General features: G+C 47.1%; 1 protein-coding gene across 1 annotated transcript; it reads left to right on the plus strand.

Annotated features, from left to right (window-relative positions):
- Positions 1-15,417: 15,417 nt before the first annotated feature.
- Positions 15,418-49,135, plus strand: LOC133345196 (electrogenic aspartate/glutamate antiporter SLC25A12, mitochondrial-like). Its single transcript, XM_061555740.1, is given in 19 exon segments — positions 15,418-15,610; positions 19,439-19,492; positions 20,769-20,911; positions 22,723-22,838; positions 24,681-24,820; positions 27,289-27,435; positions 28,095-28,233; positions 28,441-28,534; positions 29,545-29,629; positions 32,638-32,719; positions 35,144-35,302; positions 37,450-37,502; positions 38,211-38,291; positions 41,974-42,114; positions 43,781-43,919; positions 44,485-44,643; positions 45,160-45,250; positions 45,894-46,055; positions 46,057-49,135. Coding segments are annotated over 19 exon segments (2,031 nt in total). The 5' UTR covers positions 15,418-15,607; the 3' UTR covers positions 46,100-49,135.
- Positions 49,136-72,089: the final 22,954 nt, after the last annotated feature.

Consider the following 72,089-nt stretch of genomic DNA (forward strand, 5'->3'; position numbering starts at 1 on the left):
CGAGAGGGAGCCCCAGAGAGAGAGAGAGAGACCCTTTACGAGACCTCTTCGACGAGGTGGGAGTGCCCACATTTTACCCCACCACACACGAGACATACCTACCGTGGTGTGTCCATGTATATCGCTGCGTGTACAGAGAGAGGGGAGGTGTGGCAAGGAGTAGCGGCGGTGCGGGGGGTCAGAATCTCGTCCATTGTTTGGCCAACTGCCGCGCCGAGGGATCGAAGGCGTTCTCTCGATTTCAAGCGGTTTCAGTTTCAGTTTAATTCATTAGGATTTACCCCGTGAGCCATTCGGCTCTTGATTTGGGCTCAACCGCAACAAACAATAACATTACAAGATACACATAAAATTCATTGTACACAAATCTGAACATCACATACGTAAACAATAAAATCCTACAGAAAAAGCACAACCCGTGCACGCGACGATTTAGCTTGCGCCCAGTGTCGCGGTGGCCTGGCACGCTCGTTAATTTATTTCATCAGCTGACTCGGCGTCCCTGTACAGAGTGTGGCGAGCAGGTGTGGCGATGTATGCTACACTTCTTTCGCACCGTACGCAGACAAACCGTGCTGATCGGAGACGCGGAGGACAACACACTATGGACACACAAAAAGCAATTCTAAAGAAATAAGTGTTCAACCCAGATTTTAAAAAGTGGCTTCGAAACATCGAAGGAACGTTCCCGACGGCCGCAGTAGCGCACCTTAAAGCGCGCAATGCAGCGAGGGTGAGCAAGGCGTGGCGAGCGTCACCTCCGCTGTGCAGGGTTTTCCATGTCGCGTTAGCACCTCGCAGCCACACATCGTGACACTGTGCATTCCTGCCGCCTGCATGTCTGCGGAAACTCAGCTTCTGATTCGTCGCTTAATGCAGAGCAATAACAGTGCCACAATTGTTATCCCTGGCCTTGCGCTGCACTGTCGCAGTGAAATCGTTGGCTCGTCAAGAGCCACAGCGATCTCCTGCCCAAATTAACATTGGGGCGGTGAACAGCCCTGAGCCAGTGTTGGAAATTCCACATTCCCACGACGGAGCGCAGCGGGACGCGGTGGGGGAGAGGGGGGCGAGTCTATTCATAGGATGATAACCACTGTTGACTTCCTCACAAAGTGGTACCTTTTTTTATCGTCCCCCCCCACCCTCCCCCATAAGGATGATAAATCAACCCTCCATCGGGATTTGAACTAAACACCTCGCCACTGCGAACCGCTCACTCTATGTTGATCAACGTGTAAGACTTACCGATATTCTCAGGGTTATATGGACGCACTTTTACCCCTGTATTTTAAGCCACGGTTTCCGGTTGCGGGTGCATCCTATAACCCCGCAAGAGTGTGTGAGACCCGATGTGTGCCACTTTCTTGTCACCGGCAACACGGTGGCGGTGCGTCTTACTTTCCGGAGCGTCGTACAAACCGGTCGTTACGGTAAAACAGCTCACAGCAAGCTCACAGCAAGGCTGTCGTCAGTCCAGAGGTCCGTCAGCCCAAAAGCGCAGCAGCAGTTAGCAGCAGCAGCCCTACCAGGGCATACAGCTGCACAGAGGGCCGGCACCACAATGTGTCAAGCCCTAGGGGGCACCACAATGTGTCAATCTCTAGGACCTGCACAATGTGTCAATCTGGATGGGGGGGGGGGGGGGGCGCCAGGGCGGCATTGAATGCCCAATCACTCAAACACTTGTCTCCTTAATCTGCCATCAACACCACAATCTCGCCGTGGTGCGTGTCTATACATAGCTGTGATATATATAATTTATTATGAAAACGAAATTCCATCCCATGAACAAAACACAACAAACGCGCGGTGGTGGTATTTTGGCATTAATTTGAGCTCTCTGTGAGTCCTCCAAATGTCAGCTTTGCTAGAAGTTGATTGCGATCTCCAACTGATGCTGCAAAATTTTAGTCGATGCCACTTAATCAAATTAAGAATATTGCATGCTTACCGCGATAATGAGCATATGCCAGTTACGCGTTCGATGAATATTACGAACGACACCATTTATACATTCTCATTGTCAATGTCTAATGGTGCCTATTCTCCGACAACGGCGTCCCTTGAGATTTAAGCAGAAAAACAAAAACACCCGCAAAGTGGTAGCTTGCGCGGGAAGACATCCACCGCTGCGATGGAGAGATGAGGTTGACTCGCGTGACCATGGATGAAGACCATGGGCACGCGAGAAGTTGGTGAGGTCTTCATCCTGCAGTCGATAGATCATGACCGATGATGATGGATAACACCTAAACAACGTACAGCATCACTCGACACAAGATATTCACATTCCACCGTGTAAAACAAAACAATAGGAAAATAACAACAATGGATCCCATCGGAAAGAGCCAGAGGTGGGACAAAGTCATTGTTATGCAAGTCCAAGTCGAGTCTGAAGTCATCAAATTCATGACTCGAGTCTGACTCGAGTCCAAGTCACATGACTCGAGTCCACACCTCAGAGGTGGGACAAAGTCATTGTTATGCAAGTCCAAGTCGAGTCTGAAGTCATCAAATTCATGACTCGAGTCTGACTCGAGTCCAAGTCACATGACTCGAGTCCACACCTCAGAGGTGGGACAAAGTCATTGTTATGCAAGTCCAAGTCGAGTCTGAAGTCATCAAATTCATGACTCGAGTCTGACTCGAGTCCAAGTCACATGACTCGAGTCCACATCTCAGAGGTGGGACAAAGTCATTGTTATGCAAGTCCAAGTCGAGTCTGAAGTCATCAAATTCATGACTCGAGTCTGACTCGAGTCCAAGTCACATGACTCGAGTCCACATCTCAGAGGTGGGACAAAGTCATTGTTATGCAAGTCCAAGTCGAGTCTGAAGTCATCAAATTCATGACTCGAGTCTGACTCGAGTCCAAGTCACATGACTCGAGTCCACACCTCAGAGGTGGGACAAAGTCATTGTTATGCAAGTCCAAGTCGAGTCTGAAGTCATCAAATTCATGACTCGAGTCTGACTCGAGTCCAAGTCACATGACTCGAGTCCACACCTCAGAGGTGGGACAAAGTCATTGTTATGCAAGTCCAAGTCGAGTCTGAAGTCATCAAATTCATGACTCGAGTCTGACTCGAGTCCAAGTCACATGACTCGAGTCCACACCTCTGGAAAGAGCAATACCGCCGACGCTTCCCAAGTCTCACTGGCTCTCTCGGGTGGCAGTGTGCCCGTTAAACAGAGCAACACTGTGTTCCCTGAACAATGACAAAAAACACAACCATAGCTCTGGACCAACAGCCGTCAAAGAAAAATGCGCACGGGTAGAAGAAGCCAGCGGCGCACGTGCGCTGCAGCGGACGCGCCGGCGCGCGAGTTCCCGACGACGCGCCTGGCTCGTCTCCACCATTATCTTGTACAAAGACAAAGGACTCCCCGTATAGCCTTGCCACACTTTTGAGGCAAGTGCAGTTAGCGAGCACCTCCTGAAGAAGGCTTGCACGGCACTTGGGTGGGTGGCCAGCACCACGCCCGGACGCTTGCTTTTGTTTATCCACAAGGGCGATGTTTACACACCGCACCAACAAGGTGCTTATATGTGGCTGAGTCGACCTAGGGGAGGCCCAGGACCATTTCAAATAATCGTCACCGGTATTGGTGGCCGTGCGCGTGAATCGTCGAGTTTGCAGTGTAACGCGTGCTAACCACTGCACCGCCGCTCCCCATGATGATGGTAATGATTGGTTTATGATTCTGATTTCATTGTGATTGATAATTGGTTGATGATGATGACAGTGATGACTGACCACGTCGCGCGTCCACTGCAGGAGTGCTCTGCAGGACGAACACATAACTGCTTCGTCACTCCTGCCCCGGCGGTGGCATCGCAGCTGAGTCTCCGCTTGTGGGATGTTGGTAGCAGTCGTGGTGCCTCAGGGAAGAGGGCGCGTGGTGTGTTCGCTCCTGTGGTTTGTGGCGGCGGCGGACTTAGAGAATGGACATTTTGTCCGTTTTATCATCGTTCCACGTGGGTCAGAAGTCGTCATCATTATTATCCATGGCCAATCCACTGCTAGATGGATGCCTCCCACTCTCCCCACCCCCCACCCCCCAGGCCGTAGCTATCGCAATCCCGCGATGTAATTATCCTACAGTTGATTTAATTCCTCCGTCGTCTGGGCGAACGCCCTGTCGGACGCGAAGTCGTCAATGTCCCAATCTCTGCTGCAATCAGCGTTGGTAGCAGCGTTCTTCGCCATTGACGGTCCCGAAGCAGCGATTGGAATTCCACATTGCCATGGCAGAGCGGGGGTGAAATTTCTCAAATAGGATGACCTCCGCTTTTACTTGCAACGAAATTGCACGTCCTTTATGGGCCCCCGCGGAGGGAAAGAAAGCTGAGTTAACCTTCGACCTGGAATTGAATTTGCAACTTTTCGATTGGGAGTCAAGTGCTCTACCAAACACGGGTGGCATATTTGGCCTAGGGGTGCCGAGGGTGGAGAAGGAGAGATGGGTAGTGGAATTGAGGAACAGTATACTCGAGAGGGAATGGAGTGTACGTTACCTGTACCCAGAACTTAATCTTAGCTGGGCACACCACAGTAGAGGCCGACCGAAACTAAATTTCTGGTTTCGGCCGACACCGAAACCAGAAATCGAAAGTTACAAATTTACTTTCGGCCGAAACCGAAAGTTTAACTTCACTTTCGACCGAGACCGAAACAGAAAGCTATACAACCGAAGTTACCGAAAACAATATTTATTAAATATATCATGATGTAATGCTACTTTAATTAAAAATAAATCTAGAACTAATCATTCAAATCTTTAGGTGTTACTTACTTAGTAATTATATACAAACAAATGAATGTTGTAGCTAAGAAACAACAGTTTTTCCGCATTCAGCCAGAAAGGCTGCCATCTGTTGACCGGTCGTATATACATTAGCAGACCATGGTTGCGGCTGTAACCTCGCTCCCAAGCTGCTGCTGCTGACGTGTGTGTGTTTGCAGCCTGTCGCATAGGATTGCCTAGCGCCGACTGACCGGCCGATAGGCAGGGTGATAGACATAGGACTAGCGTTATATTCTAAAAATAGATCTTCGGTTGACGAATTACGACCGAAAGTCAATATCAGTTTCAGCCGAAACCGAAACCAGACCGAAAGTTAAAAATTCCCTTTCTGCCGAAACTGAAAGTATGCCGAAAGAGGCCATTTGCCAATTTTCGGTGCCGAAACCGAATTTAGGTCGGCCTCTAATGTAGTGGACGTTACCTGTACCCAGAACTTAATCTTAGCTGAGCACACCACATCTAGTCATCATCACGATCCATGAGCAGATAGCCTGCAGGTATCAACCTGTTTCCACTTTCCTCTATCTTGTGCCACGATGCTCAAGTAGTGCCACATCTTTCTAGCACCAATCTCTTATGTCGTTGTCAAGCCACTATTTGTCAGGTCTTCCTTTCTTATCAGATCCTTTAAAAAAATTCCCAAACACACTTTTAATTTCCCCATTGTTGTCCATCATACATCCGTGTCCAAATAGTGCCAGTTTCATTCTCATCGCTAATAGCCACGACGAACCATATCGCATTGTGGTTGTGGCTATTAGTCAACGTGGCAATTTCTGTCTTCACAGCGACCATGAAAATATTGAGTGGGAAAGAAAACTCTGCTGCCTGTAGCTGTGCCCTCGCTCGGCCAAAGTTGGCTGGGTGGCTTAGAGGTCAGGGCGCCAAGCTGGCACCGCTAAGACCCCGTTTTTAAATCCAGGCAGCTGCTTGTGATTAAAACTACTTTTCAGGTGTGGTTAGCTGATGGTCTCAACCTGGTTATCAATGACAGCCCACAACCAAATCCACCGTATTAAATTCGGGTCTACAATTAATTCGGCTAAATTCCAAACAATGTCGGTATGACTGCTCGCAAAGAACGTTACTTTCTGTGGCAGGGTGGGTGGGAGATTGCTGTGTGTGTGGCCCAGAGGTCACTTGAAGGAATTTTAGAAGCAGTTCTGATAACCACATCTGTAGGTCATCGTGTAACACGGCGGGGGAGCGATGAAAAAGCAACAGTTTGGAAATGTGCTGCTCGCAGTCTCCCCTGCTACTTGCGAAGGCACAACGAATGCCATGAGTTCGGTGGCCGAATACCCCACAAAGCTATCCCGTCCTCATAAGCAACAGCAATTAAATTTACATTTAAAGAATGCCTTCACTCAAGGCGCTTGACATAACTCACAAAACGGTGACAGAACAGAATGACTTAATGGCAGAGGCGTGCTACAAGGATTGAGGAATGAGTCGACAGCGATAGAGGGGTACTTACGGATCACGAAATGATATGGGAGGGACGGGAAGGAGTGGAGGGGCGAGGGGAGGGAAGAGGAAGGGAAGTGGGCAAGAGATGAGAGGTGAGGCTTTAAGAGAGGAACGGAGGGAGAAGGAGGGGGGCGGGTTATGTTCTGCGAGTTGCCAATGGATCCATCGTCATTTCGATGACGCGACATGACACCAACATGCGCAACGGAGGGAACATTTTTGTGGGGAAAAGACCACAAATCTCGCATGGCGATTGGAGCTGCAACACACACTTGCACGCACCCCACCCCACGTTTACACAGTGGGGCCCACGCATTCTCAAGAGCCCTGACGAGAGACGGGAAGAATAGCGAGACGTGGCTCCTCACAGCGAGTTGTGAGACGCACGTCTCGTGTACGGCACGCTGAAAAGCATTCTATTTTACGCTATTGTATGCTCACAGAATAGGACTAGAAAACTTCATTGCATAATGTACTGGCTCGTAATAGCAAAGACTATTTCCCGACTTGTCAGTGTACGATTTGGCAGCATGGGCAAATATTTTAGTGATTCAACGTACATATACGGTTAACCAAAACAAAGATAAATATCAAATGAGAGAATTTAACCTACGCATATTCCAGAAACACAATACCTTTGTGGAAGTCAAGCGTTATGGGGACTCAATTTGCAGAGTTTACCTTTGTTACTTGGCCATGAAATCGAGGGTTGAAAATTAAACAAAATAAAGCGAATGGGCAAATATTTTAGTGATTCAACGTACATATACGGTTAACCAAAACAAAGATAAATATCAAATGAGAGAATTTAACCTACGCATATTCCAGAAACACAATACCTTTGTGGAAGTCAAAAGTTATGGGGACTCAATTTGCAGAGTTTACCTTTGTTACTTGGCCATGAAATCGAGGGTTGAAATTTAAACAAAATAAAGCGAATAAAAATTACTTTTCAAAACTCTGAAAAAAAATTCTGAGCATGACAGTTCCTACTGAAGCCCACTTTATTGGAGCTGAAGTATATAATTTACGAAATCTGGAGCCTGGTGCCAGGAAGCCTACCGTTGCCTTCCTCGGCAAATTCCAGGGCCCCCTTATTTTGTTGTAGCAAGCATTTCAAATGTCACCGGCTCGCCTCGCGCTGGCGTTCGGCTCCAGTTTGCCTTCCCCGGGCCGACGAAAAAACCAGTTGCCAGTTGAAATCAAGCCCAGCTGTGGCGCGCCACGGCTCCCATTACCGGCAACGAGTAGAAAACAGTCTTATGGCGTTAGGAGTCACTCACGGGGGCCTAACATGTGCGCGGCAGGCCAACGACTTGAGGTACGGCACCTCCAAATCGGCTCTGACAGTAATCAGGTGCAAAATGTTTCTTTCTTAGGGGGAAATAATGAGCAGAAAGCCGCGGCCAGGCAGGCCCGACTGTTTGGCAATTTGTCCCCGAAATAAAACACGGCGCGTATCATCAAAAGTTTTATTGATGAGTTTGGAGGAACGCGCCGTTCGGCCGCGCGGCGTTCAGAGTAAACAAGCATCTGCTTCTCGTTTTGGACGCTCGCGTTTGGAATTGGTTCACGGCGGAATGAGATCCTATATGAAGTTACAGAAAAAATGTCCACAGTGTATGGATAGTTGTGGCCGTTTTAATGGTGGGGCACGGAAGGGTGGGGGGGGGGTGCAACGTTTGTAAAGGTTGGCTAAAAAAAGTAGGTAAACGTTGCAGAAGTTACACGGTGTAAAACTGACAATGTTAGAAAAGCCAAATTGGTAAGGAGGCGTAGGTTTAGGGGGCTGTTTTGGAGCGAGCGGGTTTTATTTAATTTCGCGATGTGTGCGAGCAAAATCCGGGATTCCCCTGTGCTGCACGCCACAGGTCTCTGCAACAGCTGTGCGTAAAAATTGTTGGCTGGCCGGGGTCTTCCAAATCCTGGCATTCGATGGAGAAAAAAAAGGAAGAAAAAAAATTACTTTTTTAAATGTCAGACTTGGAAAGGAAAAAAAAACCCCAGTGCAAATCAAAAGAAATCACGTCAACAAAATATTGTAATAAAATTGGGATAACGTAAACCTTGCCCTGGCCCTGCAATGTCTCCACAGGGACATCTGCTTGGCTGCTTAAAATTGACATTTTCTGTAACCATTCCAGAAAAACCACTTCCTTACAACTGCTATCGGAAATAATTTGACCGGAACATTTGTTTAGCAAGTTGAGCTTATTATTGTTATTTTTATGTTGCAATATGTTGATCTGATTTTTTTTTTTGTTGAGGCACAGAGAAAAGCAGTGGGGAACTTTAGCAAACTACATTGGTAAAGAATTGAGCCTGCTATAAACACTGCATATTTTATACCGCATTTTCACAGACACAACAGTGAAGTGATCTGTTCAGGTATTGAACAATTAAGTATTGTTTCAATAATACTAATACGTAGTAATAATAATTACATCTCTTTGTCAATTCGAATTTTGGGCAAAAGTCTTCCCACAATGTATGTTGAACTTCTTTCGCACAGTACGTAGCCAACGATGCTCATCAGTGAGATTGTTTGGTTTTACTTCACCACACGAGCCAGTGTGGGTTGATCAAGCGGGCCTCATATATCACTCGCCACTAAAGTCAGCCATGGCACTGAATTAAACTTAGTCCACCAAGTTTATAGAATATTTCGTTAACCCCTGCCCTACCACTCGAACCCCAACAACAATATTTAAGCGACATTGTAATGAACACAAATCAATTTCGGTCACAGGAAGTCATACAACTCTTTAAAAGCGACTTTGGTAAAGGACGATAATAGGCACCCCTAAATTACAAGCCTGCACGATGGGCGCTGCGGTGGCGAGATGTTAACGACCTCGCCTGGTATACGGGAGAGCGTGGGTTCCATCCTGACCCCGACTTCTGTATATTGAGTTTGCATGTTCTCCCCGTGGTCGCGTGGATTTTTCTCTGGGTTGTACGGGTTTCCCTCCACATTAAGAAATAACATGCGTTTAGAGTATTTGGCTGCTATAAATGTACATATGTTAAGCCACTTCGTTGAGTTTAACACGTAGGCTTTAACACGTAGTCAATTGGTAACCTCGTTACCAATTGTGGCCATGTCGCTTCTGAAAAAGGTATAAAGCTCAGTCGGCCTTACCTGGTAAAAAAAAAAGTTGTTTAACATCACCCAAGCGGCATGTACGGGAGCGTGCAAAAACTGAAATGTTTAAGACACCACTTTGTCAGTCAGTCAGTGCAACTGAGAGGCAGCTCTGCGTCAAAGAACGGAGCCAAAAAAAAAACCCATCGAGGCCCTGTCGCCCGGCGTTACAGCCGAGAGAATTACCGTCTAGACTGCAGACGCCCGTCGCCGACCCTGTGGCAACGTGACCCCCAGAGAGGGCTCACTTCCTTCTGACACACCTCCCCGGCCACAGCGGAGCCGTCGGGCACAGACCGCTTTGTGCCCCACGTGCGTGCGCGCGTGGTGTGACGCAGTGTGGGTTACGGAGGTTTGGAGAGTCGTGAGCAAAATAAAAAAAAACTCAATGCATAGCGACAAACGCCGGTCATCACGGAAAGAAACCCGGTCTGTTTTGTGTTTGTAATGGGAAACATAATCAATTATTTAAACATTTTGACTCGGGATAAACGTTATAAAACGCCACCGTGAAATTGTTATTTATAATTTCGATAGCATGTACACCTATGGAAAATAAACACGTTTTTTTTTATAACAAATAAAAGGCGGGGGGGGGGCCTTTGACAAGATAAATAAATGGTTAGATTGTTGAAGGGAAATAATAAAATACAATTTTTCGATTTAAAGCTTTCGTGACTGCAGGGATTCATCTTCTTGGTTCTTTCGGTAAAGTCACGTAGAAGGGAAGTAATAAAACAATAAAAATAAAAATAAATAATAATAAAACATAATAAAATAAAATAATTTTATTATATTATTATATTATACAATTTTATTTTATTATGTTTTATTTTTATTGTTTTATTACTTCCCTTCTACGTGACTTTACCGAAAGAACCAAGAAGAAGAAAAATAAAATACAATTTACATTTTATTATTTTATTATTTCCCTTCTACGTGACTTTACCGAAAGAACAAAGAAGATGAATCCCTGCAGTCACGAAAGCTTTAAATCGAAATTTAGACTGTAGAAGTTGTGTTGTTTTTTTGCCAGTGCCTCTTGCGTACGTGCCCGTTCGTGCAAACAGCCCAGCAGCGGCACCCAAGGAGCTACCCAGACCTGCAACCCCCCCCCCCCCCCACGATTAGCGTGGCACCAACCCACAGCACCGCTCTCCGTCCCTCCCTCCCTCCCCTGCTGATCGCGACGGCAGGTGTGGCGGCGGCGGCGGCGCAGTGGGATTACGCGCCCAGGTCTCAGCCCTCCTGATCTTCAAAGAGGCCCAGGAGCCCAGACATGCCCCTCCACACACCCCACACCCCCTCGCAGTAGAGATGAGTCAACCCCTTGCCGGTTATACCCAACTATGTCCCCTTTGTATTGTCATCACATCTCCCCGCCAATGTTTCACGAGCAGTTAAGTTCGCGAAGAAGGCGCACATCACGGACTATTTTATGAAATAGTCGTCATCGGTCATAATCAATCTACGACTGGGTGAGGCTTCCCACGTGCTGCGTGGATCACGGGGCTTATTTGGCCATATTTCACCATAACGGTTAGTGACGGGGTGTGTGGGAGGGGGGTGCAGGACAACTTGAGACGACCACTCACCACTGATGTTAGCACGTGCCGAATGAGTCCAATTGTCCATTGAAAAATGACCAGGAAGAAAACGTTTAAATTTTCGATTTAAAGCTTTCGTGACTGCAGGGATTCATCTTCAAAGTCATAAGAGACCCCCCCCCCACCTCCTACGCATTTCACAAGTAGTGACTAATCCCATATCTGCATTTGCCATAAATATGCTAAATCCATCTGTTAGTATGCAAATTCCTTCGTCAAGGCGCCCTTCTTCCTCTAACCCAGCTTAAATATACGCTGCCAAGCTTGGTGGTGTTCATTCAGACGCTGTCTTTCCGACAGACTTGTTCTTCACCTGAGGACGGCTGCTTGCGTTGTGGCCGAAACGTCGTGAAAATTGTATTGTATTATGTTTTATTTGTATTATTTTATTATTTCCCTTCTACGTGACTTTACCGAAAGAACCAAGAAGAACGTTTTAAATTGCAGAGATGCAATATTGTCCCATGTGTCTGCTGATGTATCACGGTAGAATAAATAATTGTCAAATTTAGCAGTGAGCTCTAACAGAATGCAGCAAAATGCACCAATGCTCAAGATCCACCATTGAAAACAGTCCGCAACGAATATGTACAGCTGTACCTATTACTGAAATCATCTTAGCCACACTAATTGGGTAACGGAGGAGACATTGCACGGCTGTTTCTAATTTTAGAACGCTCAGTTAGGAGTCATCCATTTAGTAACAAAACCAAAAAATCTGTCAAATACCTGACCCCTCCCCCCCTCCCTGTACGTATGCGAACTTGTACACCCCCCCTCCCCAAATCCTATAGAACGAACAATATTTAATCCACGCAGAAACGATCAAGGATTAATAATATGAACGTGTTTAAGCGAAAAGATAGTCCACCGCCGGACTATCTAACTCATTTGAAGGTCAATGTAGACAAATTATTATCGAGGCTTCACCCCCCCCCCCCCCCGTTTCTTATGCGTACGTACATTGCCATTAGACACCCCATACGAAAGCGTACGCATTTGGGTTACCCCCCCCCGCCATGCGTACGTACGAACTGGATGGCCCTTATTCGTAAAGGTGAGCCATTGTTATTTGTCATGTTATGATTGGATGACATTGAGGTGCGCGCATGTGTGTATAAATGTAGGGCCCCCCAAAGGTATTTGAAAGTCTCATTCGGTCCATAGTAAAGAAAACGTTCCCCTCTCCGAGCCTCGTAACACCGACAGACATGAGTATAACACATTCCTGCGGAGGGAGCTGCTGGTAGAAACGTTGGGTTGCTCGGTCAATGGCCAGGGTCAACGGCGGCGTGGTGTATTCCGCAAATATGCCCGACTGAGGGCGGGCACAAGCCGGCGTGAGTAGGTTAAACGTTGAGTTTTATAAGGGCACCACGGGGTGACCAGCCCCTCCCCACCCCCCACCCAGCCCCTCCCCACCCAGCCCCTCCCTCCCCACTCAGCCCCTCCCTGCACGACGGACAGACGGACACAATAATCCCCTGTGGGCTGGTGTAACCAGGAGGTTCCTACCAGTATCACTCTGTAGGTAATGTGATGAGTCACAGTGTGAGACACAGCAGTGTAGTGGTCACTTGAATTTCAATTGTCGTTTAAGTTAAAACAAGCAAATTCTAATGGCCCCTTTAACTTTCTTCTCAACGGGTGATTGAATATTGTGAAAGTGATGGCCTATTCCATACCTTGGATTGGAGAGTATTAATTATGAAGTAGGTGTATTGAGATTTGTTGGGAGACATGCAGATGTTTTTGAAGTCAAATGGTATTCTATGATTTCTACGTACCACTTTAGTCGGGTATCTATACTGTACATGGATCACTCTTGTACAGTATTTGTTTTAATGGGTGGCAGAGGTCAACCTCTGCAGATACAGTACTGGCAGTATGCCCAAAGCCTACCCCTCGTGGCCAATTTTGCTAACCGCCTTGAGTGGGGAATTTCCATGGGTTTTCTACTTTAAGCAAACACGTTACAACTTACAAGGGAGGGTAAAACAATCACTTGAAGTGGTTTATGCAACTGGACACTGGTTCTTAACCACTGCATCTGCTGCCAGTAAGCGTTCCCCCTGAGCACCTACAATTGATTGAATCGCTTATTGGTTATACAAAAATATATACACTGTACTGGATAGACTCCTTTGTTGGATATCATCAATGCAATCAGCAAACAATAATTGATTCTAGATTATAAATGTAACAAAAATAACTACTTATTGGCAAAGTTTATTATTGCATCCATTCTTAGAAATCAGAAATGCGAGATTGATTCACACATTTGCAGTGGTTGGTCATTTTGTAAAATGCACAGGCAGCTTTATCAAGCACGGGCTATACTGCTATAGGAGTAACCCGTTTGATGGTCGCTTAGGACTTTCAAAATCCTCTGCGAGGTTGGGGGGGCAAACCACACATTGGCACACAGCTCAGTCAGTCACTTGTCATTGTAAAATGCCCCCGGATTAATAGAGCGAGTTGACGTGAGATACACGTTTTTGAGTTCGAAAACCTGCCACTCTCGTACCAGAGAAATGTGACGTCACATCAAAATGCGCAACTTTAAATATAGACAAGTTCTACTTAATTAGACTGTTTAATGTTGTCTCCTACAACATCAGAGTGCAGCGCCACATTAAATACGTACTACAATGCAATGACAACAGTTTAAAGCTATTTTAAGCATGTTTTATTTGGGGGGGGGGGGGGCAGAGCTTTGTGACGTCATATTTGAGGGGGGGGGGGTCTGACTTTGTGACGCCGTGTGACGAAGCGGGGGGGGGGGGTCAAAAATCGTCCAAAATCGCGTGGCGTCATTTATGGACGGCCCCTGTACACAATGCCAAAAATATAAAAAAAATAGACTTTCGTAGGTTTTTTGGTGCAATAATGCATACATTTTGCGGTGACGTCACATATCTGTCATGTCACCCGCATGCGGCAGCGTCACGCAGTGTGCCTGCTGACGTCACGAATCCCCCCCCTCCCCACCCTCCGCGTAGGCCGTGTGTTAATCCAAGACAATAATCCAACTCTTATCTTGTTTGGTGGTGATTAACAATTATGGCATAAACCCACTTTCACGTGGCCCTAACAAAACAGAACGTTTTACACTCGGGTTTACATTCGTCAATAACAGGCACATGAAGAAGGGTCATTACTTTAAACGTCACCTATTGACTATTTTTGGTTTCCTTCGACGAATGTTATTTGTGCACCACTGTCAATTGTCACCAAAAAAAGCCACACTGACATGAAATTAAAAAAATTATAGCCGACGTTTCGGGCAACGGTCCTTTTTCATGAGGCAATAAACTGTCACCAAATAACTCGTTTTAACTTCGCATCGAGGATTATACGAACTTCGCGTTCGAGACTCAATCATCGGAGACACTGAACCACCGAATTGTAAACGTTATACTGGTAGGAACCTCCTGGTTACACCAGCCCACAGGGGATTAGTGTGTCCGTCCGTCGTGCATCCAAAAATGGGAGGGCTGGGGCTGGGTGGAGATGGGAGGGGCTGGGTGGAGAGGGTGGGGAGGAGCTGGGTGGGGAGGGGCTGGGTGGGGAGGGAGGGTGGGGAGGGGCTGAGTGGGGAGGGTGGGGCTGGGTGGGGGGTGGGGCTGGGTGGGGAGGGGCTGGTCACCCCGTGGTGCCCTTATAAAACTCAACGTTTAACCTACTCACGCCGGCTTGTACCCGCCCTCACAGTCTGGCATATTTGCGGAATACACCACGCCGCCGTTGACCCTGCAGGCCATTGACCGAGCAACCCAACGTTCCTACAGCAGCTCCCTCCGCAGGAGGAACGTGTTAGTGGGTTTACCTGCAACACACGGCGAGTGTCGAAGGGGTGACCGCGTCTAACGCGTCGGCTTTCAATACTATGCACAACACAAGTTGTATTTTGTGTTGTGCTAGACATACACAGATTTACGCGTTCTAACCCCCCCCCCCGCCCCCTTATTACGGAAGCGGCAACTCGTCTGGCCACGTTCTGTGTCCGTGACGGCCCCCCCACTTCGTTGGCCGTGACGGGGTTGTGGTGGGGGGCTTTCACGACACATTTAAATTTACGCCATCGAACTACACCCCCCCGAAAAAACCCCAATTCACCCCACCCACCCAACCTTTACTATGGCTAACATTTGCTTCGCTAACGCCGAACTTCGCTAACAAACGACGGCGTCTTTGGGACGCAGTTTGGGCGACGCGGACGCAGCTCAACGCGGACACGTGGACGAGGAACCGGATCCGCCCCGGCGCGTAAACCGGGAACCGGATCCGCCCCGGCGCGAGCCCGGTTCCCGCCCACGTGACCCGAAGGTGACTCACAGCTGAGCGGCGTACAGTGCAAGTACAGTGCTGCTACTGCTGCTGGGGAGAGAGAGAGAGGGGGCATTTGGCGGCAAGGGAGGCGGACGAGACGCCGCAGGGGAGACGCGTACACAGAGGAGGAGGTGGTTAGGTGGGGGGGCGGACCCTAAGGGGGGCACGTCGCTTGTCCGTGTCCTGCCCTGACTGCCGCAGGAATTCGCGACCCGACCAGGAGCCGGACGCCGCCCTCGCCATGGTAACCGCCTCCTCCATTCTGCCCTTCTCCTCGTGCCTTCATCATCATCCTCCTCATCATCATCAACCAGGGCCTTCAACCTGCTCTTGGGTTCTCTCCGTGCTCTCCTCCTCCAAGACAGTCAGCATATCCATGGGTCTCGCTACGCATTCATTCTCCTTCACCAGGGCATCCCACAAGGCTTTATGTCTCCTCGTGCCTTCCTCCTCGTCATCATCAACCAGGGCATTCAACCTGCTCTTGGGTTCTCTCCGTGCTCTCCTCCTCCAAGACAGTCAGCATATCCATGGGTCTCGCTACGCATTCATTCTCCTTCACCAGGGCATCCCACAAGCCGTTATGTCTCCTCGTGCCTTCCTCCTCCTCCTCCTCATCATCAACCAGGGCATTCAACCTGCTCTTGGGTTCTCTCCGTGCTCTCCTCCTCCAAGGCAGTCAGCATATCCATGGGTCTCGCTACGCCTTCACTCTCCTTCACCAGGGCATCCCACAAGGCTTTATGTCTCCTCGTGCCTTCCTCCTCATCATCATCAACCAGGGCCTTCAACCTGCTCTTGGGTTCTCTCCGTGCTCTCCTCCTCCAAGGCAGTCAGCATATCCATGGGTCTCGCTACGCCTTCACTCTCCTTCACCAGGGCATCCCACAAGCCGTTATGTCTCCTCGTGCCTTCCTCCTCCTCATCATCATCAACCAGGGCATTCAACCTGCTCTTGGGTTCTCTCCGTGCTCTCCTCCTCCAAGGCAGTCAGCATATCCATGGGTCTCGCTACGCATTCATTCTCCTTCACCAGGGCATCCCACAAGCCGTTATGTCTCCCCGTGCCTTCATCCACCTCCACCAGGGGCTTCAACACATCCATGGGTCTCCTCGAGCCTTCGTCCTTCTCTTCCTCGATCCTCCACGGGATTCGTGTTGCCCTTGGATCTCGCCTGGCCTACATCTTCCACTCGAGTGCCACAGGGTTTATCATCCTCATCATCATCCTCACCCTCAGGCACTTACTTCATCGTTGTCGCCTCTGATCCTTAGTCATCCCTCCCGAATATTCTTGGTTCTTTCGGTGAAGTCACGTAGATAGAAAACAAAAAAGAAAAATTAATGAAAATTCTAAATGAAAGTAATAAATTAATATTTAAATTTCGAATTTTCTATATAAATAAATGAAAATTCAAAAAAAATATATGACATTACCGAAAGAACCAAGAATATGAATTCCTGCAGTCACGAAAGTTGTAAGGCAAAATCCTCCCGAATGGTTCATACGTTTCCCTCGACCTGTTGTACCAAATATTATGCAACCTCTTGAGTTCTGAAAGCCCCCGGGGTCTTTTCCCACTTGGGTGCCATGCGTCCTTCGCGCTCTCTAGAATATACTCGAGCCGTCGTCCTTGGCAGGGTCTTTTTTACTCTTTGGTTTTTTCGGTAAAGTCACGTAGGTAAAAAATAAAATGAAAACAACTAAATTTAATCACGACGTTTCGGGCGCAACACAAGCATCCTTCAGGTGGGGACAACGTAGCAAAAGCACAACCGCTTAAGTGTGTTACTACCTACGTGACTTCACCGAAAAAAACAAAGAGTATATGAATCCTTGCAGTCACGAAAGCTACAAATCTAGAATTAGGGTCTTTATTTTTCGCTAGATTTTGAAAATAAAATTTTACACATTTTAGTAGTTTTTTTTTCTTAAACATACATTAGCATGGACCTGTTGGTAACATGTTTTAATAACACGATGGCTTTCACACGTTCAAATTTGAATGACCACGTAAAAAATATGAGAAACTCAAGCGTGTGCATTTTTGCTTTCACTTGGCGCTACTGAAACGACAACATTAATGACAATTCCTTCCTTGAATGTAAATGCATACAGTGCATGCGGATCACCACCTTGAAATAAAGTGGTATTTCCCAACCTTCCTTGTACAATTAAACGAGCCTTGTCCATCCTTTGGTAAGTGTGACATGGTGATTAGTTTATTAAGGGCAACTCGAGTGGGGGAATTCTTTTTGAGATGGGTGCTAAATACACATCTCAGCCGTGGACTGGATGTCACTGCAAGTTACCATTGCAACCGTGGTGACTGTGAGCTGTGCTGACTGACAGCGCAAATAGTATTGAACTTTCTTTTGTGATGAGAAAATGTTTTAGGGGAAAACTTGAGAATCGTGTAAAATATGCATCAAAGTGTAGGGTAAAAACATCAGAGAAGATGCACTTAAATATTTTGGTCAACATGTAAAAAGGAAATAATTCCATGGAGAAGAAACAACTATGAAATTGTATGCAATAATAAGCAACATCACATCTGCAGTCATATTTTTCAGGATTGAAATCTGTAAAATACGCCAATGAAGAGACACTTATTCATAAGGACACAAGCATTCGTAAATGTTATTTGTTATGATCTACTCAGTATAACACACATGAAATTAAATCTTTGCACAGACCTGATTTCTCATTTAAAAAAAGGATCTGAAGGAAACGCAGCGGCACTGGGAAGCAGAGGTAATGATGCCCCTGGTCGGTGGCTCAGTCCTCTGGCTTGTGATGATGCAATATCGGTATACCGGTGGTGAGTGAACATGTAAGCCACACTGAGAAAATAATAAATCACATCACCACATCACAATGTGAAATATGAGACGCCAATTGAGTCCGGTGCTGATTTATTTGTTATATATTTTTTTATTAATATCGTAATCAAATTGTACAATAACAATAATGCCATTTGAAATTACGTGAGAATATTAAATATATATATATATTTTCTCTGGATGCTATGGTAAGAGCTCATTGAAATGATTTCCTGAAAATCCTAAATCACTGTATATGATAATTCTTGAATAAAATCACCTTATTCCCTCTTGGCTGACTTTACCTCACGACATAAAGTGGTCTGTTTGATTGATGGGTGATATCCATGGTATACGTTTGTTCTGTCCAAGAGTACTACAGGATTTCCATATATTCAAGTGCCTAGGTGACCAACTAGATGATACCCCTGGCTAATTTGAAACCTTAAACAATGGAAAATGTCTTAAATAACTTTGAGAGGTATATTCTTGGTTCTTTCTGTAAAGTCACGTAGAAGGGAATTAAAAAATATATAAAACAATACAATTCTCACGACGTTTCGACTGCAACACAAGCAATCATCATCAGGTGTGAAATCCACAGCAAAAAATTTGGGTAAAACAATTTGGGTGGATTTCACACCTGATGATGATTGCTTGTGTTGCAGTCGAAACGTCGTGAGAATTTGATTGTTTTATATTTTTATTATTTAATTATTTAATTATTTCCCTTCTACGTGACTTTACCGAAAGAACCAAGCATACGAATCCCTGCAGTCACGAAAGCTTTAAATCAAAACTTTGAAAGGGTTAACTGTCTGACTCGAGTGACCATAATTATTTTTGTCAAAAAATATATATATTTTGCTTTTATTTATTTAAAGTGTAAAAAAATGAATGCAACAGCATGAAAGAAAAGATTTCAACTATTTGCCATACATGGAACCAATTTGGCCAATAAAACAGCAAGTCAGAAACTAGAATGACCAAACAACATATAATAAACGACCCACACAGTCAAACAGCATGCAAGAAACTGACCTGCACAAGCAGCATGCAATTAAGTGATTTGACCAAAGGAACAGCATGTGAAAATACTGACCAGCTCAATGGTATTAAAGAGAATGCCGTTGCCATTACAGACAGCTTTGGGTAAAAATGAACACACTCATGAGTTCAATAAAACACTGTAAAAAACTTATTTTTTTACTCCATTAATTGTTATTAAAATATCCAATTTACGTTTTAGGTGCAGCTAACAAAGCGAGCCGACCCAGTGGAGCTCAAAGCCGTCTTCACAAAGGTAATGTTTCACCTTTCAAAAAATAATCGGCATTTTTTTTTTAATTGCTTCTGTCTCCCCCCCCATCCTCCCCAACAATTTTATGCCAAACGTGCCATCGGTGTTGTCACGAGACGAAGTATCCATTCGGACCTCTTCGTTAGAGCATTGCAACCCGTTGCGTTCTAGAATCGCCCACAAAAGCAGAAATCACAAAGCTACCTCTATAATGTGCGATGTTGCGTATGCAAGATGGTTATTATAGTAACGTTAATTCTCAATCAGAGGGGTGTTCACAAGTGGAATTTTACTACTTGCTAAACTGCATAGTTTACACGATGTTGTTTTCGGGCAACGTTTGCTATTCAATATACGCGCCGCACATGCTCATCTGTTTCTAATACATTCTTTTGCTTGGTGATGTCATGAAAAGGCTAGTCGTGCCATACATAGTTCTCATCATCAGTCCGCGCACATTGTGTTGGGGTGTCAATGTGATTTTCAATCACATTTAAAGGGAAATACGCTAAATCAAAACCAGCAACGGGCAAAAATATAGTTGTTTTATGTCAAAGGGTAATTCATCACGAAATTCCCATGCACTGTATTACAACGAATATTTCAAATTTGACGATGTTCTCAAATCATGGTTTTGAAAATGCCAACCGTCATCGATTACATTATTTAGTAAAAACATGTCGAAAGGTTACATCTGTTTAGCTTATGTATGTAATACTTTTTCTTTTTTTAAGTCCTTCAACAGCATACACAGGTATGTGTAAGAATAATAATTCCCTTTATCGAGGAAGGGCTTAATGAGTCTCAGGACTTTATCAGAAGAGTTCTGAATTTAGATATTTTGCCAATTCTATTAATGAGTATTTGGCATGTGAGAAGACTTCACATTCAAAGGGCTTAAGCTCTAAATTCCACACAGGTAGACTCGATAATCCATTGCTATACAGCGGTGGCCACTAGGTCAAACCTGTGACATGATATTCCCTGATATTCCCCTGCCCAAGTTCCAACCATGTTCAACCATGCTTTGCTTCTGAGATCTGACGAGACCGGGTACATTCAGGGTGATTTATTTAGTCGCTGACATACATCACCAAACACCAGGCATCTTCAACAAATGCCTGAGCATCTTTTATTATTTTTTCTCTCTACATGACTTTACCGAAAGAACCAGAGAGTATCTTTGGGCACTCAACATGCCCACGCCGCTTATCTCAGCAGCAGTCATTTCAGGTGTGCAGATGCGAGTCCGGTGATTTCAGCTTTTGTTGACTCGCAGTACTCGACGGCGCACAAGGATGGGGAACGTTACATGACCCCCGAGGATTTTGTACAGCGATATCTGGGCCTCCACAACGAGCACAACTACAACCCACTTACCGTGCGCACACTGGCCAGCATCGCCGACACCACCAAGGATGGGTGAGTCATCTCGTTTATATCCTCTCAACGGCAAAGTCCTGGCAGCTGCGTGATGGGCGTCCACAGCACTGAGCCAAACTCATGTGGAGTTTACGTGTGCGTTCTGCAGCTGCCTGGTAATTTTCTTGCGTTTTTTTTGTTATCTGTATCATGTGCAGCGAGCTGGAATGGCTTGTGGCATCATGTTTGAAGAGCAGGTCATTCTATGCTGGATTACAGCAGCTCAGAATTTTGCAGTTAATTAACTGTCACTTTAGTATAGTATAGCAAATAAGTGGAATGCATTGGAGACAACGACGACCCAGGAGATGGAGTGATGAAATCGGTTAATGTGATATTTCTGGGTGAATTGTTGCATTTCAGGATCGTGATAGTTTTCTGCTGCTTGGGGAGTCATTTACCCAGCAGTTGGTTTGCCTTATCTCATGATAATGATGAAGAACTATAAATATAATAAAAACAAATACTCTGAAACTGAGGATGGAGCTATGGAATAGTGGTTACTGCACACTGCATTATGAACCCCATGATCGGAGTTCGATTCCCGGCCACAGCTAATATCAGTGACGAGTGGGATCTAAAGTTGTCTTGGGCCTCCCCCCTCGACAACCCATATGGCCAACAAGGCATCATGAGGGCTTCCGCACACGATTAACAAAGGGTCGTAAATTGCTATTTTATTGTTTGGCTACCGTAATGATTAAACGTGCTGCCTACATTCATGAACGTTGGGTAAGTATGTGCTTACGCATGTTTGTCTTTTGATGAGACAACAATACTGCCAGTTGCCTTCATCAAATCTGCTTAAGTGTTTGCTGCTCTCCATCCAGCAGTAGATTGATAATGGGCTGTACATTTTAATAATTAAGCGAATATAAAATCATACCCTATCTGCACGTAAAAAACTTTACTAATTCCCGCTTAGGGAACCAAGTAGTGAGATCTTATCTCCCTCACCGAGTATGCAGGAGGTAATGGGTTCGATCCCAACCCTGACGCCTTTTATATTTGGAGTTTGCATGTTCTCCCCGTGGTCGCATGTATTTTTCTCTTGGTCCTCCCGTTTTTCTTCCACATTTAAAAACATGCGTTTAGACACTATTTGTGGCTGCTGTAATTTCAACGTGATAAGCAACTTCTTTGGGCTATCATTTGCGGCTAGGTTGCTTCTGAGAAAGAGCTTCATAGCTCAGTGGGCCTTACCTGGTAAAATAAAAAATAGTTTTGTTTAGTTTAGATCTCAATCAGCTCATGTGGTGACAAAAGGACATCCAAATGAAGGAAGGACAAAATCAATGGGCTCGCATAATGTACGTTAATCCCCCCCCCCACTTTGCTCAAGAAGAGCGCACAAATGTGGTCACCACATCTACGCCTCTATATAAGGAACGAAACAGGTGGAGACTTCCCCACAAATCTGGCTTTCGCCTGATGAAGCTGGTTGTAATTACTGGCAAAACGTCGTACTCAGATTGCAAATGTTGTGGCTTGGCTCTCCAACACACCGGTGTGCTATACTAGTGACGAATTGGCACGTTCTGTTTACGTGGCAACCCTCACTAGTTGGCTGTGTCGGGTGGTGGCGGGTTTAACGACACATTTATATATTTGCGCGATCTAACCAAAAAAACCTCTTATGGATGATATTGGTCGCGAAAGCCTACGTGTTAAAATGAATGTCTTGTTTAACTTTATGTCTACCCGACACAGGCTGGCTGGGTAGATTGGATCTTGCAAGTGTGTGTGTGTGTGTGTTCACGGTTGTGCTGTTTGTTTCCCGTCCCTGCTCTGCCTGTGACGTGTTGCTCCAGGCTGATCTCGTTTCAGGAGTTTTCGGCCTTCGAGTCAGTGCTGTGTGCCCCCGATGCTCTGTTCATTGTGGCCTTCCAGCTCTTTGACAAGGAGGGCAAGGGAGAGGTCACCTTCGGTAAGCTGTGGTTTAAAGCCAAGTCGCGATGGCTGACAGATATTGGTAAGACTATATCGCTGAAAAGCAGATGAAATTCCTCAGCATTTCGAAATGCAGGGCTTCGATCTGATACGCGTGTATGTCTCCCGGTATCTTTATTTTTTTTCCTCCCCTTTTTATAACGGAAAATACTTTTCTTGTTCTGCATGCGTAAGAAGCGCACAATAGCGTGGAAAAGGCAACGCCTGGAAAGACAAACTGTGTTAACCTCTGTAATAGCAAAACGCAAAGGTTAGGTACAACTGAACACGAAACTCCATCTGGCAGCAAGGGCTACACGGTAGGAATCCACCGCTGACCGCACGGCCCCTTCCAGACTTTTCAGACACGCTGACCGTTTGAAGTTCTATCCTTTTTTCCTGCTACCGAGAAGAGATTGGGAATATTAATCGGATTGACATGTTTGACACGTCAATTTCCCCGTTTCCGCCGAGAGTAATTTCTCCATTAGAATTGGTGCTGCTGAGGATGGAAGGAGGTGGGGGTCGGGGAGAGGTGGGGGGGGGAGTGTGAGAAGTTTGTGGTGTGGTGGGAAGGGGTTTGCAGGCATGGAGAGGGCGGCGGTAAACATGATCTCTCCCCCTCACGTATCCGCGTTTGCCCTTGTCTCCCCGACACGTCAAATCCGATTACGCAGGACCCCTCTCTCGCTTTGCTTCCTGCGCGGCTTTGATTTTGGAGCGTGTAACAAAAAAAACAGGAGTACGGAGTCCATTATGATGGGGACAGGTCAGACAGCTTCTGATGGTCTCAAATCCATAATCACTGTGTTTACAGTCCGGTCTCCTAGACTTTACCATCCTGTGCATGGAGCTTTGGCACCATGTGTGTGTAGGGCCGTGTGTGTGTTACGGTGCATACCTGAGCTGACTTGGCTTCTCCCAGCTGATACTTAGACTCTCAGGTAAACTTAACCTTGCTTAAGGAGCTTTGCGGCTGGTTGATTTTACAAAACCTCCTGCTTTCTATGTTTTTTTATTATGACAAATAGAGCCTTTGAAATGCATATGCACCTCATTGAGGTTACATATATGTCACACTTCTCAAGCTGAAATGTACAATGTGGAGAAATCCAATGTAGTAAAAACAGTGTCCTACTGGTCTCATGCTCATACAAGCATGGGGCCATGCTCATCTCCCGTTTGCAACCCTTTGAGCCAGTGGTGGAAATTCTACATTGCTATGGCAGGGATAAAGATTGATATGCTATCCACTGGCATGTTAAAAAAGTGCTCATTCATTTATCTTGATGACTGTGTTGGTTACCACGCTCTCCTCGTAACCCCCGCAACGTTGAATCAAAGTACCTCACCTTGGGTCATCGCGAGATCTCCGAGTCAGAAGTAGTCAGCGGATCGAGCACAAGTTGTACGACCAACGATTCACCGTAAATCTGCGAGGAAATCGGTCACTCTGGATGCAGTCAATGCGCTCAGCTTTGGCATTGCAAAAATCGTGGCTGGCTTGAATTGCATAATAATAATACTTTCGTTTTATATAGCATCATTCATGCAAATAGCATCCCATAACTCTGTACATTAATAATATATAAGAACCAAATCCCAATATAGAGCCACTACCAAGCAAAAGAAAACCCTCCTGCCAAGAAAAATCTAAAATGAACAAACAAATTAAGAAATGGCACCAAAACCAAAAGCACAATCAACAAAAAGTGCTCGACAACAAACGGCAACAACAACTACAACGACAGGAAAAACATCCCGGCGCCTACCACCCTTTCGTGGCGGTGGCTGAGCAAGAGTGAGATCGAGGAGCCGTTTTGTATTTGTCCCTTGGCAGAGGGCGTGAAGGCGATTTTCAGCCAGACCACGATCCACCAGCACATCCCTTTCAACTGGGACTGCGACTTCATCCGCCTGCACTTTGGGCACACACGCGACAAGCGGCTCACCTACGCCGAGTTCACACAGTTCCTACAGGTGAAACGCGTCTTCTGCATACGCAATCACAACGTTTTGGCGTTTGTGCGTTCATACGCAATTTACGATGCAAATTCTGGATTTGTATGTCGAAATGTACAACCGCATCTCAATACGCTGTGTAAATGAACAGCACGCATTTATTTTGTACAATAGAGGCAGTCAGTCAGAGGTCAAGGTGAAATGGAAGGTTTTGTGAGCCTAAACTTAAACTGCATTGGACGGCCAAGAAAAGTGAGTTTCAGAAAGTGAGTTTCAGACCATGGGCCCAGCAGATTGAGCAGTCGTACAATAGTGTGCGCTGAGATTCGATATTTGGTTCAAATGTTCTATTCGGTGCAGTATCAACATAAAATGATTATCGTCACAATCTCAGTGCAGGCATTTAGCCGATTTAATGCTTGTGGGCTGGCTTGGATTACTGTACATTTCCATCTATACTGATGTCTTTATGCGTTAATTGTCATTTAAAAGATTTGCAAACATGAATTGTCTATATAAAAAAATAAGAATAGATTTTAACCTTTAGGGTTTACCAGTTTTTGACACTTTGATACTGGCAAAAAGGTCCCATTATGAATTGCCTGTTCCTGCGTTTGAGGCCGGGTTCCTGATTCACATGTTGGCAAATGTTTCCGTCTGATTTTAGGTGAAAACTTCACCAATGTATCAGTAACCAACAATGCCGGGAATTGCAAAGCCCTATTTGGAATTTCAACAAAATTGCATATATGGCCAGATACACTTTCTTTGTCACGTTATTCAGATGATGTGTAAATGATATGTCCTTTAGAAATGTAGCACTTATTTATTAACCAGGTGGCGAGTGATATCTGAACCGGTCCTGAGCGCCCCCACCCCTTTGCCGACCCGCGCTGACCAACGCGGTGAAGTATGGTTCTCCAACTCCCGTAACCGACATGTAACGTGGAAAGTCTTTAATCGAGCGAATTATAATAACTTGATGTAGCTACGGTCATTACTACATACGCTACACATGCATACTGCATTGTCAAACGTGTTCACTGCAGTTGAGCAAATGCGTGCAAAGATGTGCATGACCTGACTGGAGAACATTACTTGCCAGGTGCCTTCATGTAGCATGCTTAACAGCTCAGCTGCTTACAGGCGAATGCAAGAATAATTTGAGATGAGGCAAAGCTTTTCTTGGGGCACTCCCTGGCCAGTAGCTTTACAGCGCCGGTGCAATCTGGCTAAAGCCAATGTTTCCCCCCAAGTTTCTTCCGGAGGTGTCACAGTGAGCCTTTCAGTCCCCCGTTAAAGCCCAAATTGCTGCTGCTGCTTGACACTGAAATGTGACACTGTCGAGAGAGAGCAGGTTCTGGAGTACACGGGAAAGGAATTTGGTTTTAAATTACACTGTGGTTGAAGGAGGAAAACCACATTCGGGGGCCCATAGAAACAACAAAAAAACCCAGTAGTTACAAACTTCATTGTGACAGGCTGTCAGCCCAATTCTTGTGGCTCGATGTGCAGCACATAGCACCCGGTATTTTGGTAGTGGGGGTTGCATTGTAATTTGTTTGCATCCGGGAATGCCAACAGGCGAACAAGGAGTCAGCAACAATGGCACGTTATGGCCTGTCCCTTGAGCTTTGTCTCCACAACCACATTTCGAAAGCCCTCATGCTGATTAAGCAAGGACTTGCCAGACGGTTGCATTTTAATAAGTGAATTAAGCATCATTTTTAAAGTCTTTGACTAGAGTTACCCTCCGTGTATCCCACAGGTCATATACTTCCCAAAAAAAGTTTTTTTATGTCAACATATCACACACTTGATCATTTGTTAGGCTCGTTTAAAAATGTTCCACTCCTCTACCACATTTGCAATGATTGTGTGCACTTTATTTCTCTCATTCTTTTCACTCGGCTGTTGGTTGTTGAGGATATTCTCCCAGTCTTAGTTCTGTTTATGAATGTATATTTTCTATTCTGTTATCAATAATGGATTGCAAAAAATATATTTAAAAAAAATTTGTATCTGTTTGCCACACGTCTACCTAACAATGAAAATAAACTTCCAACCCCGTTTGCCTGCCTGTGGCTTTTCGTGCGTTCCAGCCGGTGACCAATGAGCTCGGCACTAGTGCCTTATGGTGGCAGCCGCTTAACCAACCAATGGAATGCGCCATGCGTTCTGCACGTTTGCACCTGCCAATTGGTTCAGCCGCTGCTATCATTTAACCGGAGTCGATTATCGGTTCCGTGACTCTTCTATTCGACAATTGAGCTTTTGGAAACATACATAGTTGTAATGGGACTATTTTCCTGCACCAAGCATACGGTGCGGAAGAAGTTCAACATACATGAATACATTTTCTTTTTCAATGCGATGCCCAAGCTGTTGGCTGTGAGTGCGCATTCGATGGGTTTTCTGTCCACCGTCGCGCACGTGACCTTGCGTGCGCGCGCAACCTTGTACGCGTCGCGCCTCTCCCCTGGCAGGAGCTTCAGCTGGAGCATGCACGGCAAGCTTTCGCACTCAAGGACTCCAACAAGAGCGGCACCATCCCCGCGCTGGACTTTAATGACATCATGCTGACGATCCGCCCGCACATGCTGTCTCCCTTTGTGGAGGAGAACCTCGTGTCGGTGAGTGTCCCCTCTCGGGCACCCTCTTCAAACACACCAACATGACTCAGCCGGCGCAGTAATCCCAGTGCATGTGTTACTCCGATTAATGCGGTTGGCTACGTACAGTGCGAAAGAAGTTCAAATACATACTCGCTCGCCCTGTTGTTTGGTTTCACTCGATGGTTGTGTGTGTTTTTTACTGCGATTTGTGGTGCTTGTTTCACTCGTTCGTCTGGAGCTGCTTCTGTTTGTCTCGCAATGACAAAAGTAGAACGTACGCTCATGGTTTCGATACAACGACGAGAGAAGAGGCTTGCCATCGAGCTGCAAGACTAAGTAATCGGGGAGGTTAAAACATTTTGGCAAGGACATGTTTTTTATTTGTAGACACATGGACTCATGTCACAATATTTGCTAAGTGCAGTAGCCCCTAACATCACCGCATATACAGTATATATAATTTATTAATGAACAATGAAAGTACTTTGGTGTGTCACCGTTTGTCTCAATCTCATCAACAAAATCCTTCGATCTAAATCTGTCGTATGTTCTACCCACTACATGTTTAGCCATTCCATGCACCCCCCCCACCCTCACCCTCCGCATCTGATGCCATCCATTTCGCTACCGATCTGTGCGAATGCCCGATCTCGTGCAAATGCCCGTTGCCACGGCAGGCTGCAGGCGGCGCGACTGCCCACCAAGTGAGCTTCTCCTACTTCAACGCCTTCAACGCGCTGCTCAACAACATGGAGCTCTTCCGCAAAATCTACAGCACACTGGCTGGCTCCCGCAAGGACGTCCAGGTCACCAGAGGTACCCGCTCGCGCAACGCTTCATCGCCACCCTCATTTAGGGGTCACCCCGTTCTGCGTTGTTAACTCGATGAATTGGATTACTTTCATTATGGAATGACGTGCCATTAATTTTTTGGGGAAATGTGCAGACCCATGCCTTTTCTATGATACCTTGTGGCAGGGCTTTGGCCGTTTTAATTGTGGTGAATGTCCGGTGTGACTGTAGAGGAGTTTGTGCTGGCGGCCCAGAGGTTTGGCCAGGTGACTCCGATGGAGGTGGATATTCTCTTCCAGCTGGCTGACCTCTATGAGCCAAGAGGGTACGTGGCCCCGCAACTCCTACAGATGTCACATTTTGCATTCTCACTCCTAGGTAATGACTTCACAAACTATACCTCAACGATGCTCACCCTTTTTTAAATCCTTTATATTAAGTTCGCTTGCTTGCTTGCGTGCTTGCGTGCTTGCTTGCTTGCTTACGACCGTGCAAATCTTTCGGTCGTTTTTTAACACACTTCCCGTGATCCAATCGAGCTGACATTTTCCACACAGACTCGTTGTGCGTGACAATTAATTTTCGTGAAAATTTTTTTCCAACATTTTACACTGTTTATGGAATTTTTTAAAAATATTTAATTATCAATTGCTTAATGCTGGCAGACAATCATCTGACCCATAGGTGGCAGCCATTATAAGCCAGAGGACGAGAGGACTCTAGCTGCCACGCATATAAAGGATTTAGAGTGAAAAGCTTTGTTTTTACGGGTTAATTTTTTCATCAACGCAACTTGCTCATCAGCTTTGTTAGTTCAGTGGGTTTTTTTTTTCCAATCAGATTGTTCAAGAAACTATAGAACTTTAAATATTTTTATTTTACCAGATAAGGCCCACTGAACTATACAGCTCTTTTTCAGAAGCGACCTGGCTACAAATTACAGCTCAACAAACTGGCTTATCACGTGGAGATTTATTGCAGCTAAATACACTAAATACATTCTTCTAAATGTCAAAGGAAAAACTGGAGGATCCGGATAAAAATCCATGCGACCACAGGGAGAACACGTGAACTCCAAATATATAGGCGTCAGGGTTAGGATCGAACCCACGGCTTCCTGTATACCAGGCGTGGTAGTTGCCATCTCACCACCGCGACACCCCGAGTGTGTATGACCAGTATGGCTAAATTACCCCCACAGCTGGCATGGCATGGGGAGAATATGTTGCAGTGGACTGTATATATATAAATATGAACAGGTTGCACCGAAATCAATATTTGCAGTGCACCTTTTTACCGATTCCTGACGCACTGTGGTGTGCTCTGGTCTTGCAGCCGTGTGATCATGACCGACATCGAGAGGATAGCTCCGCTGGAAGAGGGCTCGCTTCCCTATAACTTGGCTGAGGCACAGAAACAGGTGAGCAGTCGAAAGTTCGCTGGCCTTTTCACTCTGCTGGCCACCACCAACTGGTGTTGTGATCACAACTGGGGTCATGCCTTACCCTTTCAGAGCCCCATCTTGAAATGTTGCTTCTGATTATTTGCAAAGTAACAAGCATGTTTTGCGTTACACGTACAGTATAGACCTGTCATTGCTGCTATTTCATAGTTGCATGAATGTGCTTGGTGAAATTATTTGTCAAACCCAGTATTGAGGTCACTGCATGGCGACCTTGTCAATTCAGAAAATTGCCTGTATTGTTATGTAATAACACTTGTGAGTGCTGCATGACCTTTTGATTCATGCATGACAACTGCCAAAAAAAAATGCAGAGAAAAATATTAACACTGAGCACGAGATATTGTTCATACTGTGATGACGATTCATCCCCAGAATGAAACGTTACATATTCTAAAGTTCAGCTCACTTGGGGGTCGAGGGGGCGGTGAAATGTGCAACGTTGGCAGCACCAAAGGTGTGGTGCAGGTAGACGTGACCGGTTCTGGGCAGCCTGAGATTAGCATTCCTGGCCACGCTTCCTGAGAGCTAATTGACCCCGGCTGGTTGGCTATTACCCAGAGGTCACTGAGCCCAAGAGGAGGTTTTAAAAGAGGCTCGTGTCCAGTACAAGCACCCACTCATTGTACGTGCCTTTCACTGCCTGGGTTATTTGACGCATTACTCGCCTTCGTTGGTTCAAGTAGTCCACGACAAGAGGGTGTAAGAATGGACCTTTGCCGTCTTAATGGATAAACATGAAGTTAAAACACTCAATAATATATTAACATGATTGTGTAGTTAAAGTCAAATGAGCAAAATCAAAAATGTTATCTCATAATTGTCTAATTTTAGACTTGTTAAAAACATCTAAAGTAACATCTGAAATGTTATAATTTGTGGATAGAGCCACTAGCTTTTATCTACGAGGTGGAGCAGTGTCGCAGTGGTTAGTGCACTGCTGTATAAATCCAGACATCTGCCCGTGTCGAACATTAGTGGCGAGTTATGTCTGAACCAGTCATGGGCCCCCATCCACCACCTCTTCACCAAACTTCATTGACGAATGTGGTGAAGTATGATCAAATGACCCCCACGACTGACCTTCATCCACCACCGGATTAGCAAATGGCTGCGAATTATTCAAGGCCTGTGATTGCCAGGTCTCCCTTGTAAATAAAAAAAATATCCCGGTCTCTTGAGTTCTCAACTGGTTTAACAAAGCAAACGTATAATTATTTTATTTAGCCACCCTTTTAAATAAAACCAAAAGGGGGGAGTTTAAGCCATGTATTAGTTCTGCCATGCCATTTGCATTGATTTGTTTGTGGTTGTGGAGTATATAACATGAAGCAAAAATATAGTTGCGAAGTGAAGTACTTCTTTGTGTATATTATTCAAGTACAGTGGCATGGATGCATTTCAGTCCTTTAGTCATGTTTGTGGATTACGCTTATCCTATAGTACAAGGAATGATTTAGATGTTTTTGCTGCACAAAGACTTTATTATAATATTGCTACATTGAAAGCACTGCCAGTGAAAAAGTTTTAATGGCTTAAGTGCCAGCTTAAGTGTGTATACATCAGAAAACCCAGCTCATTAGGTGTGGCTTAAAAGCCTCTTTTTTCCATTCGGAGAAGATTGCAACAAATCTTCTGCGGTTGCCCAGCTTTGCGAGACCTGCGCGTCAAGCGGCCGCAGTCTTGTTTACTATTGTGGGTGTGTATCCGTCTGCCGGTTCCTGCATACCTCTTGGTATGGGCACCGTGTGCCTGTGTTCCCACACTAAAAATCTCAAGACCGTTTGAACTCCCCCCTTTTGTTTTATTTTTAATGTCTGACGTCCAGTCTCCCCTCCCCCCGCAGGGGAGCTAGCCGGATTACAGAGTGCACAGCACAGGAGCTTACCTGCCCCATCTCCCCACCTCCTTAGCCCCCAGTTCTCAGGGAACAGGTGTGCGCGCCATCCCCGTGTCTAATCCCGGGTGCTTGCTGGGATTTTCTCGCTCGATAAAGCATTACCAGGGGGCTGTGTTAACTCGGTTAGAATAAAGAGCGCAGCGGGGTCATAAAGACTGTGCCCGCCAGCTACAGGCTCCTCCCTGCATTCCCGCAGCGCTAGGCTCAGCTCAGCACGCGTCGTCGCTGCATGGAATTTCTAGCATGAGTCATCAGGGACACTCCATGCATCACTGCCACCACTATCAACATTCAAAGGGGGCCCATTTAAATGTAATTACAATAATTTGCTGTTGGTCAAGGGGGTTGTTTGACCATACTTCACCCCATTCTGGTCAATGCAGGTTGGTTGACTGGGAATCTAATTAACGTTGCCAGGTTTGGAGCGCAGTGCACCCACGTAAAATAAATACCAGGCGAAGTGAATTAAAATGATTAAATTATAAAAAAAATATTGTTGACCCCTTTAACCAGTAAACATTTTGATCAATTGCCCTGAATTTAACTGCATGAGTCCTTATAAAGGACTTAACAATGGACTGATCATTGTAACAAGAGTGGACTATATATGTTAGTATATTTGTTTTACTGTCCACAATTGCAAACGTATAAAATTGGCTATGTTCAGATAAGTCGCATGCAGATGTGTTGTGCCGCTTTTTGTTCTGCGTTTGGTGTTTGTGCAACACCACAAACGCACCTCCAATTAGCACGGATGGTTACGTACGGTGCGAAAGAAGTTCTACATACAACGGCAGCATCAGTTGCAGCAGCCTTTCCATGTTATGGCGGCGCTGACGCGGTCATCATTCTCCTTACGCCTTCCCAGTAGCATATGCTGCAGGTTGCACCATTTGAACCTGGATTTAAGTTAAATCCTTTGATGCGTTCCTGTTGAAAAGCTTTCCTGGCCATCTCTTGGAGAATGCTGTGTTTTGATGGCTCATTTTTTGTTTTCAATGTGTCCAGGCAATGTTTCTGTTGGCCTATGCTGACCTGTTTCTACCTTGTTGTGCCGTGTTCCCAGCATGCACCAGACAAGTCGAGACCCATCCTGCTCCAGGTGGCCGAATCCGCTTACAGATTTTCCCTGGGCTCAGTCGCTGGAGGTACGAGTTGACGCCATGAGTCTTATTTTTACAATTTAAATTATTTCCATGTTTTTTCGATTTCGAAAGACAAAAAAAAATAGGTCATGTACATTCCAAATAAAGGATTATGTCGGAATATTCACCAACAATGGGGTCATGTGGTCGCGCCAGTTGTTAACTCACTGCGCTGTGAACCTGGTCCCATGACTTTGATTGTCAACCACGGCTAACTTCAGTGACAAGTTACATCTTAACCGGTCTTCGCCTCAACCCCCCTTTCACTGACCCACACTGACTAGTGTGTGAAGTATTTTCAAATAACGCCGAGTGCGAGAGGGCCTTCGACTTGCAGTACATCGACAAACGGCCGACACTTGTTTGCTTAGTTTACTGTCGTTTCTACTTACGGTAGAATTGTATGCAACCAGCGCGCACCAATGTTCGTATGGCTTGGCAGCACCCACAACCATAACTACGAGCTATCTTCCACTAGCTCCGACCGGCAGTGTTGACAACAAGTTTCTATGGCCGGCTTCTACCGATGTCATGCCTTTGCTTGTTGCAGCCTTCATATACATGTTACTTATTTAATGATAAAATATATCACAGTCACATCTCCAGTGCTTCGTGCATTGATTTCTTGAGTTGCTGCGAGACGTATTTTAAACACTTCATAAGCTGTACACTGCCAATCACAGATTAGGAACATTTCTGTATCCAACAAATCACTACACAAAGATAACATCTGATCTCTTCGTCCAAGATTCTATTTTTTGCTAAGGCGCATGTGTACATTAAATCCCTGCCATCGGGTAAGTTTTACGTGCACACCTGACCCCATAATGTCCCGGCGGTACACATTGGCAAGCGTGCTTCAGCAGCGCATATGAATCCATACATTGTTTGCTCTGTGCTTTGCCAGTCCATCTCATAGCATCCATCGTAGCTCATAACATTTCATGCTTTTGATGTTGGCCAAACATCGCACGCAGGACCCTCCTGAATAAGAGCCTTTGGCCCCGGTGTGGCTTAAATAAGTTATTGTTTTATCATTGTCTCACAAACTCGTTGGCTAACTAAATAGCACCGGTAGTTTTTGAAGCGATTAACATTGTGCCACATCTATACCTGTTTTTATCAAGTAATAACTATTATTATACATCGCGTTTGCAAACAGCACAGCCATTATATTTCGGTTGGTTCACGATGGGGTTGTTTTTCTTTTTATAACCCCCGTCGCGTGTTCGGAAGGCTTGGACCTCCGTGCTCTGTGTACTCGTTTGCGCCCGCGGCCACGCATGTGCGTGTGTGGCGAGTATTTTGAGTTTTTTCATTGCGTCTGTCAGTATGCATCTCCTGTGCTTGGCTCCAGTCTGTCTTGGCCTGCAGAACCACAATAAGGCCATACAGTCGACCCTCTATGCAGACCCCCACTGCTTCCAAAGGCCCTTTGTGTCTCCCCATGTATTCAGAGCCATACTAGTCACTTAGAGTGCACTGGGTAGTTTTGTACGCTGTGAATATGTCCCTGTGGGTCAAGTTACTGATGTCTTTCCTAAGGTTTTCTTTTATTTCCCCAATGGTAATATTGTTGTGCAAGTCTTAATATTACACTGTAATTTCCCCCCCCCCTTACCAATACAATATTCAGTCATTCAAGAAGATGAATCCCTGCAGTCACGAAAGCTTTAAATCGAAAAATCTTCAGTCTGGTTACATTTATGCCAATAAGTGGACAATCTGAGTCGCCAGGAGCAGCTCTTATTGTTATTTTGTCATCTTAGAGCTTGTGGAGCCATTTGAAAAGTAAAAAAAACCCTTGAAAACTATAATGATGTTGGCTTAAACACATGAAGCTAACATACGGAATATTGTTTTGCTCGTAAGTTTTTTTTTAATAGCGTAGCAAGAGTTTGCCGGATATCTTACATTTATTGTGGTGATTTTATCTCCCGGCGTGGCAGTGGAAACGGAGCATGCTTTTTATAAATCCCCCCCCCCCCAACCTCTGTCCACTCGGCAGTACGAATGGGTACACCACATTTAGTCAATCGACAGGTTGCATGTGGAGGAGCAAAGCGTGGGTACTCCCACCCACCTCTATCTGGCCAGCTTGGAAGAGTAGGCCAAAACACCCACTCGAGGGAACCGTCTATAACGCCCTCTAGCGGGGAGGTCCTTCCGACAACAGTGGAGTGAGCGAGCAAATGCAGGGGCTGACGTTATATTCACGCGTCATCTCATCTTTGTGCCCATGCACTCCTCGTGTCCCGCTCGTGTCCCGCCTTCTCCACCTCTTCTCTGCTCTCTAACCCCCGCCTTGTTTTTCCTCACAATACGTCTTGGCCCCCCCTCCCTTCCCCCACTTCATCTCACCCTCGTACCCCTCCCCTCGGTCCTGGCGACGCCTGGCGGCGGTGCGGCATCGCGCCCGCGTCCCAGCTGTGGGTGCCACGGCGGTGTACCCCATCGACCTGGTGAAAACGCGCATGCAGAACCAGCGCTCGTCGGGCTCCTTCGTGGGCGAGCTCATGTACAAGAACAGCTTCGACTGCTTCAAGAAGGTCGTGCGCTACGAGAGCGTCTTCGGCCTTTACCGCGGTGAGCAGCCGCCCCCAACACCCCCGCACCAATCCCCCCCCCCCACCACCGCCCGCTTCCCCAGCCGCCTCGCAACACAGCCCTGTGTATGCCACGTGCTCACTACAATTCCACGCAACCCATCCTCTAATGCACAGGTGACGCACGTGCCCATGCAAATGAGACCTTGAATTGGCACGGTTGGCTACTTGCGCTGCGAAATATGTTTAACGTACTACACACGTATGTATGATCCTGGTTTCTTTTGAATTCTCACTGTCACTTGGTTGAACAAAATAAACTTGAATGTGGAGCCCTTTTGTAAATCCACTGCTGGATTGAGGGCCTCCCACCCACACCGCGTGGGTCATGTGAGGGTTGTTTGAGCGTGCTTAACCACGCGAATCCGTGTAGGTTGCGCAGTCGCTGAGCATGAATTTGGAAGCTCGTAAGTACAGTGCAATGGATGGATTCTTTTTTTCTCTACTGTGCTCTGGTGCTCACCACGTAGCCCGCACACCCTACGATAACCTGTTTGTACATGGTGGTCGCCCGTACCAGCACTGTCCATGCTAAACTCTTCCTTGGCTCCTGAGATCTGATGAGGTTGGGTGCATTCCGGGTGACTTGGCTATAGTTTTCGATTCGGTCACCAAATTGCGCATCGGATTGAAATTAATAAAAAGCCGTGATTTGTGTAAGCTTTGCGTATTTTTCAGCATGCGGGTGGGAGGTGAGGAGAGGCAGGATGGAATGAGAGAGAGAGAAGTAGCCGTACCCCAATGCATCTTACACTTGGCTTCCCCACATCCCCCACCTTCTGTTTCTGCCGCGCACTGGGAATATACACTCAGCAAAGCTTGGCACGGAGAAGCACGCTATAAATGCTTCATCTTGTATCCCTTGGCCAAACTCCTGTGTGCGTGTGTGGGTTGGGGGGGGGGGTAGTGAGAGGAGAAGGATTGGGGGGAGGAGGGTGAGTCAAAGTTTATGATGAAAATGTAGATGGGAGGGGGTGGGGTAGATTATAAAGAACAAAAAACCCCAAATCCCCATTTGACGATTACAGCGCCATCTACTGAATGCGACGGGGGGCGGGGGGCGCTGGGGATGGGTATCCCGCACATCCGTTGTAATCGTTATCAAGTCGGGGATGGGTTACAGGTGATGGACAGGCAGGCGAGCGTCTGGGGGCCAGGCGGCGTGCCTGCCACGGGTCGCCACGCACTCACCTTTGCCGTTGTGCGCCGGGGAGCCGTGACGTGGGGCGCAAAAAAAATCCGGGAGGAAGTCCCGGAGCAGGGCCCACAAGAGGCGACTGTCCTCCCGATGATTTTTTTATTTTTTTCCCGCACGCGCTTGTGTCTGTGTGTGGCTGCACACGGTTTATTTACACCCACCACTCATTCACTTTCCCATTGCTTCCCAGCGAGCCGATCAACTGGGCAGAACCGGTTTACTTTTCCCCCCCCCATTCAGTCCACTATACCGAAGGTGATGTTGCATGTTAGCGTTCTTCAGGCTACAATCCGGTTTAATTGGTGTACAGGATTCTGCTGCTGACGGTGCTTTAAAAGATTGTTTTGCGTGGTGTTTTTTTTACGCAAACCCAGGGGACGCCCTTTGCACCTGGTGTCTCGTCAAGCACGTTCTGCTGTCAAACTCCGGGGCAATAGATTTGTCCCTGTTAGTACGCGCGTACTAAACTCCCCGGATGCCCTGTCAAACCCCAATGTTTAGTTTTCTATAGAAATGCGGGAGACATTTACGATGAATGTTGAAAATTACCTTACAAAAAATCACAGCAATAATGTTGAGCGTTTTCATCTCTCAATATCATAATGCAGTCCGACATGTCGACTACACATGTTAAATGACAGAATTCCCTCGTTTTTCACGAACTTGCTTTCCGTGATTTTGGCTACCTGGGAATCACAGCTGGAACAACACTACTGCATCGAGAGAGAAGAGTGATGAGAGAAAATGTGATGCGAGAAAGTAATGAGAGAAAAAGCTTATTGATGTACTTATTTAAGGTAATTTATTTAAAAAAAGGGCTAATATCATTATCCACAAAATTTGCTGTTCATGAGCGTCTCCGGAACGTATCCCTCGTCGCGAATAACGAGGGAATACCGTTTCCATTTGCGTGTCTGTGTTATCTTTAGGTCTGGTTCCTCAGTTGCTTGGCGTGGCGCCTGAAAAAGCCATCAAGCTCACTGTGAGTAACGGCACTTCCCATCGCCTGGCTGTGCAAACCCCTCCCTTAGCTTCGCACAGAGGCCTTTGCGTTGTCCAAGTGAGGTCTTCCGGCTCAGGTCGTATGTGTGGAGAATTTCTTCCCTCAAGATTTCTGCCATGCTTCTACTGCGAGAACCTTCGAACGGGCGAACGTATGTGAGAATATATGCTCAACACTCGCTGCCTAAGCCAGAAGACCACACAGGAATGTATTTGCCATTTTAAAGCAATACACATCTCGCTTAAGCAAATTATATCGCTGGGATTTTTGGCAAAACCAGCGTTCACTTCTCGTCAAATGTCATTGGCTTTGCTCAGAGCAATATGAAAACTGCTATAAATTGAAATGTTTTTTTTTATTTTAAGAATCCTGTTACAAGTGCTTTTGCAATGCAATAACTCATTAAGTGGTGTGTATGAAACAAAGCGATCGCAATTCATGGCATTCTTACACGCACGTTTGTACGTGCATGAATTCCCTGTTCGGCGTTGTTCTCAAAACAGCTAAATACATTTCTGGTGCCATTGCATTTTAAAGCGTGCGAGTAACGCCCGCTCTAACGACGGCCCGTGTCCAAACGACTGTTTAAAGGGGGGGGGGGGGGGGGGGATGCGGTGGCTGATGAATTCCGCTTAGGCGAAAACTGTTAAGGCAATAAGTGAACGGTCGCCTCGGCTTGCTTTCCAGGTGAACGACTTGGTGAGGGACAAATTCACGAAGAAGGACAGCTCCATCCCTTTGATCGCGGAAATCATTGCTGGAGGCTGTGTAAGTATCGGGTGTTCCTCGTTCTAACCCTCCCTTGGCCCTCCTCCACCCCTGTGAGCAGGGTGAGTGCCCTGGAAACAGCAGTTTAAACAAAAGAGAGCGATTCCTGAGAGCTGGTGGGGCTGTGGGCTCCTCACCTTGTCATTTGTTTAGGCTCAGAAAATAATTCTAGCCTTGGAATTTTTGCAATGTGCCCCCCCCCCCCCGCCTATTAATTCTGCTCCAATAAAAATAAATGAAACGTAGTATCGGTGCGTTTTTTTACATAGGAAAATGTAAAACATGTTTTAGTCATCCAAAACTTTTAATTGATTTATATTGTGCATTTGCATTCGCATAGGTACTGTCCATCAACTCAGACTAAACATTGGTGTGTACATCATCGACAGTCATTTTTGTCAATGATTCCCCATGCCACATTGGGGTTATACTTCACCGAGCTGATCAGTGCTGACTAATGAAAGCAGGCAGCATAGAAAGTACACCACAACATTTATTTTGCTGCACTGCCTCCTTCCTGTCCACCACGTTGCCTCACAACCACCTATGACAACCTGGCATGCATGGTGTTTGCCCATCCAAGAACTAACCATACTCAAGCCAGCTTTGTTTCCAAGAGCTGACAAGATCGGTCATATTCCAGGTAATTTGGTCGAAGGCAACATTGTTATAGCGTTGCTCATTTCTGCATCACAGACCTGATTTAACTCTTGATAGCCCTATTGTTCTCTCTGTGCGTGATCTCATCTCTGTCGTCCCATAGTAAATCACACCCAGGTAGAGAATGCCACAAATGCCACACTCGGGTACCCCTGTCAATGCAGCCCATCATTCAGCAGAGAATGATGGGTAAAATCTGAGAGCGCAGGCAGCGACAGAACGGTGTTCTGGCCGCAGCCGTAATCGGGTGACAGGGGGCACACCCTCTGACCTCCGGGGATGGTGGTGGGGGGGGGTTGTGGAAGTTTGTCCAGGAGCGTACTAGAAGGTAGGGAGCAGCCAGGCAGACGCTGGCTCAGCCTGCTCGGGGAGTGACCATAGACTGGTGTAATTTTCCCAGCGGTTGGTGCCAGGGACCCTGGCTCCCATTGTAACCTGGGGGTCCACCTGTGTGTTCAATGGGAGGTGTGGTGGACCTGTCGGGCCAAACCCCTGCCAACCTCTCTGTAGCTCTCTGCTCTTTCCTCCTCCTCCCCACCACCACCACCCATAGCCTCCGGCAGCCGCCGTGTCTGTGTGTGCATGCCCCTGGAATCTGGTCACCTGTCATCACCTGCTGATGTAAGGTGGATGGAATGGCAGAGGCAGCTCGAAGCCTCCAGGCAATGCAGGGCGGGGAGGGGGAGGGAGGGCTTTTCTCTAACTAATTGATGATGTGATGAGCCTGTCACTGGGTTTAATTTTTAATTAAGCGTGAGGGCATTGGGCTGGTTAAAGCAACTTTGCCGCCTGTCCCCAAAAATGTACCCCTTTGTCGTTTCACAGCGTGGGCTCGTGAAGAGGGACATTGTACGCCCCGGTGTGGAGCAGGGGCTAAGAGGGGGTTATCATATTTCACATGAACTCTAAATCGTTCCTCAACATAATGTTGTCGGTGGATTTTAACCTTTCAATGAACTTTGCTTCGTGTGTTGATTAAATAAAACTGTTCCCTTCATTTAAACAAAAAAAACCATAGTGATGCATTTATAAATTAAACATCGTGGAGAAAAAAATGCTAGTTCTAAAAATATAATTAGTAGGGAATCCTGCAAAAGCATGAATACATTCCTCGCCTTAAAAGCAATAAAGCAGGCCTGTCTAAAACCTCTCACTCCCCTTTTTTTCTTAACAGTTTAGGACTGACAACTAATTTGTAATTACATGGGATTAAATTGCATATCATTGTTTAACAGTTAAACCTCACAGGGCCCCGATTCACATGCCGGTTAACAAGGTTGTTTGTTTCTAACGCTACGTGAAGCGAAAAAAACTGCCAAATTTTTGTTGCCGATTTTGCTTATTTTTACGGTAAATATTCACAAAATCTGTCTTCCTCCAGCACGTGCATTTGGCCCACAGAGTCTGGCATTGGCAGCCTATGAATGTGTACAGGCAGCGGTGCTTGCCGAACGATTCGGTGTGCAAGGATTCGCCCACGATTTGAGCTTGCGATTGTATTCGACGGTCAATTTCACTTGTGATCTTTTCCGTTTGTCCCGTCTCGTTTTTTACAGTCCCGTTTTGTGGCATTAGCCTACACGTACCTGCATCTGATAATTGTTTTTTTACCCTTCTATCTGGCACATAATACAGGTATTCTGGTCTGTGCAAACATGACTCCTTGTAAAAAAGTTGTCAGTTTTGTTGCCAGATAGAAGGGTAAAAAACAATTATCATTTTTTACTGGCAAATGAGGTTCCAATGGTGTAAATGCTTACCCCGAGCTCTCATACTCTGATGGTGCATTGTCTTTGAGTTGTGTGCCTTTTGGCGTCATCTGGTCCAACCCATGTGAGACTAGGCTCTAAGGAAAGCTGTCTCGGGTGTGGACCAATCAACTTCAAGGACAGTGCATACATTATCAGAGTTATGTTTTTTTTTTGCATTATGGCTGCAAGTATTGTGGTCTATGCAAACATGACTCCTTGCAAAAAAGGTGTCAGTTTTGTTGCCAGATAGAAAGGTAAAAAACCAATTATATTTTTTACTGGCAAATGAGGTTCCAATGGTGTACCGGCATCTTTTACAGCATTGTCAGTCCGATCCTGGGTGAATGCCCTCCCCTCCACCACACCGTGTCGTTCAAGGGGGTTGTTTGACCGTACCTCACTCCGCTGATCAGCGCGATTAGTGAAGGGGGGTTGGCGCCCAGCGCCGTTTCAGATGTCGCTCGCCAGTGTTGTGAGCCCATGGCCGGGAATTGAATTGAGGTCACCAGGTTCGTAATGTAGCGAGTGAACCACTACGCCACCACTTCACCCCAAAAATAATAATGAAAATAATGTCCTTAGTTTACCCAGGAATGCCTCACTTGAGTCTCAAGTGATTTCCATGAGGGTCCTGCTATATTGGAAGATTGACACATTTATGTCACGAGTATTTGGCTTTGGAATGTAGTATTCTCGGACCGATTATATCTGCCGTGTATGACCGTGAACCTGGTTGTCAGCTTCATTGTGCAGTACGCTTACGTGATGGAATATTCTCGAAATGCAATGTTTGTTAGAATCGATTCATGCACGTACAATACGACACGTGTCACAAGTATAATAATAGATTCTAATTACGTGTCGTTCTCTTGAAATGCAGAAATCCATCTCCCTTCTACACACGGACTGATCTCACCGCTCCATATCCTTGTTTGATGTTCCTCTCCAACATGTTTCCATCCTTTGGCTGGCACTCCACCGTTAGTCTCAACCACCGACCATCAACCCTTCTCGCGATGTGTCCTACTCGAGCCCACTTTTATTAACAGCGAATAGAAGATATCGGAGTGAATATAATTCCATAATGTTCCCTAATCCACGCATTAGTCTCTACGTTTCTCAGTGTAATTCTAAACTTGCACCTCTCCATTCTTCTTTTGTGAACTTTCCAGCCTGCAAGACTGTACAAACCTTTGTTAGTTTCACGAATAGAAACGGACCGTTTACGCGTCTGCCAGTCGCCGTTTGCTAAAGTCCTCATTACTGCGCAGGCCGGCGGCTCCCAGGTGATCTTCACCAACCCGCTGGAGATCGTCAAAATTCGGCTGCAGGTGGCCGGAGAGATCACAACGGGCCCGCGCGTCAGCGCGCTCAATGTTCTCCGTGACCTGGGCTTCCTGGGTCTCTACAAGGTGGGTGGCCCCCCGCCACCACGCGGTCAGCTGTGGTCCCTCGGCTCAAGGTTATCGTCATCGACCATCAGCAGCAGCAGCAGCAGCCACGTTCTGTCCACTGCTGGATGGAGGCCTCTTCCAAGCCGTCCGCCGCCTCTCGCGGCCTTGTGACGATTTAACAATGCTGTTGGGTAGCGCCTGCACAATAGGTTATTTTATCGCTTCATCTTGCTGGTGGATGACCTCTTAGGAGTGTCAGCAGCTGGTCGCCTTCCCTACCAGTGATGTGGCCTGCCCAATCCCACGTCGTTTTCTTGCAAATGTTCTCCGAGCCATTCCTCTCTGTCTCTTAGTATAAATCCAAGCATGCAGACCCATCCATGCATCTCTGCACATGTCAGCTTGTGTTAGATTTTATTTGTAAATGTGCATTATCGGATCTCTATGTATTATCAGATTCCAAACTTGCTCATTTTTTAGGCATGTTGAAATGTTGCTTGTCCGATAAATCATGAATACTAATGTTGAATGAAACCAACAAAGAATGTAGGACTTGCACCATACGGCTTGAAATGCCCATCTCATTCACTGTATTCCACATTCTTAGTCAATCAAGATCATCGCTTTGCTCAGAAACAGTTGTGGTTTAACTGATGTTTCGTAAAAGGAAACAAACAAAAAAACTCAAGAGAGTCTCATTTCAAGATCATACGCTTCTGTTAAGAGTCGTATTGCTTTAGCATTTATTTATGGCTGGACAAGTTTTAAGTGTAGAGGTTTACGTGCAGGGTGGCCTGATTGACAGCCAGTTGTTAGTTGATTTTGTAAATCGGACTTTGATGCTTGTAAAGTACACAAGCGCATTTTCATCGTGAAACGGATATCTGAATTGTTTGTTGGTCTGATCGGACTGATTGTAACAGAACACGGTGTTAACTGTGCTTTTTGTAAACGTCCTTTAGCCTTCATGCGGCAATGTTGTGATCGCGTCTGCGACTGGAACACTCGGGGGGGGTGAGCGTGCGGGCAGTTTTTGGGGCCAGTCTGAGCGGTTACGGTGCCTGACCACCACAAACAAGTCCTGTGGCCCTGCCCATGTGTATGGAGAAAACAGTAGTTTGTGTCTGGGCCCCCCCCCCTCCCCTGCTAATCCATGCCATCAGTAAACAGCACTTCCACGTAGGCATCCGTTGCAGACAGCCCAAAACCCCTGGCCTCTGATGGTTGGTTTCCTGCAGTCTGTGACCACGTCCCAAATGGCATGGAAATTTGGGGTCAAGCCAGGGGTTTCCTCTTGGGCAAACCAACCCCCCCCACCCCCCCAACTTCCTCTACAGAACTGTCTCTGGTTCTGTTAGGAGTCATTAGGTCATTAGAGGTCTCTGACACTGATTAAAAATAGAGCAGCTCCAGCGGCTCTGAATGCAAAACACTTTCACTTCATGGTGATTTTTCACTCAACTCTAGTCCCTTTATATTTACATCTCGAATTACAGCAGTTGGGGTCAGCGATGCTCAGATGCAACAAATGCAAATCCCAGAAGCCGTGGCTCTGCAAGGTTTCCTTAATGACATCGGGGATGGGCCGCGTAGACGACCCCTCTCGCTTAGACAAGGACGTCTTGCGGTGAACAGTGGCTCTTGCCCCCCGGGGCGTTGAACATCCTCTCTGGGCGGTCTGCAGGGCGCCAAGGCATGCTTCTTGCGCGACATCCCCTTCTCGGCCATATACTTCCCCGTGTACGCGCACACCAAGACCTTGATGGCTGACGAAAACGGGCGCGTGGGGCCGCTCCAGCTGCTGACCTCGGGAGCCATAGCTGGTGGGTCACCTGCTCCCCCACCCCTCCCCGCCTTCCCGGGCTGACCGCAGCAGTCTCACCGTCACGTCGATGTAGGAACTCAAGTTCAATTATACCGATAACACAATATATGTATATATGTTGAACTTATTTTCTACCATACGTAACCAACCGTGCTAGTCGGAGTATCGGCTTGCTTAACATCCTCAAAAGATTTTTCGTGCCACCTAAAAATACGAGTAACGTGGACAGCATTATTTGCCGAAAAATTCCGCCTCCAATAATCGACCACCGTCATATTCGTATATCTACACTTTCATACTTGGCGATGTCGTGATTCCGTGCCGTGGCATTCGATTGTGCTTTGCCTTGTTCTTTGTTTTTCGATGGGGTACGTAAATTGACCTCTCCTTATTCTAGATTTGAAGCTTTCGTGACTGCAAGGATTCATACTCTTAGGTTTTTTCGGTAAAGTCACGTAGGTAAAAATTGAGGATTATTTATTAATCACGACACCTTGGTTGCGGCCGGCACAATGAGCCCTTCCTCTCCGTAACCTCTCCGAGCCGGTGCTGTGCTCGCACAGGCATGCCGGCCGCGTCACTCGTCACACCGGCCGACGTCATCAAGACGCGGCTGCAGGTGGCGGCACGCGCCGGCCAAACCACCTACACCGGCGTTGTCGACTGCTTCGCCAAGATCCTGCACGAGGAAGGTCCACGGGCACTCTGGAAGGGGGCCGGGGGTAAGTCAGGACTACTGAGCGAAGGCCCACGCCCACCACCACCCCCCCCCCCCTCAAAGCACTCACATACGAGCACTTCCACTAACTGCGGTCATCCAGGAAAATAAAAAACTCCAGCGTGCGACTGTGGTCATCCAGAACACATCAAATAACGACGCAATGCGCGATCCACAAATACAAATGAGACATCACAGTGATACACACTCCTGCTCCTGACCCGATTATCTGGCTTTACCATCTGAATGTGAAATTGTAGTTGCTGCTCTACATCTGCATCAGCCATACGAAAGAAGAAGTCATTTCATTTGTATTTTGCACTTTTTTTTATTTCTTCTTCTCAATACGGAATCCCTTTTTTTTCAATCTTTCGGGCCCGCTTAATGTATGTAATGGTCGTTATTGAGGGCCGTTCACTTGCGGGGCAAGTTATTTTAACAAGTAGATTGCACGGTAAGGGGCTGTTGTGACGCGCTCGCCGCATGGCGCATTTTGCTGCCGCCCCCTCACCGCTCCCAGCCCGCGTGTGCCGCTCCTCGCCGCAGTTCGGAGTCACCCTCCTCACGTACGAGCTGCTGCAGCGCTGGCTTAACGTCGACTTCGGCGGGAGGTGAGGCTCGGCGTTCCAGAGGAGACTGCTCATCGGAAAATGCAAAAAACAACACCTTGCCATTTCTTTGGTTTATTCTCTTCTCGAAAATCCCCATTCAATTGTCGCCATGCACAGCAAGACGGCGGGCACAATGAGTGGCGTGCGTAAGTGGTGTGCGCGACGGCTATTCAGCCACTGTTTCTCTCGCAGGCATTGTGCGGGTGGTTGGGGGTGGGGGGGATGACACACCTTGTCAACGATGCGTCATGGAACTTAGCGTTGTGCCTACGCTCACTATGCCCATTGGCGCACATGACACCATAAGGCTCACCCGCAATGTTTTGTGCCGTTGGTTCCAGACGCACACCCGGTGTGCACTCGCGAGCGTGCGTCCTCATATCGTTGAACGGCGACCCGATTTTAGACTCGCGGCAACGGCTTTCATCAGTGGCGAGATGATGTGATTCGAATCGGTGCTAGCTTCCCCTCCCCTCTCCCTTTGCCAAACCCACACTAGGCCAGCATGGTGAAGTATGGTGTAATTAACCCCTGGGTGTGCTCCTCCTCCAGCACTGGATTGACAGTCGACTGTAAACAATTACTATTATTACAATGCCATCTCGGAACGCGGCGTCCTGCGCGTGTGAATGTGCGCGAGCAGCAAGCCCGCTGGATCACAACCCGTGCCCAAGTCCCGCATCTCCTCGCTGCCCCCGACCAGCGCGGACCACGTTGGGGGCTACCGCCTGGCCACCGCAACGCTGGCCGGCGTCGAGAGCAAGTTCGGCCTCTACCTGCCGAGATTCGGCCCCTCGGGAGGGGCGAACGACCGGCCCGGTGGCGCAGACGTTGGCCGCCCGTGGTTAGAGAGGGCTTCTAAGCGTCAACCACTCCCAACTGCAACTTGCTCGCCTGCCCACCCGAGGCTTCCAGCACCTCCTCTCCGGCAGCCACCCTTCGCCCGGGTCTCGCTGCTAACCATCGTCGTCTCCTCCTCGAAATATAGCGGTGTTTTTATTTAGCATGCAAAATGAGTACTGTATATATGATATATATACAAAGACGCACCGACACGTGTGTGTGTTCGTGTGTGCTTGTTAATATTTATGGTAGTGTCAAGTGTTCGTATATTAACATTCCCACCATGTTCATTCCGTTTGCCAAGATTTAAACGTTTCTTATTTGAGGTGCCACCTTTGCGTGGTTCCTGGCCCCAGTGTTGACCAAACATTATTTACACCATCCGTGTTCAGTTTTAAGAGGACAATTATTTGCTTCTAATGTTAAAAAGTAAGAGTTGATATTGTCATAAGGCGCACACTGTCAGACAGCCGACTGCCTGATACCTTTAACAGATGCAAATTGGAATAAGATTTCACGTATAGTCACAATTCTATTTTTTAAAGTGTGTAAACAAACTTAATTGATTCTTCGAATCTACGTGTTGGACAGCTCCCAACAAAATGGCAATTTTAGGGCTAGCGAGCCAGTCGAAAGTCCCAACTTTTTTTCAGAGGCAATGAGCAAGCACGTACATGTATGGTCTGTTGTAGTTTTTGCGCGTGGATAAGGCTGAGCACGCAGTGGTCACTGAGTCTCATTCGCCCAGGACAGAAAGCTGCGATTTCATGCCAGTTCTCTCTGTATCGGTGGTCAGTTGACTCCAGTCCTTGGTACCGGATGTGATTATTGACAACAACAGGGTTTAGTTGGTCCTGTGAGTCTACATTTTACGTCTCTGCCCTTGTGACCTCTGGTGAGGCTGATTACATAATGCTTGAAATATGTAGTTTTATCCTTTAGTTTGTCCTGCTAACAAACTCTGGGAACGCGTTACTAAAGTTTAAACAGCCAACCACACAAATGTGATTACTGCACTAATGAGCTCACGCATGCTTCATGCTGCTACACCCAACACACTGTGCTCTCATCCATGGATTCGCTGTGGATTTGTCGTGTAGGCAGATGCCCGACGCAACCAACGTTACCACTTTCCATCTAAAACGGTTGCCTAGTTCATGTGAATTGCGTGTTGGCACTCATTGAACTTAGGTCACCATTTTCATTTTTAAAGAAGCAAGGCACAGTGTAATTTTTCACAATCGTTGCACTGTGTTATATTCGTAACTCTGCCAAAAGAAAGAATCCCTCTGCTGAGTAGCCCACGCAGGAAACCCAAGTGCCCATGTCTGGTTGCTCTTAGCGCAGCCCTGATTAAATAAAGTTATGTTTGTATTTACCGCATGTTGTGTGTTCAGTAGCTTTAAAGAGCCAGATCAGTGATGAAAACACCAACGTTTAAACAGGGTGGTGGTAGTGGTATCTCATACTGCTAAGATCTAGAACTTCACCTCATTCAACGCTGACCCTCAACTCACTTTATCATCACTTCAGCGCGATATTTAAGACTCCACTTGAACCCAAAGTCACATTTATTTGAACAGAATCTGCTTTTTAAAAATGCCAAAATTGACATTCCAAGTATAGCAGTCACTTTCCAGTAAACATTGGGGACCAGAGCTCCTTCTAATGAGCCATTAAAATGTCAGAAAAAAAATCGTTTCATATACTAAGTTTATCTTCGGGTGTTGGCACCGTGAACTTGTGTTGCTTGTAGTCGTGCTACGTCTCCACTCGCTGTTGGGTGCTCTTCTTCTCTTACTATAGTGCTTGGAGCATATGTGCAATTCCTCTTATATTTCGATATCCACTAAGTCGAAGCTAATTCTTTTAGGTGGCAATCTGTGTTCCCCGTTCAGAAGTGTTACCGCAGATTTTGTTGGTAGCTTGGCAATGAGCTTATATTGAAGTGTCGATGCTTATTTATTATTTTAGAAATGTGTGATTGCATATACATCTTTATGCATTCCCTAAAACACATTTCGATTATTTTGCAACAGTGTTCGCTGCCACATTTTAGCAAATGCAGTTGAAAATCTAGCTCCCCGATGCTATTTTTGTTTATTAATAATGATCATAAATTCATAAAAGTACAAAGATAAATGTTAAAACAAGTGTGGGAGGCTACATTAAGCTAAGCTTCATACAAACACGCATGCTCCTATGGTGCTGTCAATCATTTCAATGAAATAATTAGCTTTAAATTAAATCGTGAAAGTGTGCACTAACTGCATATAAAAACGCTCAAACCCAAACCACAGCACACTCCAGCAATGTTTAAGCTACGAAATAACAGTTCTGTATTTTTTGTGTGCGTGTTCCGTCAAAGCAGCGTTTTCTTTTGCAGTCGACTGCTTGGCTGTTTCCTTTCTCTTTGCAATAACGCAATAACGCAGTGGTCGCGGTAACTTATATTTTTCGCTGACTCGCACACTCCGAGTATGGGGGGAGGGCGCAGTGGCTTGGCAACTCTGTCTGGAGGGTGTCCTGTAATCTCTCTTCGCAAGGGGCGCTCGCTTACTAACAACGTTCGCGCGCGCTTGCGACGAAAAGGCGCTTCATGCATCGAAGTTGCCCACTCGGCCCAGCAAAATTGAGCTGCGTCGGCTTTGCTGCTGGCGCGTTGCGATTACGCGGTCGGAAATATGTACGCGTGGATGTTCAGCTGAGCATTTGGGAGACGGCGTGTATTTGATTGGGCCCTCTCCACAATAGAGACGCTTTGCCGATGTAGAACAACTGGTAAGTGGTCTGTAAGCGGGCCGCATTTCATTTTTGCATTCGCTCTTTGTTTAAGAGGTTTTTTTTGTTATCATTCTCAGGAATGAGCACGTGCTTGAATGCAGCGACAGGGCTGTCCAATAAAATCGCAAGGCAAACGAACAAGAAGACGTGTTTGTGACTTGGAGCATGTTAATGGAGTGTAAATGATGCCGTGGAATGGATCGATGTCTACATTTGGTGCTGCGCGCATGCCTGCTGATAATACATGTATGACCTTTACGACAGCTGTTGTGTATTATTCAAGTCGGCTTTGGAGGCGGGGTGGGGTGTTCACCGTCAATATAGAGTTATTTTAATACGGAGCATTCTCAGATCGTGTGTTTGTTGTAGCCTTCTCAGATGTTTAGTTGAACAAATCGTGATGTGCTATGAACCATAAATGAACACATTCAAATACCACCATCACTGCCCATGCATTGAACTGCCACAACAAACACTTGGCATGAGTGTGAGTTAATCGTAATTTGTAGATCGTTGGCTATAAATACCGTATCGCACAGCATAAACTGTGTTTACTGCATTAGCATTTCTGCCTTTGATTTGTCTGGGTGGTATCTGGGGCGTTCAACTTCGATGCAATCGCGGACGATTCGCGCGAAAGCCACTTCGGTGCGCCATCGCTTCCGACATTTGCCTCCCTGTTGCCCGCATTCAGATCGCCAGCTACCTCTTGACACCGCGCCTCGACTTTCGGCTTGTCCACCGTGTATCTCTCCGCTGCTGTCACCCCGCACTAGAGCACACGGTGGAACTCTACGCGGCTCTTCCTCTCCACACACCAAGGAGCAGGGGACCGTCGCTGCCGGCCGTCAGGAACGCGACCACCACCCTCATCCACCACCATTGTCATCATCCCGCTGCACAATCGCGGCGGCGGCAGTAGCGTTCAAACGACGCCGCCTTTTAATCGACGCTAAAAGAACCATCGCCTGGCTTTGGCTCCGCGCCTCGGGAGTCCACGGTCATCGTGTCCATGAAATATTGTGCACGTTACAAATTGCACTATTGTTGTCGTGCCCAAATCCCACATCGTCGGTAGCACAGTCGACACCCGACTTCCAAAGTCCGTCTGCTCTTAGTCTCACGCCACTGACGGAAGATTTGCATAGAAGGGTGTGGGTGCTCACCCCCCCCCCCGCACATTGGGTGGTGCCCCCTAATTAAGAGCGTCCTAGAATGACCACTCAATTGCAGCGTGGTCTTATTAGGGGGTTCAGAGTGCATCTCTTAAATCCGGAATGTTACACAGACATGCTGCTGGGATGTGTGTGCCGAGAGGCAGGGGGAAGGTGGTTGGGGGGGGGGTCTCTTGTCCGTGGTTCTGCAGCCTCCACCGCCACCTCGTGTCTGCCCCCCCCCCCCCCCGCGTCGCCCGGTCGCGCAGGACGGGAGCGAGAGAGGGCAGTTCGTCACTCAATTACAGCGCCAACTTCCCGCGAGTAGCCGGGTGTCGTTGCCAAAAAATTCAACCCCCGATGCAGCCTGAAGAGCTGTCTGGAGTTCGAAAGAACTCGCAAACACCTTTGTGAAAACCCCGACGCGGAAGACCCCTTGGATTTGATCTTCCACGAATCTCATGGTCCACCCTAAACCGCATCCACACAAACCACGGCCGATGCGGATACCTGATGTACAAACGGAACATTAAACAGTCTCCTGTATGCGACTGTTCATCCAGAACAGACCGTACAACGTATGACGACGTAATGCCTGAACCACCAAACTACGAAGGAGACCACGGCGATACACCCCGCTGCTCCGGCCGCGGTTATCTGTTTCGGCCACCTGAGTGTGAAATTGACGTTGTTGCTCTGCGTCTACATCAGCCGTACGAAAGAAGAAGATTGCCAAGGAGAGAAGACTCCAGTGTTTGGCAACACCTGTGTTGGCTTTAGCTCCTTAATTACACCGCTTCGAGGGGGGGGGGGGGTGCTCATCGTGCAGGTAGGTAGGCACGGTGAGGTCCGGTGGTATTTCCTGATGCAAGGCGTGCAATTCTAGACTTTCAATTTCAACCATTTCCATCTTACCAGGTAAGAAGGCCCACTGAGCAATTCTAGCTATTTTTAAATCCTTTATATTAAGTTCACTTGCTTGCGTGCGTGCTTGCTTGATTACGACCGTGCAAATCTTTCGGTCGTTTTTTAACCCACTTCCCGTGATCCAATCGAGCTGACATTTTGCACACAGACTCGTTGTGCGTGACAATTTATTTTCCTGAAAAAAAATTCCCAAATTTTACACTGTTTAGGGAAAATATATATATTTAATTACCAATTGCTTAATGGTGGCAGACAATCATCTGACCCATAGGTGGCAGCCATCTCAAGCCAGAGGACGAGAGGACTCGAGCCGCCCCGATGCCACGCATATAAAGGATTTATAGTGAAAAACTTTGTTTTTACGGGTTAATTTTTTCAGGAGCGACCTGGCCCACAAATGATAGCCCAACGAAGTGACTTATCGCATGGAAATGAATGGCAGCCATTTACTCTAAACCAGCGGTCCCCAACCGTTTTAGCACCAGGGACCGTTTTCGTGGAAGACAATTTTTTCACGGACCGGGAGTGGGGTTCATCATTGGGTCTTTCCACCTTTTCAAAGAAGCTCTCCAGCGACGTTTGTTTTCTACTCATGTTGGCTAGGGGTTAGCAGCTTGTGGGCTTACCAAAACTGTGACAAGTACGCAGTGCGAGAAAGAGGCGCGGACGGAAGTGGTGAATAATAAAATAATTGGGGCGAGCCACGCGCGGACTCACCGCCCTCAGCTCCTGCTGATGTGCGGCCCGGTTCCTAACAGGACACGGACCGGTAGCAGTCCGCGGCCCGGGGGTTGGGGACCCCTGCTCTAAACACTTAGAATGCAAAATAGAATCCTTAGAATTAATGGAATTTGTAGGCCAAACATCATCTCAAGATGCAATGGACAAGCCAGAAAGCCAGCCAGTTATGGGAGCCTCTGAGACTGCTTGGGAACGCCAGGTAACTGTGGGGTCGGTGAAGTGGCTAGCAGATGGTAGTACAAAGATGACTGCTTGTGTGGCAATCGAAACGTCGTATTTTGTATTATTTCATTTATTTTCTTTCTACGTGACTTTACCGAAAGAACCAAAGAGTAATTCCTGCAGTCACGAAAGCTTCAAATCGAGATAGATTAGTGAATCTGCCCGTACGAAGATTTGGGTGTCACCCTCGTGTGCATGGTTGGGTTTTCTTTGGGTACTCCGGTTTACGTCCTCCACAGAACCAAACAACAGTGATGGGATTGACCAAACATCCCAGTGTTTGGCAAGAAGGATCCTCCCGAAATCGAATGAGTCTTGAGACTCGGTGAGATTTTCGTGGAGTAAATAAATAAAGCACATGTCTTGAGTCGTATGGAAATAATTGCTGCGAACAACGCGGACACTCCCGCCCCTGCACACAAAGCGTCCGTCTTGTGCGGTGAGGTCAGCAGCGATGGCTCGGAGCCACGCGTGTGTGCGTGTGCACTTCGCGTTCGGGATCAGATAACACTGGTCAACACACTTTTTCTGGCATAAGGTATTCCAACGGTTGTAATGTAATTTTGGGGTGCTGATTCCAATATCTGGCATCAGTTTTTGTCTATCACATCGGGTTTTTGAGATATCAAATATTGCATTTTCAATAAAAACTGCTGAAGAAAAATATTAAATAAATGTGGATATCTACATAAAATGATATTATAAACACTATCCTAAAAATACAGCACCATATTTTAACACTAAAGCAGTCACTGACTCGCAACAACTTGCAATCATAAGTGACAGAGTTAATTTCGGGTAAAATCAATGAAAATGGGGTATGCCGATAGCATAAAATGAGATGTGATAGAGCAAATCTGAGATCAGATTTGGAATCAGCACGCTGAAATCAGTTTAAAACAGCTGCAAAAGTCCAGGCCAGAAAAAAATGTTTTTTTTTATTTTTTACCAGTGTAATCGTCACTGATGTTGCCCGTGAGCGGGAATCGAACTCGGGGGTCGCTGGGGTTCGGTCCTCGTGTGTCGTGCCGGCCTTTATTGGTGCTACTCGCAAACGGCACTTGCCCGAACAATCTGTTCAAAGGCTATACAGGGGATCTTTGTCTTTGCGCCTCGCATTGTGTTGCCGAGGAGGGGAGTCACGTGGTCAACACACCTGGCCTCGCATTGTGCACCTTGGAAAAGAAGGGCCCTCTTGCTCGAGGTATTCTTCAGGCACGCGTGTGCCCCGGGGTGGCGAGCCGAGGAAGAGAATGAAGGAGGCCTAGGAAGGGTGGGGGTCGAGGAGGGAGGGGGAAAGGGAGGAGGAGTAGCATCTCAGCAGGGGGTAGAGGATGATGGCAGGGCTGATGTTATGTGAACAAAGCGGTGAACAGCAGGGTAAGCACTTAACTGAAGTTGAGTGTGGAATCGCTGGGGGACGACGGGCGATGGGGCTGATGGACGAGAGCAGAGTTTGTTTTTAGAGCAGACAGAATAGGCGGGTTCTGCGCCAATTTCCATCTTACCCGTGAAATACCACGGCGACGCATCATGAGTTTGTGTTTCCTGATTCCTTTTTGGGATAAACGGTGCTCGACATTTTATATGAAAACCAAAGAGAAGCAACATATTTGTCAATATTTTAAAATCCTTTATATTAAGTTCACTTGCTTGCTTGCGCGCTTACGACCGTGCAAATATTTCGGTCGTTTTTTAACCCACTTCCCGTGATCCAATCGAGCTGACATTTTGCACACAGACTCGCTGTGCGTGACAATTTATTTTCGTGAAAATTTTTTTTCCAAAATTTTCCACTTTTTAGGAAAAATTTTGTTTTATATTTATTTAAAATACCAATGTGATAAAAATGAAACTCTTACTAAAAAAAATAGAAATGAATAATAAAATAAAACCGATGCCATGCATATAAAGGATTTATAGTGAAAAACTTTGTTTTACGGGTTAATTTTTATGGAGTGTTGCTGGTAGATTCAACACCATTCGTTGAACAAGCTACGCAGTGCTGATGAAACCCAGGAGGTTGAAACCGGCCCAGTGTTTTGCTTGTGTCGATGATGTTGGTCTGGAAAACAAATATATTAGCTGATTCACTATTTTGGTTTCATTTATACACGGAGAGTCGCCCAAAAGTCAGGACACATCGGGTTATTATATTTATTCTAACACATCACATCGGGCTCTTTCATTTATTTTAACAAATACTCAACCTGACACCCATTGACATTAATACATGCGTGCGTTCTCTTTTAAAATTAATTTAAGACTCATTCGTTTTAGGACTACAGCCAGCTGTGCAATCTTTGAACGTTCTTGGTCGAGTTTTGTATGGTGACCCCCCACACGAAGAAGAAACATATATAACGATAATCAATTACAAGCGTTTCAAGCTTTCGTGACTGCAGGGATTCATCTTCTTGGTTCTTTCGGTAAAGTCACGTAGAAGGAAAATAATAAAATAATAAAAATAAATCATAAAATAAAAAGTTCTCACGACGTTTCGGCCACAACACAAGCAGCCGTCCTCCGACACAGCCTAAAAATACGCTACCAAGCTTGGCGGTGTACATTGGGACGCTGTCTTTCCGACAGCTCTGTTTCTTCACCTGAGGACGGCTGCTTGTGTTGTGGCCGAAACGTCGTGAGAATTTATTTTATTTATTTATTACTATTTTATTATTTCCCTTCTACTGTGACTTTACCGAAAGAACCAAGAAGAAGAATTACAAGCGTGTTTTAAATGCCAGTGTTAAAATACACGACGTAACCCTCTATGTCGTCCTGAATTTTGGGCCACCCTGTATATTTGCCTTCACCTGGCGGTGGCCGTCTGGGGTTAAACCCGTGAGCAGGAAACTTTGATAACCGAGCCCAGTTCTCATTCATGAATGGGCATCGTCTCTGCTGCTGCTGCTGCTGCTACTGCTGCTGTTGGTGTGACCTCTGCCCTCCCCGTTAACAAGGCCGATATGGGACCGCAGTGCTCGGTCAAGTGGGGGAGAGAAGGGGAAGGAGTAGACAGTTCCCAGTGGTAAAAACATTTAATTTGCCACCAAATACCTTTATGGTATAGTTCAGATTAACCCGCAGTTAGGGGGTTAAGTAAACGTGAGGGTGTTTCTTTACATTGTCCCGTTCCATAGCCGCCTTCCACGCGGCGCGAGGCGAGTCAGACTTGCGCCCGAGTGAGGCCTTTGATGCGAAACGACACAAAACCCTCACACGATTAACACAGACCCCCCCACCCCCCCCCCCGTGTCGATCCACTGCTGGATGAGGGGCTCCTTCCCACACTGTGTTGGTCATGGAGGTCGTTTGGTCATACGCCAGCACAAGCCTTTTTTTCTTTGGTGTTTCCACTGTGGCTAAATTGGTGTGAATTATATTCTTGGGTTTTTTCGGTAAAGTCACGTAGGTAAAAAAAATTAATAAAAATAAAATAAAAATCACGACGTTTCGGAGGCAACACAAGCTTCCGTCTTCAGGTGGAACCGTCACAGCATGCTTGCTGTATCATCACTCGATACAGCAAGCTTTACCGAAAAAACCCAAGAATATGAATCCTTGCAGTCACGAAAGCTTTAAATCTAGAATGGTGTGAATTGGTGCTCAGGTGGAAGGGATTTACCAGCCCCTATGCTGTGGATAGCGAGGGGCTGGTAAACAGGCGCAGCACGGACTAGAGAATATAGGGGTTGATGTGTTACAGAAGGATGTGGAGCTGAGTGGACTTGCCGATGACTGGTAACCAGCGGTGTCAAGATCGGCCTCTGTAGAGGAGGAGGTTCGTTGGAGGCAGTCGCCCTCCAACAATAGTGGAGGTCAGAAGAGCGATGCTCACAACAACGAGCGGCACTAAGGCGGATAAAAGACAGCAAGTTGGCACAGTGAAGGGCACAGGTGGTGCATTTGCCAATCATCTCAGTCAGTCAACCCATGGCACCTGGGTGTGTTCCGTAACCTGGCAGCGAGCCTTCGACACTTCACGTGGCCTCAAGGTGCACCCAGCATGGCACAAGCACCGTGGTGACGCACCGCCACTTAGTGGCGAACGGCGGTTGTTGTTGTTGTTGTTTGATCATAGTTCACCCACGCTGGTCAGTGCGGGTTGGTGGCCCTGGCAGTTTTAGATATCGCTCGCCCACTCATGTTGGTTGTGGAAAGAAATGAAGACGAGATCAAGCGGATTCACAGTTACAGTGTGCTGACCACTGCACCACCGCTCCTCCGCACCTTTAAGCCAATAACCGTCTCGATAAGTGTCGTTCTCGTTACACGTGTCTCGTAAACTGGGTTATAACTTTCGATTTAAAGCTTTCGTGACTGCAGGGATTCATCTTCTTGGTTCTTTCGGTCAAGTCACGTAGAAGGGAGATAATAAAATAATAAAAATAAAACATAATAAAATACAATTCTCACGACGTTTCGGCCAGAACGCAAGCAGCCGTCCTCAGGTGAAGAACAGGTCTGTCAGAAAGACAGCCGTCCTCAGGTGAAGAACAGGTCTGTCGGAAAGACAGCCGTCCTCAGGTGAAGAACAGGTCTGTCGGAAAGACAGCTGTCTTTGTTGCCAGTAGATCGGGTTCCCAGCTGTCTCTCCGACAGACCTGTTCTTCACCTGAGGACGGCTGCTTGCGTTGTGGCCGAAACGTCGTGAGAATTGTATTTTATTATGTTTTATTTTTATTATTTTATTATCTCCCTTCTACGTGACTTTACCGAAAGAACCAAGAATATGGGTTATAACTTCTCCCGTACATTTTTCGATTTAAAGCTTTCGTGACTGCAGGGATTCATCTTCTTGGTTCTTTCGGTAAAGTCACGTAGAAGGGAAGTAATAAAATAAAACAATAAAATAATTCTCACGACGCTTCGGCCACAACGCAAGCACCTGAGGACGGCTGTTTGCGTTGTGGCCGAAACGTCGTGAGAATTATTTTATTATGTTTTATTTTTATTATTTTATTACTTCCCTTCTACGTGACTTTACCGAAAGAACCAAGAAGATTCTCCCGTACAGCTCCGGCTGAAATTGAAGCCCTTGCACTCTGCTAACACGTTTCGTTCAGGGCCGTCAAAACAAGACGTTGACAACCTTGTGATTATGGCACCGTGGATTTACTCTGCAAGACTTACCAAGTAATCGCTACTCTCCTGCAACAATTTTCACCCCGCAAATAAAAAAAATGCCCTCCTTCCGTTATCTCTTCCACGAAATCTCCGCGAGGATAAGAGCAGAGATTTTATTCCTTTTTTTGGCGTTATCAAAGTCGAAGCACCCCCCCCTCCCCTGTTTCCCCTCCACACTCCTGGGATAAACCCGATCTCCACACCCATTCGGGGAAAATGTGCCAGGGCTGGAGGGTTGAGGTTTTTTTTTTCTTCTTTTGTTGGAACACGACGGTTGGTTGAAGTTGGTGCCAGTAGATCGGGTTCCCGTTTGCTTGGAATATATTACATTTTTCTTCTTGACTGTAGTTGCAAAAGGCCGCTGTGTGAGTCGTGTGTTCACGTGTGTATGGAGAGCCGTGGGTTTTTGTTTAGTGAACTCGCTGCGCACTCGGCTACCTGGGAGACCATGGGCTAGAGCTGAATTTGGTACCATCTCAGGGAGCAGTGCATCTTTGCGAGTACCAATTTATTTATTTTTCTGGATAATAAGTGAAGTACTTGATAACCCCACTCATATTTAAATTGTTATCAAACGCCACCTCTGGTGATACCGACAAGTGAAACACCTGGTATCGACTCGTGGATCGTGAGTTTAATTGCTGCCCACAGCCAAACACAGTGGAGAACCCCTGTCCTGGGTCTCCCCTTTCGGCGACTAAGCCATAAAATGAGTGCCTGCTGCGGTGTATGAAACATTCGGCATTGCGGAGACGAAAGCGGCCGCGCGTGGTGATGGCCACACGCCTTCCCGGGGCGTGGTACCGACCTACATAGGTGAAGTGCTCGCTATAACAGCACTTGCCCTAACAGCCTCTGTAGGCTACAAGGGCGATCTTTGTATGCGCGTGCGTATTGGGGGGGAGGGGTGATGGATAGTGCAGCGGTTAGCGCGCTGCACGACAAATCCGGCGACCCGAGATCGATTCCCGAAAACGGCCAACACCAGTGACGATTATCTGAACCGGTCCCCCTAGGTCGACTCATTTGAGTACCTGTTGCGATGTCTGAACATCGCCACTTGGGAGACACAGGCGGTCGGGCGGGCGTGTCGCTGCCCACCAACTCCCTCGCGTGTCGTTCCAGCCTTCAGAGATACTCGCGAACAGCACTTGCCCCCAAAAATCCCCCAAGGTTACACGGGGGGTCTTTGTATTTGTGAGCAACCGCACACTGGGCTAATCAGAGTGTTTATGTTCATTTCCAGCAGTGGCCACGCACGAGAAAGTAAGTTGTTAACGCCGCGCAAGCAGCGCGTGCCATTTGGGAAAAGGCCTGTTTTTGGAAGGAATTAAAGAGGCAGAAAAAAAGTCAAGGACTAAAAATAAATGTGTCTGTCTGTGTGCGTGCGTGCGTGCGCGCGCGCGCGTGCGTATATATGAGCACGTGGTACTCAGTTTGTCCTCCTTCCCCTGCACCCTCCGATTAGCACGGCTGGCTCCGTACGGTGCGAAAGAAGTTCAACATACGTACGCTTATAACATACATACAGGATGATGCGTGTACAACAACAAAGGTAAAGGTGCAGCCCTGCAATTGCTTGCTGACGCGACTGCTGGCGACAGGGCGTCCACTGAGAGGGAGCCCAAATAGAGTCCCCCTGTAGATGGTGTTTTGGCCTACTCTTCCACGCTGGCTGCTTTGGTCAACTCTCGGACGAAATGGCAGTTCCCCGCACTTTACCGGGGGAGCGGTGGTGCAGCAATGAGCGCCGCCGTGCTACGATAACGGCAATGTGAATACTATTTTCAGCGAGGGCCGACCGCCTGTGGTGAGTGATTGATATAAGAACGGGTTTTGAGATTTCCAACTCTATCGATTGAGCCTGAGCTGAGTCGCAAGCTGCGGTGTGTAAGCATTAGCACATTGGAGTGATGCTAACCACGACACCACCTCGCGCGCCGTTTTGGACTTGGTCTGTGCGCGCTAACAACACTTACCCTGTAACAGTCGGTGTAGGCTACACAGGGAACCATTGTGGCCGTGTTATCTCGGTGAGATAAGATCTCATTATGCACGTTCTTGGAGCATTCTGTGTAACAACAAGACAACTGTGGAGTTCCAAGCAACACACAGACACGCGTACAAAGAGCACGCAGGCTTTGTGAATAATACAGAAACCATTAGCAGTTCCTGAAGACCTACATTGTGGTCCTCCGATTTCAGGTCACCGTCAAAATAAATTCGAGCAAAAATGTACCTCCTGACAGCAATAGCAGCAGTGGGACGGAGAGATACACAACAATATATCAGTTTCGTTTGCATTAGGAATCATCAGTGCCGTGTAGTCCTCCATGTTCACTGCTGCAAGAGGATCTGTATGACGGCGAGTCTCCACGCCCACAATGTGGGCCCCATTAGTTTGGCTAATAATAACAATGCCAACTATGGTCGAGTTTGAGTTGCGCACTTCAAGCAAATGCATAACTGTAGCGGCTGCTAGTGGCTAGAAGAGATATGGTAACCCATTTCAAACAACATGCACGAATCGACGAGACGCATTTATTTATCAAGACATGATTGTGGTGATGCTACTGCTGCGTTGGCAGTGGTGCACATAACGCGGTAAGCCTCAAAAGAAAAAATATATATATGAAATCGGCGAAGTTTCTGGCAATGACCCTTTTCCATAGCACATATGAACGTATGAAGACGGGCTATTGCTCGGAAACGTCACCGATTTATACGTGTTTCATTTTAAGGCCACAACATTATTGACGAATGTGAGCCGAGTTGTTGTTGTTATGCACACACACACACTCACGAATCGAACGCTCAGTCTGAGTACACACACCGACGCACTCGCTCACCGTCTGTGACTCTGGTTGTCACCTGAATCCTGCGTAACTTTACGCATTAATTTCTTGGACTATAAACCCGGCGAAATTTATGACACATCTATTAACGCGCACGTTATACGCGTTTAAACTCCAGTTAAAACACACGTGTTGGCCGCGCGAGTCGTGTACACAGTCTGGCACAAACAAACAAACATTGTGTCGGGATGTATGAACAGCGGCTCATTACGGGAAATAAAGCTACTCACATAGCTGCACCCAACCCTTTGCCCCCCCCAACCCCCCAACAGCCCCCCCCCCCCAGTGCCCCCCACGGCATCCAGCCCCGAGATGCAGGCAACACCCAGTCCAGCTCGCCGGGTCTAATTGCCACGGCGCGCCCAGCCTCCCAGCGACCGGGACATTGGAATTGAACCACGGCTCCCATTCATCCGTGGGCGTGTGGGATTGGCACACGTGGTTTACAATGCAGACGGTCGCCGGTTTGATTCTATCTCCCGGCGCGGCGTAGAACTGGTTATGGTTCAATCGATTCGATACTGTCCAGGAAGGTTGGTCTTCTGTTAAGCATTTGCTAAAACCGGTAACCGAAACGTTTTTTTTAATCCAGTTAAACAGACTTGTATGGGTTCTGTTTTCGGTTCAATCGATTCGATACTCCAAGAAGGTTGGTCTTCTGTTAAGCATTTGCTATAACTGGTAACCGAAACGTGTTTCTACTCCAGTTAAACGGACTTAGTGTGGGTTCTGTTTTCGGTTTCGGTTCGAGAACGTAAGCGCTTATTTTCGGTTTGTGAATTGGTTCGAGTCTCCTAATCTCAATAAAACCCAACTTTCTGGACACGAGCTACTGTGGGTGTTTTATTTCTAGGACAACCCGCTCACTCGTGCTCTCGGCGTCGTGTCAAAAGGCGAACGCGCGCTTTCATTCAGGAACCTCGCAGCGAGCAGTGATCCACCCTGCGTCGGGGAAGAGCCCCAGCAGATAACGTCGCGGAGCTGTTCGTGAAGTCACCGTGTAACCGTCAATGCCCTATAAAGACTGCTCGTCGCATGCCAATCGAGCCAACGTTGTGCAATTTCTCAGAGTTGGATATCAGCAAAATTATGGGGCGAACCAAATTCGACGCGAGAATTGTGGTTGCTGTAAGTCAGGGGGCTCGGCAAGCGACACGTCAATAAGATATTTTTTTTATGTTTCGAAGTCGGTAAAAAAAATACTCACTAATTCAAGAGCCGCAATGCGTGTTGTGAATACGAGACGGTGGTGATCCTTAAAATAAATAACGTCACGAAGACAGTCCTTCAAGGAGCCGCGTGCGGCTACGGAGAAGTGGGTTGGCAGGGTTTATTGCTCCGAGCCCCATGGCCAACTCCGCCTACACAAGACGCAAGCGGCAGCCGACAACGTTATGGGATTTACTGGTCAACACACTTTTTCTGGCATAAGGTATTCCAACGGTTTTAAAGTAATTTTGGGGTGCTGATTGCAAATCTGGCATCAGTTTTTGTCTATCACATCAGGTTTTTGAGATATCAAATATTGAATTTTCAATAAAAACTGCAGAAGAAAAATATTAAATAAATGTGGATATCTACATACAATTATATTATAAACACACTATCCTAAAAATACAGCAACATATTTTAACACTAAAGCAGTCAATGACTCGCAACAACTTGCAATCATAAGTGACAGAGTTAATTTCGGGTAAATCAATGAAAATGGGGTATGCCGATAGCATAAAAATGAGATGTGATAGAGCAAATCTGATATCAGATTTGGAATCAGCACCCTGAAATTAGTCTAAAACAGCTGCAAAAGTCCAGGCCAGAAAAAAAAAAACATTTTGTTGTTGACCAGTGTTATCGGCCGCGAAAGCCTTCGTGTTAACTCGAATATAAACTTCATTTGGCGCTTTCGTAACTGCAGGAATTAATCTTTGGTTCTTTCTGTAAAGTCACGTGGAAATAAAATAACAATTAAATAACACCATACGACGTTTCGATTGCAACACAAGCAATCATCATCATCAGGTACGAATGAGAAAACAAACCGAGTAAACTTAGAAATATAATGCAATACAACACAGAGAGTCGGCTAACACAACAGTCAACACCCTACCTGGTTGATTACGTTCTTACCCAAAGAACCAAAGAGTTGAATATATACTGGATATTACAAAATAAATGAGAGAAGATGTTAATCAAGATTACTTCTGATGTGATTCATGGTTGTACCGACGCAGGGAGATCCTGATATCTCGGCGGTGTACGCGCGCTCAGATTCTTTTGGAGCCCAGCATGGTTTATATTGATATATTTTTTTACAAAACGTGGCCACTGCCGTCCATGTATTAGCGAGTTAAACGGGGGAACAGTCACATGCGACGGAACGCATCGTGCGCACGTGGCGCAGTCAAGTCCCACGACTCATTCTCCGCTTTCATTCTCCTCTCTCTCTCGTCAAACAGAAATCAACGGTTAGCAAAAACAATGAGCGCACGAAATGGTGTGATGTCTTGGCCGGCCATTCCTCATCAGGAGCGAATTAAGGACACATCCTGATGAAAGCCAAATGCTTGCTAACATTGACGAGGACGTGTGTGTGTGTCTCCCCCCCCCCCCCCCCTATTCTGTATTTTTCAAATATCACCTGTTTGTGATAATCTACAACATACATTTGGCTTGCGATTTTGTAGATTAAAATTGACATTTCTTATTCCTGTGGTTTTTTTTGCTACGTTTTAGCCTCCCTCCTCCTGCCCTCCCTCCCTCCCCGGATGCAACTCTCCTCTTTGTTACTCCTCTCTCTGTGTTGTTGGTGTCGTGCCGCGTGTTTACAGCCCAACATCGTGTCGACTTCACGAAGGTGGAGTCTGGATGGAGTCCGAGAGGGGAACGGTGGCGCAGCGGTTTGCACCATTTGCGCCGCGAACCCAGTCACACCGGACTTCGATACTCGAGATCGTCGTAAATCGGTAGCCCGGGGGTTTCACGTACTGTGCAACAGCGACAGGACGTGGCAATCATCCCCATGGTCAGGCGGGGGGCGATCGGGCCTTGCATTACAATTCGTAGAAGTGGACGATGCAAGTGGCTTGTTTAAACCACGACGACACCGGCCGCCGTGAGCTGCTGAGGATGCAAATCCACTCGTCGATGACGTGTACATGTAGCGGTTGCCCCCCCCCCCCCTTTGTTAATCCACTGCTGGATAAGGGCATCCCCACGCCGTGCGGGTCGTGGCGTGGCTATCTGACCGGACCTCACCACGCTGGGTCAAGGCGTGTTGTTGAAGGCAGAGAGCACGTGTCTAAGACCATAGACTTAAGACTACGACAATAGGATGTTGTTGTACTGTTCTTGACCTCTGCTTGAGAACGATTGTTTATGGGCGCTCTATACACACAGTAAAACCTTGGATTGCGAGCATAATTCGTTCCGGAAACGTGTTTGTAATCCAAAGCACTCGTATATCAAAGCACTCGTATATCAGTTGTGATCACGTGACGCTCGGTAGACAAAGCGTATACGCGTACTACTCGTATTGCAAGACCTCGCTCGTTCATCAAATTAATATTTATTAATAAAATTTCTCGTCTTGCAAAACACTCGCAGACCAAGTTACTCGCAATCCAAGGTTTTACTGTACTTTGTATAATTATTACCACAAAGTAGCCTCTGCAGCCTTAACCACACAATACGCATGTTATTCACCCGTCTAGACACACCCATTCCGAGAACGATCCAGGTTCGAACCCCATTCAGCTTGCGAGATCTGATGAGATCGGACGCGCTGACGGTGATCAGCTTATCGGCAGGTCTAACGACAGCGCGTTCCATTCACACTGGGACAGTGCAGGGAGCCTGGGGGCCATAGGTCTCACGTCGCCACGTCACACTGTCAAAGCCACAAAGTTACCCAACATTTCACACCGGTGACATCTCCATCTACTCCATTGTCACAGCCTAAGAAGCCTCGAGACACTGATCTCTGTTGCGTGTAGTCACTTTAAGATGTTTCTTGTTCATGTTTTTGATTTGTTGCGGTTGCACCCGAGTCAAGAGGCGCATGGCTCACAGGGTTATACCTAATAAATGAAATGAAATCTCGACCAGACATAATGCGGCATTCATTTGGTCACGAAACCATCGTCCACCGTTCAAATGTTCGTTTTTATTTTATAGACAATACTTGAACGTTTTATATATATATACACAATAACAGTGAGCCGCACGTAATTTGGACATGACCGTACGTCCGTCCCAGCCAGCCAGCAAAACGAGTAATCTTCAACAGAGATTTTTTTTCTCCACTTTTCTCCTGCCTTTTCTCTACTGAATATCCCAATGTATCGTGTTGTCTCTGTGTCGATCTGTCTCTCTCTTCTCGCGTTGTCGATGTCTCTCGCTGTTTCTCTATTCCTTCCAGTGTTTAGATGCCTGCTTAAGGCACGGCGCCGGCTGGAGCACGCGTACCACACACATGTGAACGCTGGGGAGCCGGAAAACCCCTCTCTGTTCCAGCGTGGACGGCACCCTCGTGTTCACCTTCTGAAGCGCTCGCTCGTCACCGTGGCGTGCGCGATGATCACTACCACCACCACGTGGCTTTTCTTTTGTATTGTGCGCGGTGCTTTTAGCGCGTGGATTTGTAGCGTTTATTTTAATTTGTTTGCTGGTGACTGTATTTCATATCGAAATCGCCTCCAGGGCTTTTGCTGCTGGCGGAAATAAAAGTTGTTTAAAAATCTCTGTTCATCGGTTCCCCTCCATCTCTCTCTATTTATTATTATTATTATTATTTGCCCAAAAAATCCTTTATTCATACTCATGCGATTTAATTTAGTTGTTTTCATTTTCACTTTTGTTTTCACCTACGTAACTTGACCGAAAAACAACAAAGTGTATGGATCCTTGCAGTCAAGAAAACTTCAAATCTAGAATTAATCCTTTATTCAACCATTAATAATGACATCAGCTTCTCCAGCAGAAGACCAGGTCTCCGATGCCAAAGTGTGAAGTTGTGAAAATCTCTACACAAGGCTTCAGGTTAAATAACGAATACAGGGCCGAGTCCCTGAGCCTCTCCAAAGATGTGATCCACAACACAAATAGTTCTTCTCGTGTAGCTACACAAAGCCACGCATGTCCACCACACGAGTTGCAAGTCCATCTCTCTTGCCTCTCGCCAATCCTTCCTCCCACTTGCTTGTCGCTCCCCCCTCGCTCTCCTCTTTCCGTTTTTCTTAATCTCTCTCTCCTCTCCGTTTCTTTTTTTTACTATCAGTGGAAACAAGAAGATGCTCGGTGTAGTCGCCACTTTGCTTCGTTCATCATTTCGTATTTTTTTTACTTTGCTTTATGTAACCCCCCTTGCCCTTCTCGCTCACTCTCTCGCTCACTCTCTCGCTCTCTCTCTCTCTCGCTTACTCTCTTGCTCACTCTCTCGCTTTCTCTCTCTCTCTCGCTTACTCTCTCGCTCACTCTCTCGCTCACTCTCTCGCTCTCTCTCTCTCTCTCGCTTACTCTCTTGCTCACTCTCTCGCTCACTCTCTCGCTCTCTCTCTCGCTCTCTCTCTCTCTCTCGCTTACTCTCTCGCTCACTCTCTCGCTCACTCTCTCGCTCACTCTCTCGCTCTCTCTCTCTCTCTCGCTTACTCTCTTGCTCACTCTCTCGCTTTCTCGCGTTCTGCACGCAGCCCTTCTCGCAGTCGAACGGCCTCCGACGGGTAGCTCATAACTGCATGCAGAGCTCTCCGTCATCTGCCACCGAGCACACGGCCTCCTCCATCGCCCACTGCCTTTCCCCCTCTCTCTCTCTCCCGTCTATCTCCTTCGATTCATCCCCTCTCTATCTCGCTCTCTAATATCTCGCATTCGCGCGGGTGACACGGCCGGCGTGGGGGGGGGCGTGACGTCGACACGCACGAACCCCGCTCAACGCTGCAGAATGCGGGCCGACGTCATCACGCGGACGTGCGCGGTGACGTCACTACCGCGCAAGCGCCAGCAAGCCAAGAAACCAGCCAGGCAGCCAGGAATCCACCCAGCCAAAACTAAATTCTAATCTCGTGTGATTAGAAGGTCCAACCGTTTTTTTTTTATTCAATTCAGAGCCCCTTTGTCAATCCAGTAAAGGCTTCCCTACGCCGTGTCAGCGTCTATGCTTCACCAAGCCGGTGACTGTGGAATGGTGACAGTGGAGCTGGGGGGGGTGGGGTGGCTGGATCGGTTCAGTCAGACATCACTGCACACTTAATACGAATGCCGTGGCCGGGAATCGAACTCGGCCGCCTGAGGATTCACAGCGCGGCGCGCGCAAACCACTCTTGTTCACCGTTCACCGTTCGCCCTGTCACATTTGAAGATCGCAACTCAACGGATACTGCAATGACCACCACTTCGCACGCGATACCAAATTGAAGGGTGTGTAGCTCGACGCGTTGAAGACGGTGTTTTGTACGGCATCTTAAACGCTTTCTCGTGGGGCGCGCGCACATTGCCAGGCGGGACAGCTCGTAGGGCTTAGCAAGCCAGGCAAGTCAGGTGAAGTGAATTGAGCCGGACCTGCCTGCGAGGGTGGCCGTGTCACACAGAGAGGCTCCGGTGCAATAACCCTGCAATTGTCACCGTCGCGCTGACCAAGTGTTCCACCAAGCAGAAGTTTGAGACATTTCGCTGCAAAACAAAAAAAAGAAGAACCGTCAGCGCACTTACTCGCCGAGGCTTTCGCGGTTGTGCTGCTCATCACGTCTCTCCAGTGTTGCCGTCACGACCGCTGTCGTTAGAGTTGCTGCTGTTGTTGTTGTTGTTGATCCTTATTGTGTGTCCGGCAAAAGCCTCACAGAGTCTCATGACTGAGCTTCAGTCGGGCGCGGCCAACTTCTCTTTTTAAATCCTTTATATTAAGTTCGCTTGCTTGCTTAGGACCGTGCAAATCTTTCGGTCGTTTTTTAACCCACTTCCCATGATCCAATCGAGCTGACATTTTGCACACATACTCGTTGTGCGTGACAATACATTTTCGTGAAAAAAAATTCCAAAATTTTACACTTTTTAGGAATTTTTTTTAAATATTTAATTACCAATTGTTTAATGCTGCCAGACAATCATCTGACCCATAGGTGGCAGCCATCTCAAGCCAGAGGACGAGAGGACTCTAGCCGCCCCGATACCACGCATATAAAGGATTTATAGTGAAAAACTTTGTTTTTACGGGTTTACTTGTTTTGTATTCGGTAGGGTGTCGCTGATTTCCGTATGAAATCCAAATAGAGTAATTTGCAGGTTATTTTGCGGTGGGACGGGGGGGGGTTATTTTCTCTCTCAAATGTAGTCAATTTGAACCCTGACGCCGGAATACTGTGGCCTACTCTTGCGAATGAAGAGCTTGAACGTTAACGCGTAATATTGTGCTTCTTTGGGTTAATGCACGCGCAGTATTAACTCTGGCGGCCCCTAGGAATCGAAGCGTGAACCTCCAAGAACAAGCGACGAACGCACCACGGCAATGCCGTGTCAGCATCCCGTATTGTCCGATGTTCCGTTCCACGTGTCATGAGCTTCTTGCCGTGCATGCGTTCATCACGTGTGATGAGATTGTCTTCGGGTACGCCGATTTTCTCCCAAAATAAACGCTATCGACCGGCCGCCACGAGACACGAGGGGGCAGACGGCAACGCTGAGCTATCGAACGTGAGCTACTCAATTCAATTCCTGGACAAGGCCCCAGCACGTGCAGCGGAACGTCAAAATCTGCTTGCGTCATCATCGTCAATCAATGAATCAATCACCATCATCAAACAAGCATTACTATCCATCAATCATCTGGTCGTCATCATCGCCATCGTCATCTGAACTGCTGTTTCTGTTTAGTTTGTTGTCCTTTCCTCGCACCTGCGATTAGCGCGGTTGTCTACGTACGGTGCAAAAGAAGTTCAACATACAAATATCATCCATCAATGAATCAATCATCACCATCCATTGATCGTCATCCGCCAATCAATCATAATTTTCATCCTCTACATCCATCATATATTAACCGTCAAACATCATCGTCATCTATCCATCAATCACCACCATCATAATCATCATCTACAGACCCGTTATCAACCCACTGCTGTATCGCGATCTCCTGGCACAGGGTCGGTAATGGGGGTTGCTTTGACCATACTTCACCATGTTAGTCAGGATGTGTTGCCGAAACGGGGGGAGGGGGGGGGTGATGCAGAACTGGTCCCAAACTGTAGGTATCACTCGCTCCTGAGTTTAGCCGTGGTTAGGAATCGAACTTGGACCACCGCTTCCTACGTACCGACAATGATATGATCGCTGATGTGTTCGGGCACACGTGGACAATTAATCTAGGTTGGTGAAGGAGCGGGGCGAGAGATGAAGCAATCACTACGCCGACACTGATGTCACCCGTGGCCGGGAATCAAGCTCATGCCGCCAGATGTTACGGGGCAGTGGAGCGCGAGGCACTGTCCAATGCGTGGCTCCTTGCGGGCATTGGTCATTCCACTGCGTCAGCCGCTGCGCATCGATCGCCAGCCATGACTTCCTCTTTTTTTGTACGATCAGTGGAAACAAGAAAATGCTCGGTGTAGTCGGCACTTTGCTTCGTTCATCATTTCGTAATTTTTTTTAAATTACTTTGCTTTATGTAAACCCCCACCTCTTGCTCACTCTCTCGGTCACTCTCTCGCTCACTCTCTCGCTCACTCTCTCGCTCGCTCTCTCTCTCTCTCCTCTGGCACGACTGCCTCAGTCCAAACCTCTCGTCGTTAGCCAGAACCAGTCAACTCTCAATATTTGTGTTGGAAAAACTGCGGCCAAATCCTGGGCGAGCGGACGACGCGAGACGACGCCACAGATTGACTCGGTACTCCGTGGGTGAGGAGGGGGGAGGCTGTGGTTATGGAAGAACAGAGACCCATTTCTGTTGCCTTTCTGACACGCAGGCGCAAGAGCGGCCTTCAGTTATCTTAGTCCCCCCACCCCCGGACACTAAAGCATAAAAGCCTCCACCAAACCCTGGCAAACGGCGAATGCAATACCGCAGGATATCGCATGGATGAGGGAGGGCCCCATTGGCAGTGACGGTTAAGGATGACTGCGAATGCGGGAGATGTTGCTGAGGGGAGGGGATATGGACTGCTGGACATCCGTGAAACTACTGGACGTCTGTGGGGAAATAAAGAGCTTCACAGCTCTTCTGATTCTGATACGAGGGCTCCGTGGGATCATTGACAGCTCCAAAGTCACGCGCCCCTCTTCACCAGAACGAAGCAAATTGCGAGCGCCGCAGCCCGAGCAGAACCCAGGGTCCCCTCGTCTGTCGTCGGGATCCGAGTTCGCGGAACCGTTCGGCCAAAGCACCTCGCCGACGCGCGATCGAGCCCTGTAATTTTTCTGGAAGACTTTGCAGTTTTTTCTTGGATTTTTCTGTTTGCGCATAGTCACTTTAAGATGTTCATGTTTTTTTTTTTTCTGTTTCTTGCGGTTGCACCCGATTCAAGAACCGAATGGCTCACAGGGCTATACCAAATAAATGAAAATAAAAAGAAAACTGAAAAAAAACAGGCCACGTGCGTTGCCACGCGCCAGTTAGGGAAGGCGCTGTACGGAGAAGACACATTTGGTTAAATAAGTATAACCCGTAAAAACAAAGTTTTTCACTATAAATCCTTTATATGCGTGGCGGCTAGAGTCCTCTCGTCCTCTGGCTTGAGATGGCTGCCACCTATGGGTCAGATGATTGTCTGCCAGTATTAAGCAATTGGTAATTAAATATTTAATTTGTTTTCCCTAAACAGTGTAAATTTTTGGAAAAAAAATTTCACGAACATTAATTGTCTCGCACAACGAGTCTGTGTGCAAAATGTCAGCTCGATTGGATCACGGGAAATGGGTTAAAAAACGACCGAAAGATTTGCACGGTCGTCAGCAAGCAAGCAAGCACGCAAGCACGCAAGCAAGCAAGCAAGCGAACTTAATATAAAGGATTTAATAAGGCCGGCGAGCGACGCTGTGAGCCGAGTGTGTGGGTCGAATCCGCGTAACTAACCGATGCATCCCGCAGCCGGTCGTCACATTCACGGTTGTTTTATATTATCCATAATAGAGTCTTTTTTGTTGTTGCGTTAGATCGCGTAAATATAAATGCGTCGTTAGACCCGCCACCATTTCGAGCACCGCGCGTTCAACTTGTTGAACATTAGTTGGTCACCATGCTGATCCTAACGCACTCGTTTTTAAATCCTTTATATTAAGTTCGCTTGCTTGCTTGCGTGCTTGCTTGCTTGCTTACGACCGTGCACATCTTTCGGTCGTTTTTTAACACACTTCCCGTGATCCAATCGAGCTGACATTTTGCACACAGACTCGTTGTGCGTGACAATTAATTTTCGTGAAAAAATTTTTCCAAAATTTTACACTGTTTAGGGAAATTCTTTTTAAATATTTTATTACCAATTGCTTAATGCTGGCAGACAATCATCTGACCCATAGGTGGCAGCCATCTCAAGCCAGAGGACGAGAGGACTCTAGCCGCCACGCATATAAAGGATTTAGAGTGAAAAACTTTGTTTTTACGGGTTAATTTTTTTAAACGTGTTTCTGCTGCGTTAATTTAACGGGCAACACGCCAATGTCGAGCGGTTGACACTCAAACATCACCGCTCCCGTGAACTTCACTCGTCGGTACCTCAGCAACGCTGTTGTTTAGCCACGAATCGCCACACTGCAAGTCACAACAGCAAACTCACTCCTCCACTCACTCACCCCACTCACTCACCCACTCACTCACTCACCACACTGCAGGTCACAACAGCAAACTCACTCCTCCACTCACACACCCCACCCATTCACTCACTCACCCACTCACTCACCACACTGCAGGTCACAACAACAAACTCACTCCTTCACTCACTCACTCACTCACCCCACCCACTCACTCACTCACCTCACCCACTCACTCATTCACCCACTCACTCACTCACCCACTCACTCACCTCACCCACTCACTCATTCACCCACTCACTCACTCACCACACTGCAGGTCACAACAGCAAACTCACTCCTCCACTCACTCACTCACTCACCCCACCCACTCACTCACCTCACCCACTCATTCACCCCACTCACTCACTCACCCACTCACTCACTCACCACACTGCAGGTCACCATAGCAGACTCACTCACCCACTCACTCACTCACTCACCCCACCCACTCACTCACTCACTCACCCCACCCCACCCACTAACTCACTCACCCACTCACCCACTCACCCCACTCACTCACCCCACCCATTCACCCACTCACTCACTCACCATACTGCAGGTCACCATAGCAGACTCACTCACCCACCCACTCACTCACTCACCTCACCCACTCACCACACTGCAGGTCACCATAGAAGACTCACTCCCTCATTCACTCACTCACTTACTCACCCCACCCACTCACTCATCCCACTCACTCACTCACCCCACCCACTCACCCACTCACCACACTGCAGGTCACCATAGCAGACTGACTCCTCCACTCGCCCACTCACCCCACTCACTCACTCACCCCACCCACTCACTCACCCCACCCACCCACCCACTCACCCCACTCACTCACTCACTCACCCCATTCACTCACTCACCTTACCCACTCACTCACTCACCACACTGCAGGTCACCATAGCAGACTCACTCCTTCACTCACTCACCCCACCCACTCACCCCACCCACCCACTCACCCACTCACCCCACTCACCGACTCACCTCACCCACTCACCCACTCGCCACGCTGCAGGTCACCATAGCAGATTCACTCCCCCACTCACTCACTCACTCACCCCACCCACTCACCCACTCACCCCACCCACCCACTCACCCACTCACCCCACTCACTCACCCCACCCACTCACCCACTCACCCCACCCACTCACTCACTCACCCCACTCACTCACTCACTCACCCCACACACTCACCCACTCACCCCACCCACCCACTCACTCACTCACCCCACTCACTCACTCACCCCACACACTCACCCACTCGCCACGCTGCAGGTCACCATAGCAGACTCACTCCCCCACTTACTCACTCACTCACCCCACCCACTCACTCACTCACCCCACCCACTCACTCACTCACTCACCCCACCCACTCACTCACCACACTGCAGGTCACCATATAGCA

The sequence above is a fragment of the Lethenteron reissneri genome, chromosome 21, assembly GCF_015708825.2.
Source record: "Lethenteron reissneri isolate LAM-NWPU_2019-01 chromosome 21, ASM1570882v1, whole genome shotgun sequence".
Lineage (NCBI taxonomy): Eukaryota > Metazoa > Chordata > Hyperoartia > Petromyzontiformes > Petromyzontidae > Lethenteron > Lethenteron reissneri.